This window comes from Eulemur rufifrons, chromosome 17 (genome assembly GCF_041146395.1).
Source record: "Eulemur rufifrons isolate Redbay chromosome 17, OSU_ERuf_1, whole genome shotgun sequence".
Lineage (NCBI taxonomy): Eukaryota > Metazoa > Chordata > Mammalia > Primates > Lemuridae > Eulemur > Eulemur rufifrons.
Window position 1 is genome coordinate 14259151 of NC_090999.1, and position 72089 is coordinate 14331239.

Consider the following 72089-nt stretch of genomic DNA (forward strand, 5'->3'; position numbering starts at 1 on the left):
ACAGGTTGGTGTCCTGTCCAGGCCTGATTCCCACCTTGAGCCCTGAGCTGTCCACCTGCAACCCTGAACTGGAATAAGTGAGAAAGTCATCATCTCACTTGTTTTTGTTAATATGTCTTAAATGTATGTATAGCTCACATTTATTTCAATGTTTAATATTAGAAGTATTTTGGTCTTTATTTAAAATTTTGATGATGACTGTGATCAAAACTGTGTCATAGAAACTTAATTCCAGTTTATATCAATTATCCTATGGTAAAAATGGTTTTGTTACGTCCCATTTCACTTAAAATCATAGTTTCCAAGAACCTATTGATGATATTAAATGAGGAATTACTGTACTTTATAATTTTCTTTCCTATGTTTATTGTATGAATAGACCTCTAGAATGTGAGATACACCAAATGTAGGTAAAGGATCTTGTCTTCACTGCTGTATTCAAATCACCTTAAACAGTGCCTGGTGAATAGTATGCAATCAATAATAATTGTTGCAATTCACAAATGTTTTCTCAAACATCCAAGGAGAATCCTCAGTACTCAGAAAAAGCTGATGCATGTGTAAGAGCATGTGTATGTGTATGACAGTGTGTGTGAGAGAGAGTGTGTCTGCATTTGTGTGTGCACATGTGTTAGGGGGAGTAGATTGGGGGATAGGGAGAGAGATATCAGTAGTGGTGCATTGCACACAGAAGGAGATAGTCCTCACAAAAAATAATTGTATTAAAGTGCAGAGAAGAAGGGAATTGTGGTGAAGTGAAGATTGTAGATTTTAATGTTTTAAGCAATTCATTTCTTCTTGCTATGAGGTAATTATTAGTAGATTGTAGGGGATAAGATAAGATAGATGGAAAGGGAGGCTATAGTAGCAAATGCTTACTAGAGACTATATATTTAGCTACAAATTATGGACATCATTCTGCTAGTCCCCCCTGTGCCCTTTAGAAGGTTATTTGAACAGCAGTTTGATAGAAAGAGGTTCCAATGGTAATCCCTTGACCATCTATTGGCAAACACTGGGATGGCACAGATACAGCCTCAATTGGATATTACTAATGAGGAGGAGAAATTTTGAATTGAAAAAATCCTGCTTAAGAACAACCACAAAAAAAAGAATGTCATTTAAAATTTTCAAAGTAAAATCAGAACTCTGGAAATATTTTCTTAGAGAAATAAGAAGACATTTTTTTGAGAAAAACTTATGACAACCCAATAATAAAACTGGAAAATCAAAGATAAAATTGAAAGGAGAATTCATGACAATCAAATGGAAAGAATAGAAAGCAAAAGGATAAATGTTGCCATATATGTAAGAGACAGAAAATAGAGATCCAATCTTATAAGTAGATACCAGAATGACTGCAATAGAGCTCATCAAAAAATGTAAGTAAAATGTTTCAGCCCTTATTCCAGACTGAAAAATATAACCCAAAATTTGTAAATAACAAATCAAGAAAACCTTAGTGTTTCCTTCTGACATATTATTATTTAGATAGTGCTCCCAGTTACAAGTAACAGAAACTGATGTTAGTAAACAGGAATGTTCTGAGGAAAAGACCAGCATGACCAACGTGAGGAGTCAAGAAGGTAAAGATAATTGTGGAGAATTAATAGAATCTCAGTGGATGGAACATAGATGGTGAGAATAACAGGGATGAACTCAATTGGATGGTGTGGTGTAATGTCTAAGTATTCCCCAATATCCATCATCTGTTTTTCCTGAAGATACAGAGTTTCCCAATTTTTAGCTAGCCTTCCCATTTCCACACTCCATTTCCTTCCTTTTATTTTATTTAGCTATGGATTGGGGACCAAGTTTGGAACAATGGGATGTGACAGGATGTGATAGGCAATTTCCAGATGATTTCCTTCATCACAAAGTTGTCGACCCTAGAATTAATTTCCTTCACTTTTTATAGTCTAGAATGTCTCTCGGAAACTCATTTAAATCCTGCAAATAAAGAAAAATCTCTGAGAAACATTCAGAAAAAATGATGAAAGGGACCAAGTTCCCTAAAAAAGAGACTGAAGCAGAGCCAAGTGAAATATACCCCTTCCTGTCTTATTTGAACCACTGCTTGCTTGTTTACTGATTGCTGTTTGTTTCTTTCTTGTTTGTTTTTTGGACCTATTTAATGCAGCATTATAGCTATAGCATGACTATTGCACATGGTTTTTATAAGCCTTGGGCTAGATTTGGCAAAATTACTAAAGAGATAACCAGAGGAGTAATAATATCAGATTTGCCCTTTAGAAAGGTTTTTCTGGCTGCCTAGTGGGGACCAATTAAATAGGATGACCTTCGAAGAAAGTTGGTTTGCTAATACAGGCAACACAGCTTCAAAACTTATGTAAATAAGCGATGCAGCCATGATTTACATAAGAAAGGAACAGTGAAAGAGGAGCAAGTTTGGCAGGGGAAACATTAAGATTTGGGGTCTGTGAGAAATCTAAGTTATCCAGGAATGCCATGCAAATACAGATGTAGCGTCCATGGTGTCTGTGTTGAACATATGTTAATTATAACTGAAATCTTGGGAGAAAATAGAACCACACAGCACAGTGGTAGCATGAAAAAATGAAAACACAAGATGAACAAATTCAGAAAACAAAATATGTCAATAGCAAACAAATGATTATTGACATGCATATAATAAATCTTATTTTAACAATAATATGGTGTGTTATTTATAGTACTATATGTTAATTATTTTGATAAGGTTTTATTTATATTCTATATTTCTTAAGCCAATTTAGAAATTAATCCAGGCAAAAGCAATTTTTAGACTTTTCTTTAATAAAAAATAATTTTGGGGCCGGGCGCAATGGCTCACGCCTGTAATCCTAGCACTCTGGGAGGCCGAGGTGGGTGGATCGTTTGAGCTCAGGAGTTCGAGACCAGCCTGAGCAAGAGCGAGACCTCGTCTCTACAAAAAAAAAATAGAAAGAAATGATCTGGACAACTAAAAATATATATAGAAAAATTTAGCCAGGCATGGTGATGCACGCCTGTAGTCCCAGCTACTTGGGAGGCTGAGGCAGAAGGATCGCTTGAGCCCAGGAGTTTGAGGTTGCTGTGAGCTAGGCTGAGGCCACGGCATTCTAGTCTGGGCAACAGAGCAAGAACAAGACTCTGTCTCAAAAAAAAATAAATAAATAAAAAATAAAAATAAAATAAAATAATTTTATGATACAAATTTGTTTTTAATTTTTTAGAAAATGTTTGTTTATATTTATCTATTTAAATTTCAACTATCTAGCTATTAATAACAGCAACAACAGTAACAACAATAATATGTTTTTCAAAAAACAAGGATGACTAGCTAAAGGAACAAAAATATTATTGACTTCATCATGCTGACATATTAATCTTAGTATGATTTTATTATTCGAGAACTTGTGGTTCACATATAAGAAAGCAATTCCTCTCGTCTTAAATTCCACGAAAAAAATAACAAATTAAATTTTGTTTTGATGTTCATAAATTTAATTAGTTTTCCTAGAAAATGCTAAGAATATTACATTAGGTTTTAATCTTGGTATTGTACATTCTATGAGTTTTGACAAATATGTAATTACATGCATCTACCATTATATTATCATACAGAGTAGTTTCACTGTATACAAATCCCCTGTGCTCTACCAGTTCATTCCCCTCAGCCCCTTAATCAGGGCAATTACTGATCATTTTACTGTCTCCATAGTTGTACCTTTTTCAGAACGTCCTATAGTTGGAATTACACAGTATGTAGCTTTTTTAGATTGGCTTCTATAACTTAGTAGTATGCATTTAAGTTTCCTCCCTGCCTTTTTATAGCTCAATAACTCATTTTCTAGAAGTACCAGAAGTTACATTTTAAGAAACATTATATATATATTACCATTAATATTTCCTCCAAATTTAAATTGTGTCTGGCATATGTATGTAATATTATTTACTTGAAATTGTGGACAAAAGTTAAAATTCTCATACAAGCTTGCAAAAACACATTTTGCTTTGTCTCATTTTGATTCTATAATGAAGAAAATAGGCCAGGATGAGAGACATTTTTATGATATATTTTATGATTCCATTTAACTAGAATACGAAAGCTTCATAAAACTATGATCAATCTTCCCAAAGTTAGTTTAATTCCATGTATCTACCTCACTTTATTTCTAAATAAGCATAAAAACCATATATCAATATTTTAACATTTAAAATATTTATAAATATTGAAGTACTGCTTTATTTTTTACATTATTCTTAGTTTAAATTAGAAATAAAATATTGGAAAGTTTTTACAAATATAGTTGGACTATAATAAAACAGTTATATATATTTTAAATATGATTTATTCTAAGAGTTTAAACTAGAACTTTAAATGATACAAATTGGCAATTAGGTGTGATTTTTTTTCTTTTATAAGAAATACCACTATTAAATGCAATGTGAAATGATCCACATTAAGTAATCTAATGGCATCAATATACCACTGTTGATTTTTATTTTATTAAGGAAGCTAGAAAAATAATGAATTAATGAAAGTCATAAGGTACTATTGACTTAATAATATGATTATTTTACATTATGATCCAAATTCTATCATTTTAAAGGTCATCTTCTTATTAAAAGTCTGTGTACTTGAGAGAAAAATATTTTAACTAGTATATTAAGTCTAATTTGAAGAGAAAATAATAAAACTATGATTGTAGCTACTTCTATTTTATTTGCGGGAATCATATCTATACATATATATGAGACACACAGAAAGAAAGACAGAAAGACAGAGAAATAGAATACTTAAAAAAAGTCATCATTTTTTGTTAAGATGATAATGTTCTATTTGCACATGTACAGAAATAAATCCATATATTAAAATTTACTAGAAACTAGTATTGTCTCCATTTTCTAGAAGATGGAGTTAATACCCCAATGTCAAAAGAAAATTTTGTTGAGATAATTTTAAAAATATTAACCTGTTTTATTCTTTGTTCATTTAATATGTTAAATGTTAAGGAATGAGAGGTGTATTGTTATTTCCCATCTCAAAATTACAGCCAAAATTTTGAATTCTGAGACATGTACCATTGCCAAGAGCAGGGTTGGAATAAAAATGAAGAGTTACTTATGTTTTAGTAACATCTTGAAGAAGAGTCACTTTTGAGTGATTTGAAGTCCAATCAAGGGGAAAATGCTCAAGGGTTTGGAGGAGGTGGAGCGGTACAATATAAGAGAGGAACACTGAAGTTGAAGTAAATTAAAGATAGGAGGGGTTTTATGGAAAGAAAACAGTAGGAGATTACAGCTCATTTTGAGAGTTTGAGGATAGTGACATTAGCAAGATGTGGATTAAGAGGTCCCAGCCATAGTCCTACCACAGAAATATAAATGTAATAATTATTCCCAGACTATAATGGCTTCATGAGAATTTTAGAACCCAAGAGACTGGTTACACACCCTGATCCAGAACAAAAAGTAAGAAAGCCACATAGAAAGAGTAAAAACAAAATTTTACTTTGTCCACATCAGCCCTCCCCTAAACCAGCAAAGTGCACTCTTGTGAAGAATATCTTCAACCTGCAACTCTTCCAGTGGAGGAAGGAAAGACAGATGTGTACCTTCTCCTTCCCCAGTTATTTGGGGACATTTTCTTAGAGGATCATTTCTTGCCTCATGTAGAATACTGGGGGAACTGTCATGTCTAGACCATTCGGGGACAGCTAGGAACAAAGAAAAGGGGCGAGAGTTAGCAGCAGTCAATAGATACAGATTTTGACAGTAATCCTAGGCCTCACCAGTGACCTTGCCCAGCCACAGTTCCCACCAGTGACCTTGCTTGACTGTTGTCCCAACAGCCATCCCTCTCCTACACAGAGCCAAGTCAGATAACCCCACCAGACCACAAATCTCTTCCAATCATAACCTTAGCCAGAGGCTCCACTCATCACAGAATACCAGCATTAGGCATTATTTGACTAAGGACCCTACAGATCCCAGCATCAGGTCTCTACCATCCATGGACATTGCCAGCTGGCCCACTTAGAGTTCCAGGCTATGCTGACTGATGAAAGTCTTTCCCTACTGGAACCAGCCTGCAAAGACTGAAAGAGGTGATCACTTTCTCAAATGTGCAGACACATATGCAAGAATACAAGGAACACAATGTCCAGAAAATATGACACCACCAAAAATAGTAATAAGGTCCAATAGCAACCTTAAAAAAAATGGATGTCTACAAACTGCCTGACACAGAATTCAAAATAATCATCTTAAAGTTGTTCAGTGAACTACAAGAAAATATGGATAGGCAACTAACAAAAATCAGGGAAACAATACATGAACAAAATTAGAATTTCAACAAATAAATTAAAACTATATAAAATTAGAGCTTAAGAATACAATGAACTGAAAAACACAATAGAAGTTTCAAGAACAGAATTGATTAAGCACAAAAAAAGAAATAGTGAACCTGAAGACAGGTCATTTGAAATTATCTAGTCAGAGGAACAAAAAGAAAAGAACAAAAAATGTGAAGACTTATGAGGCACCATCAAGTGAAACAATATATATTTGATGGAATTTTCAGAAAGAGAGAAGAGTAAGAAAAGGGGAGAAAGCTTATCTAAACTGTGGTTGAAAACTTTCCAAATCTGTGAAGTAAAATAGACCTCAGATTTGAAAAGCACAAAGGTTAGGTTGTACCTGATCAGGTTTATACAAAGACACATCATAATGAAATTTTTAAAAGTCAAAGACAAAGAGAGAATTTTGAAAGCAGCAAGAGAACATTGACTCATCACCCTTAAGGGAATCTCCATGAATCCATCAGTGAATTTCTTAGCAGAAACCTTGCAGTCCAGGAGAGAGTGGGATAATGTACTCAAATATTTTTCTTTTAAATATCTTCCCCCTAAGAATAATATACCTAGCAAAACTCCTTTAATAATGAAGGGGAGATACACCCTTTCCAGAGAAACAAAAACTGAGGTAGTTTGTCACCAATAGACCTACCCCACAAGAAGTGCTAAAGGGAGTGCTCAAGTTGAAATGAATAAACACTAAACACCAATATGCAAGCATGTGAAAGCACAAAATGCACTGGTAAAATAATTATACAGACAAACATAGGTTTATATAATATTGCAATTGTGACTTTTAACCCTGGTATAAAATTTAAAAGACTAAAGTATTTCAAATAACCATAATAACAAAAATTAGCAAATAGATCACAGTATAAAAAAAAAGTAAACTCCAACATCAATAACATGAAGAGTGGCAAGGAAGATAGTAAAAATATAGAGCTTTCATGTGCAATTGAAGTTAAGTTGTTATCTGCTTAGAATAGGTTGTTATACCTAAAGGACATTGAATGAAAATTTCATGGTAACCACAAATAAAAAATATATAGTAGATACACAAAAGATAAAAATAAAAAAGTGGTTGATTGCCCTGATGGGCTGCACTATTTGCCATGGCCAAGGAAAAAATACATAGGATTGAGGGAGCGGAACCACTCACCTTCCAACATATCATTCATTTATCAATAAGGAAATCTAAGTAATCAGCATAATGGAATGAAAAATATAGTTCTCCTCCCAGAATTTTCTTGTGCCATTCAAGAAAAAGAAATTAACTTCTAAATGTGATCAGATAGAATCCTACAATTCTAGATTGGAAGACTAACCAAATATATTTAAATTAGAAAATTAAATAGCTATTTTAACATACAAGTAAATGCATAAATAGAAACCTTTATTTGCACTCATTTCAAGAGTGACCTTATTCCTTATAACTTACAAATGGAATATTTTTAAAGGGTACTAGAAATAATATTCTGAAAGGATCATAAAAGTGTTTGTATTATTTGATCCCAACATACCTCGAGGCATAAATGTTAATAAAAATGAACAGAAAATTTTTAACTTATGGTTTATAATAAATATTTAAAGAAAGTTTTGACACTGAAACGTATGTTTTCTATTGTGGAAGATTTGGTATTTGCAGTTACTAACAAAAAACACCAGGATTCATAGTATTCCAGGGCCATTCATGGGGAGTGGCAGATGTGTACACATAGAGTCAATTTTAATTAGAGTTTAGATGTCTATGGTTTTTTACTGATTCCTGCCACTTTATAGTTTTCAGTTTACAGGGTTGCAAAGAAGTAAACACACAAAAATTGTTCGAAGTCTGATTTAGAACATATTATGTTGCATGATAATATTTGCAACTTCCTTTCTGGGAAAATTATGCATTCCTGATGAAATGCTTAGGCAACTTCATCATAAATCTAATGTAATGAACAACACCACTTCTGGAGAAATAGTGATCCACAAACTCAAGTAATGTCAGCCACACATCTTATTATCTTATTCAAACACTTTTTCCTCTTGTTTCTAATCTAATGGTTGTTATCTAAAGTTCTTATCTTATATGCCTTCTTATGAAGAAAGTATTTTGTAACTGGCCACTAGAGTTCTCTTTTTGGCAACATGTTTGCAATAAAACTTTGACATTGTTTATAATCACTCAAAAGGTTTCTTTTTGTTTTGTTTTATTTGAAGCAAGAACAATATTCACTAAAGCTCCAAGAAACTGTGACTAGAACTGGAACATAATGCAAACAGGAAAGGAATATTTGGAAACTTAGGTTGAAATAATTACATTTTCCACTGAGATGATTATATTACATTAAATGAATTCTGTAGTCAGTTTGGCAACTTCCAAAACACATTTTAAGAGGATTTTATAAAGTAATACAACTCATAAAAAAAAAAATGAGACTATGTAGAACTACTTTGGGCAATGTGGTACCATCTTTGGTCTGATATTGTAGTTTTATTGTTTTTTAAAATATTATCAGTGTTTATGTATCAGTTTTCTTGTGAATATACTTTTAAAAATCCTAATTACATAGCTTGTCCCCGTAATAGAGACCTCAAATTCTTCAATATTTAATATCTATAATAAGTAGGGGAAAAATCCATTCTCAGCAGAGGTTATGCATCACAAATTGTTATCATACTGGTAGGCCATAAAGGTGGGCCTTTAGAGCTTGTTGTTCTCAGAGAAATGACACGACTATGTTTTTCTTGATCTTTTAGATGTAAGTCCTGCAGTTGCTTATTGTGTCAAAGATAGTATTTTTCCTAAATAACGTGGTTTTGAATAGCTAATAACATTAATTTAAAAAAGTAAAAAAAAAAAACTCTCAAATTCATAACATGATGCCTTCATAACTAATGCATCAGATATTTTAACTTATGAAAATATTTTGGTAGCTGTATTTTTCCAAAGTCTTTTACTAAGTTCTCCAATAATTTAATTTTCTTCTTCTTCATAACTTAAAACAACTCAACTGTATATAAACACTTTAGCTGGGAGATGACTAAAGACAAAAGCTATACATGTCCCACATTTACTTGAGTGAAAGTAAATGCAGTTGACATTTTTAAACTGACTAAACATTTTCTCCTACATTAAGCTCTTTGCTATTCAAAGACAAATAGTTTTTGTTATTCTGAATTTCTTTATGTAACCATATTTTGTTCATAGGATGAAATAGCTTTTGTTTTTTTCTTGTAGGGTGAGAATAATCAGAAATTTGCATAGTGCAGTTTGGATCTTCCTTTTCCTCTAAGAGGTGTGGTGCATATTCTCTACTGAGAATGGATTAGAAGAAAATCTTCAGCATATGTTTTTCCAGATTGTTTTAATTTTTGTTTGGTTTTCTTGTTATTTATTTTTTTTTAAATCAGGCTTTTCTTTTTTCAAGGGAATTGATGTTCAGCAGGCATTCATTATAATGAAGGCCCCCAAATGAGAAAGGTCTGCTTGAATCTCGTAAGTACTTAGCCAAACTTATCTTTTGTTGTTATTGCTGTTTTATATGAGAGCAAGGAATTGTTAGAAAGATCATTTCTATTTCTACAGTTTTTATTTTAACTGAAATATTGGTAAAAGGAGTTGAGAGAAGAATTTGCCCCTTTTGTATACAAATAAAACAAAGAATTGTGCTATATATAAACCTGTGGGAAGTAGAAAAATTGCACAGTATAAATTACATAATTTTTGACTTTTAATTTCCTTTAGATTCAATGTTGAACTTTAAGAGAACTCAAGGAAAAAACAGAATTAGATTTGTACATAAAATAACCATCACTTTGTATAGAAAACCATTTATGTGACACAATTTTATTTCTAAAATCGATGTGTATATGTACCATTAAATGTTCTTAAATATGAAAATGAATTAATTTTTTTAAAGTATGAATGGGAAATTACTTTCTTTGGGATTTAATAATAACATACCAAATAGATAAAAAGTACAATTTTTTGTGGAATTTTCTATAAGACTGAATGTTTTGTGTGCTTTAAAAAGTTTATTATTGAAAAAAAGTTAAAGATCTTTTCATAGCGTTCATAGAAATTGCTTTATAAAAGTATGGCCATAAGGAGATATAAATATCGTAAAGAAAGTGAGGCAAATAGTGCATTTTATAAATAGAACCAACAGTATCATGCATTTATGGGATACTGCAAATCATCTGAAGTTCAGCTCTCAGAGACAATAATCGTTTCAATTTTTCAACTCTGTATTATACAGTAAAGTAGTTTTGTTGTATTTTTAAAATATGCGCCCAATTGTGCACTTGTCAGCTTCTTTCAATATTTTCAAGGACAGAGTTGGTCTTTCCACCTACAGAAGAAATTTATGGACAAAAAATATTTTTATGGATGTGATATAAAAGTCATAAAATTTCAATGATTAACATTATTTTGGCTTATTATTTTCTAGATTTACTATTTGTTAAAATAATAATGAGTCTCAGAGTAAAATTTTCCTTAATTATTAACATTCTGTAGTTTGCAATCTACACAACTCTATTGAAATATATACTCATTCTTTTGTGACATTACAATTATAAATAGTCATGTATCACTACTATTAAATAATAATTACTGGGATTACAAAATTCAGACCAACCTTTGGATGACCAAAAGCTTAAGCCAAATAGATTGGAAGTGGGCATCTAAAGTCCTTTGATGTATAATGGTACCATGCAGTGACAGAATATCTAGGTTTGTTATGGATGCTGAAGGAGAGAACTGGTATTCTTAGCATTAGTGGTGGAAAAAAACTAAGTCATTAAGCCTCAAATTTGGAGTCTATATTGAGAACTTTATTAAAAATATATATAAAAAATAGCTGTTTGCATATCTTCTTTTGAAAAGTGTTCATATCCTTTGTCCACTTTTAATGGGGTTATTTGTTGAGTTATTTGAGATACTTGTAGATTCTGGGTATTATTCCTTTGTTGGATGCATAGTTTGCAAATATTTTCTCTCATGGTTGTTCATTTACTCCATTGATTATTTCCCTTGCTGTGAAGAAGGTTTTTAATTTAATAAAGTCTTATTTTTCCATTTTATTTCTTGTAGTGTTTGCTTTTGAAGTTTTAGTCATAAATTCTTTGTGTGTGCAAACATCTAGAAGAATTTTTTCTAGGTTTTATTCTAGGATTTTTGTAGTTTCACATCTTACATTTGTATTTAATCTGTCTTCAGTTATTTTTTGCATATAGTAAGAGAGAGGGATCTAGTTTCATTCCTCTGCATATGGCAATCCAATTTTTCCGGCACTACTTATTGAATAGGCTGTCCTTTCTCCAGTGTATATTTTTGTCATCTGTGTTGAAGATCAGTAGGTTGTAAGTATGTGGTTTTGTTTCTGGGTCCTCTGTTCTGTTCCATTGATCTATATGGCCATATATACAGCAGTACCATGCTGTTTTGGTAACTATAGCTTTGTAGTATAATTTGAAGTCAGATAATGTGATGTTTCCAGCTTTGTTCTTTTGCTTAGGATTACTTTGGCTATTTTGGCACCTTTTTCGTTTTGTGTGAATTTTAAGATTGTTCTTTTTTTTTTTTTTTTTTTTTTTTGAGGCAAAAATCTCACTCTGTCATCCTGGGTAGAGTGCAGTGGAGTCACTGTAGCTCACTGCAACCTCAAACTCCTGGACTGAAGCAATCCTCTTGCCTCAGACCCCCAAGTAGCTAGGACTAAAAGCTAATTTTTCTATTTTTAGTAGAGATGGGGTTTTGCTCTTGCTCAGGCTAGTCTCTAGCTCCTGAGCTCAAGCAGTCCTCCTACCTTGACCTACCAGAATGCTAGGATTACAGGTGTAAGCCACCATGCCCGGCCCCTGCTATAGACTTTTAAAATCCATAACTATGGGAGCATCCCTCTATGCTCACAAGCGCCCGGACTAATACAGGGAGCAGCCTAGAGTTTTCACAGAGGCATTGCTCAAACTTGTGTGAAGTCCCACAGGCTTTGTGCCCTCAGCACCTACAGCTAAGTGCCAATTAGAAAGATCAGCATCCAGAGGTCTCCATCCTACCCTGGGGCTGCTGCCATCCAGCTGCTGCCACCAGAGGGCCAGGGAGGGAACAGGGAGGCTGAGCTAACAAGTTTAGAAAACCCACAATCAAATGAAGAATCGATAAACTTTCTGATAAAAAAAAAAAAAAAAATAGGCCACATCATCTGCTCCTGAGACAAGAACCTCCTCTGTGTACACACAAATTAGATTTCTAAGCCCCCAGTGTTAAGGATCAGAGGGTAGTAAACAGAAAGTTTGCCATGTTAAGTGCTACCTGTTATACAACAAATATTAATATATGGTCTTCCACCACATAATCCCCCTATGCAAATGCTTTTCCTTTGAAAATAACATAAGAGCTGCTGTACTTCAGGTTTTCTGAGGAGCTGGACACTGGGTAGATAATATTGCATGTGGCTTTTTGGAAAGATGAGGTAATATTAGGTAGAGGGAAAAGTTAATCTTCAAAGAAGTTGTCACAGAGAACTCAATCCTACAGAGAATTCCAAAGCCCAAATCACCTCTTGGAGATGGTCCATATCATGGTAAGAGGACCATGGCTTTATAGTCCAACCTAGACCAGCCATTGGACATTGGCTGCCTCTCAGGGAAGGAGCATGCTTTTGAGTCTTCACGCTTCCCTCAGCTAAAGCTGTTCCTGGGAAGGGACATTGCAACTGAGCTGTGAGCAGGCAACACTTCCAGCAGCTGGGGCAATGGACTCAGTTCTGAAGGGAGGGATCTTGGTGGTGCACTGCAGCTGACCCTACTTGTGCTTTTGATAAGGCAGTAGTAGGTATTCCTAGAATAACTTTTTCTCTGTCAGGGTACATTGGTAATTTTCATTAGACATTGGATTGTGGACAAAGATTAGAATTTGCTATTACAATTAGACTTCTTGACGTGAGCTTTTTGAACTAGATAGTAATACAGACAGAAAATAGTAGCAGGAAGCCTATCATCCGCTATTATTTTTGTCTGAATAAGATGTTGTCACTTATGTAGCATTTCAAGTATGTATGAAAGTGTGGCATTACTCTCAGCAGGAGGTAAGTTAAGCACCTTAGAGTGTGTGCTATGCTGAGACTATTGCCAGAACACTGATCTTCTGAGCACAGCTGGTAGAACTCTACTTAAACGTTGTATATGTCCTCTATTTTGAAAGCACCAGTGGCATAAATCCTGCCATATACCTTAATTTGCCTCATTTTTAATGCTACCATCAATAATTACATATGTATTAATAAGTGCAGACCTCATTATATTAGGAAATATACCTGGCAGAACATATGGGGTTTCAATTTATTAAAAATCACTCAAACATTTGCAGTTATAATATGAAATTATTTTTATTTGTTAAGGGATTTCATTGTTTACATAAAATCAATTCCCCTGCTCTCATACTTAATTAGTAGTTGCAGCTTTTTCTTCATGTATTTTCCAATTGAAATTAAAACTATTCATCTTTCTGGTTATCTATTAATGTGTACAAAATAGCCCCAAAACTTAGTTACTTAAAATTACAACTATTTTTTAATATCATACAGTTCTGTAGAATAGTGGCTGTGATAGTTAATTTTATGTATCAACTTGACTGGGCCAAAGCATGCTCAGATATTTGGTTAACATTATTTCTGGGTATGTCTTTGAGGATATTTCTGGATAAAATTAGAATTTGCACTATAGACTAAGTGAAGCGCATTGCCTCCCCCAGTAAGATTGGATCTCATCCAATCCATGGATGGGCTGAATATAATAAAAGAATTGATAAGAAAGAATTATTTCTCTCTATCTGAATGTATTCAAGGTAGGACATCAGTTTTCTTCTGCTTCCCAACTTGGACTAAGACTGGAATTTACACCATTGGCTCTCCTGGTTCTCAGGCATTCGGACTCAGACTGAAACTATTCCACAGGCTCTTCTAGGATAATTGTGTCAACTAACTTCTTATAGCAAATTTGTGTGTGTGTGTGTATGTGTGTGCACGCATATATATTTGTCCTGTTTCTCTGGAGAAATCAGATTAATAAAGTGATTTAGCACAAAAAATCAGATTATCAAATCATACTTATAATTCTAGGTATTAATTTAACTTGAGATCATTGCCTTTATTAATAATTCAGGCAAAGAAGAACCTCAGAACAGAGACAACTCTGGGACATCAAGAACTGTTTTCCGGGTCTATTATTCCCCCTGTTGGACATGTGCTCTTTTGCTAGAATATTAGATTTGGTTTCCAACTGTGCCATTGTTGGTGATTACCAGCAGAAGGAGCAGTTCAGTAATGAACCATCTCCAATTCATGCCCAGCAGGGTTATTTGTCTTATTTGACACTCCCTAGGGATCTGTGCCTCATAAATCCAAAGGTGTTGAAGTTATCTACTATAAATAACCTTTAATCTGGATTATCCATCGAAGGTGCTCTCTATGTAGCATCTCTTCCTCTTAGCAAATACTTTCATTTCAACTTTTGAGTTGTCTTCCCAGTATGGGGAGAGAATAGATTGCATACTGACTGCTTTATATATTTCCTCTTGATTCAGGGGATGCTAGGCCTAGAATGGGCATCACATCACTTCTGTTATATCCTATTGGTCAGAACAGTCACTGTCAGCCAAGATTCAAGGCAAGGAAAAATTGACCATGCAACTGAATGATAGAAATATCAATGAGTGACTTTTTGAACTTACCACATTTATAATTAAAATGGGATGAAATATTTGAATAGCATCTTATGAATGACTCTTCCTATACTAAACCCTGCTAAGTCTTTTCTTTACGTGCTAATGTTAGATTAACTTTAGATGTCACATCTCATACAGCAAAATCTTTACAAGTACCCATTATGAGTATTATAACTGCTAGATTCATGTCCAGGGAAGGCAAACAATTATTTGTAATGTATTCTTTCATACTCATGCATTTATTAAAACAGTATTTCATGACCACCTGCTTTGTAACAGGAATTGTGCTGGGCAGTGAAAATATATTCTAAAATGAACAAGGCTTTGTTTTTGCTGTCTAGTAGCCTGTAATAGGAAAAGTATAAAGTAAATAGGCATTTGCAATACTCTGTGATAGGTATCGTAATAGGGAGAAGCATAGGATTGTAAGTGTACATGAGTGATATCTAACCTAGCTTGCTTTGGAAAAGGATTTTCAATGGAGATTGACCCAATTAAGTTTTCTAATTGAAAAGGACGAGGGGGACTAGAATATAAGTGCAGGAAACAGTATACACTTGATTCAGTATTGATTGAATAAGGCAAGAATGGAGTGGGACCCAGTTGAACACAGATATCTGCCTGAGATTGGAGAGATTAATGATGACAAACCATGAAGGCATAATTTGTAGCTGTGTTAAAAGAGTTGACATATCTCTGAGTCAACAAGGATTCATAGAAGAAGATAGAATCATAGAAGTGGCTTTATCAAAGCTATGATGTGCAAATATCCCTTGAGCTTCAGCTTGGAGAATGGACAGATTAGAAACATGAATTGAGGTAAAAATGAGAGAGAGAGAGAGAGAGAGAGAGAGAGACAGAAAGAGAGAGAAAGAGAAAGAGAGAGGTTTAGGAGACAGTTTCTTGTAATTCTGATGAGAAACAATGATTATAGAAGTTAAGTAGATGTTTATTTCAGAGATAGAGACTTGAACATATCAAAGAGATATTAAGAAGATAGATGTGACAAGTTTGGAGTCTTTCATTATAGATTCGGTGTAATGATGATGAAAAAAAATATTTCTGGGTTTTTGGCTGGGATTCTAGGTTGTTTTTGTGATGGTTCATTCTTTCGGATATTTTAGGCTGAATGTTTCATGATATTAAATTTGTAATTATCAGCTTTGAGGTATTGGTATAATATCTAGTAAGAAATTGTATAAATATTGAGGATAGAAGGAAAGCACTTAGGTTGGAATTCAGAGAAACTATCAGCAAAGAGATGAATGAAGAGTAGGTGAGAATGCATACAATGTGAAGTCAGAAAAGGAGGAAGAAGATATGCTGAGGTCCTAAAGACCCTGATAGTTTGGGAACAGGCTGTGTCTAAGAAGAGCAGTAGAAGAATGTTGAGGATGAAACCCAGAAGTATAAAGCATCATGGAAATCCAGAAAGAAAACATTTTTATTTGAATTGGGAGATACTTAGCATATTTAAATATTGATAGATTAGTAAGAGCAATAAAAAGGAAATTTTATATTTGAATGGATTTTTACTGAATGTCACACCCTTGGATAGCAGAATAAATATCTGCTATTGAATAAAACATTTCTACAAATGGGAGAGATAACTATTATGTTAATATCGATTTTGGAAAAATACCATATGCATCATTAAAACTTTTCTTAAAAGCTCACTTACTGGGATATCGCATATACAGCTTAAGAATGTAATATGGAGCGTGAACAGGAAGGAAGAATCCTTTCTCTAGTGACTTAAAAAGGCAATTTCAGATTCTAAATAATTTGGACAAAAGACATATTCATGCATACTCACACACAAACCTATACTTTTCCTCTGTTCTTGTATTTACATCATTGCAATCTAACTATAAATGTGTTTGGGATAATTACCTTTGTTGAATAAAGAAGAGATTATGAATATATTAGATTAGCATATTTATTTCTAGCTCCTTATTTAAATTAGCTACAACATAGAGGTAAAATAATCTAACCATTTTCCTATTGCTGAGAATATCCCAATTTTATTACTATAAATAAAACTGAATTCTTATATATACATATATATATTTGCATATATGTGCGGTTATCTGTAGAATAAATTTTTGATTATAGTTTTGCTTAGTCAAATAGTATGTAGGAAAATGATGTACGAATTAATTCCAATAGTATATCCAGATATATATATAATCCATCAAAAATAATGTGTATTCTTTAAAAATGAGAACTCATTGATTATATATCTCTTGTCACAAGAATGGAATGATAAGGAAAAAACTAGCTATGTATACTTTAGATTTGAAAGAGAGAGAGAGAGAGAGAGAGAGACAGATTGATCTACTGTCTTGAATTTTACCTGGTTTAAGTCAAGTTTACAGGAACTTGACTAATCTGTGATGGCACAAATAATCAAAAATTAGTAAACAACAGCACAGACACAAAAAGACAATAAATTTTGGAGCTAATTGTTCTTATATAAAGCTGTGAAATAAAACAGAACTCAATTTAGGACATTAAGTAGGGGGCTTCGCCCAGGATAGAAGCATACTTTGCACTGCAATTTTGAAAAAAAATTATTTTCTACTCACCTCACAGCTGAAAATTGAGTTGAAAATTAGGTGAATTTCAAGTGAAATCAGGTGAAGTCATTCCATATTCATGACTCAATGTCTCCCAGATAGAAATAGGATTATTTAAATTAGGATTTTGAAGAGTGTAATGGAGAACTATATTAATGATTTGTGAAAAGTGATCCAACAGTCTAAAAATGACAGAAGTAAATAAGGTCTAGTCAAAATTTGGCTCTTATATGGATATTTTTATAGGGAATTATATTGACTTAAATTGTAACCTGTGCTTAAAGAAAAGATTCATCCAGAAATGTAAGAAAAAAAGTTAATTAAGTCATGCCAGCCAATTTATTTTAATTGCATTCATCTATTCCAATTTATAAATAAAGGCTTCTAAAATGCTTTTTTCATTTTAAATTGAAAGCACTGGGCATGCAGTCTTAAAAGGCACCTACTTCGCATTATTAACAGCTCAGTGGTTTTATTTTTTTTCCTATTTTAATCCTATGTACATAAAGCATGAGATATTATATCTGAAAAAAATCATAGGAATGCATTTATTGAGAGCTAATTTTTACATATATACATGCATGCATCCTCAAAGGAAATTTGTTTATATGTATATAATGAACTGAAGGTCAATTACATAAGTCCCAATATTTATTGAATCACCATTTTTCTTACAATAGAAAACGACAAGATTTAACTCTTTTATTCCTGCTATGTTAAAGTAATTCTTCTCAAGTGACCACATTTTATATCCTCATGAAAATTTTAGTGCTATTAAAAAAAAAACTGGGCCCAATGGTTCAGGCAAAATTTTATGTATTTACATATATTTTCTTTAAAGTTTTTATGATATCATTATTGAGAATTTGGAAAATAAAAATTAAGAAAAATAAAACAAATGCTATTAATATTTATATTATGCAGCACTTTATAATACCATCAGTTTGATGCTGTCCTTATCAGTCACTATTTCAGAAAGTGTATGTGAATGGGTACATGTAATTATTAAATGAAATTTCAGTCATTTTGAGAAATAACTTATATGCAGTTATATTATAACTTTGTATTATAGTCATTATATTTTTGTCTACCTTCAAATGTTGACTGAAAACATGCTTTTAATGGTTGCATAATATTCCTGTGTATATAGAGGTCATAGAATATAGTATGATTAGATTTTAAATAAATTATCTATATATCATAGAAACAAGATAGCATAGTTTTTGAAAAATCATATCTCTGCCATTTAATGGTTGTTTGGTTTTGGATACTTTGTTTTATCTTCCTATAAATAATTATATTACCCATTGATAATCATCTCTCTTTCTATATTGCTAGAAAACTGTGTGAACCCTTAAAGATGGAGACTACATCTACATGTTTGTTTCCTAATCCACAGCACAGGGTTCAGCACAATGGTCACATGGCTGTCATTCATCCAATGACTTTTGCATGAACTAATTGAAAATCTGTAACTCAATCAGTGATTAGGATAAGATTCTCACCACGTGCACCACTGATGCTACCTATAGTGTAGTCCGATACGGTCATGCCTGAAGCTCTGACTTGAGTGAGGCAAAGGCAATATAGGTAACCCAAACATTTGTACTCCCATAATATGCTGAAATAAAAAAAAATTACATATTTGGAACAAAATATTGGGACCAAAAATTGTTGAATTTTCTATGGTGATATCAAGATTTTACAGAAATGGTAGGATGTAGGCCATTCTCAGGCATATCCATGAATTTTTTGTCTGATATAAAAGATTATCTTGTGGCTCTTGCACAATACTTTGTAAGTCGCATTAATTTTTATTTTAATCATAAAATCAATTTATTAGTAAATCCAGTAATCACTGTAGAGAGTGTGATAGAATATCATATCAAAAAACTAACTACTCAAATAACTACCTAGTCCTTTTGCTTTGCCACGTTGTCTAATCTTTCAACCATTATGAGTCTTTTTTCATCCATAAAAACCTGATAATAATATGTACCTATCCTAATTTACAGTGATTTTATTGGAATCATATGAGAAGATATTAATGAGTATAGTTGTAAACTGTAATTTACTATATAAATATGTTATGATTTTTTTTATTGAAGGAGGTACTTACCATCATCAATATAATAAAAAAATGAGGAACAATTGACTACTGTTGTGGTGCTGTATCTCTGAGGGATCTTACTAAATACTATGTTATTCAGACACTACAAAGTGCAGATTAAAGAATAACAGCTAAGTTGCTGAAGTTTTGCCGAGTTTACTCAAGAGATATAGCAATGACCAAAAACCAACAAAAGAGAAACACTGATTAGGGCAGACAATGAAGATCTCCACTTTGTGTTGCTTGAGTGGTTGTTCAAAGATATAGTGAACATATGCCACATAGTAAGTAGACAGTTTGTCATAAAATGAGCTCTATTATACTACAGGTTAAACTTTGAAAATGAGTGTGAATATTCAGTAGGCTGGATACAGAAATTTAAGAAGAATCATAGCATATAGAAACAAATTTTATGATGAAAAACTGATCATGAAGCAGCTGAACATTACATTGAAAATTTATCATTAAAATATCTTATGAAAATCTCAGTCCTGAAAATATAAAATTTATAGCATGCTAATAAAACCACTGTGGGTTAAGCTGTATCATTAAAAAAAAAATAGCAAATAACAGAATACCTGAAACTGGGCAATTTATAAAGAACAGAGATTTAGTTCTCACAATTCTGGAGGCTGGAAATTACTGGCAAATTTGGTGTCTGGTGAGGGCCCAGTCTCAAGGTTTCAAGATGGCCATAAACACTGCATCCTCTAGGGGAAAAGAACACTGTACCTCCTTTGGTAGAAGAGTGAAAGAGCAAAGAGAGTGAGCATGAGGGGGCCAATTCATCCTTTTATAAAAGAACAAATCCTGCCTAATCACCTCCAAATCTCTCCTTTTAATACTATTACAATGACAAATTTCAACGTGATTTTTTGTGGAGACAAACATTCAAACCATAGCATATAGTAACTGCTGAGAAAAGATCACCAAATATTTAAGGATGCTAAAGACACTATAATTGCTCTTGGTATCCAAATGCTGCAGATATATTAAATAAAACGTTGTAGTTCATGTTCAGGAAAAGCCAACATTTAAGGTATTTGAAGGCATATGCAATTGATATAATCACGTGAAAGCACGGGCAAAATGTTTGCTGACCACTTTAATAATCACTTTGCATCAGTAGTGCAAACTATTTGTATTTAAAATGGATGAGAATAAAAGTGTAAAATGTTATTGTTCCAGGAAAACTGCCCCACATCCTATATAGCACCTTCTGATTTTGTGAAGTGAAATCTTTTCAGCTTTCATTTCCACTCAATGTAAATCCATAATACAACATTGGAACCAAGGACATTGACGTTCCATGTATAAACAGCACATATAATCACTTTGATTGATTGATTGATTGATTGCTTTTCTGTGTGCTTACTCTAGTTAGTTTACAGTGTCCTTGCTACCGTTACCAGATTTCTCAGACTGAAGATTTCAGAAAAGGTGCTAGGAGTGTCATTTACCCAGTTACTAATGAGCACAGTATGGTAAAGCCACCATTAGCAAATGCTTGGTACAGACTTTAACACTCAGTGATGTTTGAAAATGAATTTTCAAATGAAGACTTTAAAAGATTTTGTATCGCTAATGAGAAAAACATTTTAGACTTTGCTACATATGTCAACATTAATCGGGTGAAAGCGTAAAATAGATTAGACGACTCTGGCATCTAAGAAATGGTGCACTGTAACTATGAGGCACTTCCCGTCCATTTCTTGAGGGAAAGTGAAATTGCTAAAATGGAGCTAAACATAGAAATGTGTGAGGATAGCAGTGTTGATGAGCATGATATTGTGAACTTTTAAAAAGTAAATATCTTTTGGCATGATAAAAATATGTGCTCATGCAATTTTTGGTCTTCAGGCTGCTTAGACAGATACTTGTTAATGAGGCAGATGACACGGAAAGAGGTCCTTACAAAAACTCCCCTGTTCTGCCTCAGTAATTAAAGACCTTGCTTCTCTCCCATCCTTAGATGTCCAAATCTAACATGCTCGTGATAGTGATGATGAAGGCAATAGAGATTTACCACTTTCTCAAATACCCTGAAACAGCCAGAAGTTCTTAACATTTACTGCATATGTACAAGAATTTGGCCTGGTAGAGGATTTATTAAAAACTGCTCTTTGAAGTAACAGACAATACTAATGATGATCTATAATTATCCCACATTTTAGAAATAAATTTAGTACTCTACAAATAAAAGTTAAATGAACTTTAATCATATTAATATTCTTTTTGAAATCACATTAATGTGTTTATAAATATTAATGTGTCTGATTCTGAATGATGCTTCAGAATTCATGTGAGCTTTCTGCAATACATGAAATATGAACTGTATTAGATTTTTGAATGAAAAGTATGAATTCTGAAATACATCTTATCCTGAATATTTTGGATAAAGGGTGGTGGACCAGAATTACGTAACTAGCCAATTTACACAAAGTGAATATTTGTCCAATAATTATTTTCTATAGACATTTTACATAAAAATATATATTGCATATGATAACAAAAAGCTATTGTCCTGAATTTTATTGATAATTGGCAGTACAAAAATAAAATATTTGCCAAAATATTGTTATGATTCAATTTTGATTTACTATTTATTTTTTCATAAATGATTATTTTCTTTCCCAAGGTGTTTCTAAACTTAAACCTCTTTTTGGGCCAGCAGATTATGAATGATAAATTCCTAGATATTCTGAATAGTAGTATTTTAGTAGTTATATGAGTATTGTATTTATTTCTTCATATTTTAAATATATTCATTCTATTATTTACAGATGTGTATTAAGGTCATGTGAGAAGAATATAGATGTACATATAGACTTTAATCACAGTATGGCATCCATGTATTCAAATGCTATAAAATCATATAAGAACATATTACATATATGTAATATATCATGAAAACATTATAAGAATATGTTATTAATTTTTCTTCACCCCTTAGCAATACCTATTTAATAGATAATCTATACAGTGAAAGTCTAGATTGTACATATTTTTCAAAATATCTCACTTTGGTAGCATTATCAGAAGTACATTCAAATTTCATTCCTGTGAAAGTTTTATGTTTAATGATTTTAAATGACTACTCACAAGAAAATAAAATTATTAAGTGTGTTTTTATATATAAATATACTTCTTATGTTTAATACTAAGACTTCAAGAGATTTAATGAATCATTTTACATTAACCAGAAGTTCTTTATTCTTGCTTAAGAGTTCTGTTGCTGTGCAGAAAGTGATTTTTCCCTTGTAGAATTGAAAATATTATCATTATAGAGATTTGTAATTTACCATTTTAAATTTATCTTTATCAAATATCAGTTTATGTCATTCCTATTATTTGTGTAGCCCATGTTATAAGAGGGCTGATAATTTCTTAAATTCTCTAGAATTCATTCTAAGTTCTTGTTCTCAAGGATCTTAGACCAATAGGAAAATACAGAGAAAATTGAGTATAAGACATTAAAGATAGCATCAACAAAAGTCTCAGGTAATATTTTGGGGAAAAAAAAAGACTATAATGAACTTAAGATCTGCATAAAGAGGAAAAAGGGGGAAGCAGATGGAAATACCTTTCCTCAGTGTACACACCAATTTTAGAGCTTCTCTTTCATACACAAGAGAACCTAAGATTCTGCACACCACAATGCCACAACATTAAGGTTCCAGGAACCTCATGGAAGAGAGAGTAGACATTATATATTTCAGTGAATGCATTTCAAAAGGGTATTTGAAAGGAAAAGAGAAAAATTACATTTGAAAAAAGATTTTAAAATTTATTGAAAGAAGTGAAATCATGCTATTGGATCAGAAGAATAAAATAAGTGTGAGAGCTAAGATTTGTAATGGGGTCAAAAGAGTAAAAATTAAACTAACTCTTATGAGTTCCTCATCAGTATAATGTTATGGCAATTTATAAAAGCCATACCCAAAATTTATTTTATTGTGAGATCAAATTAATAAAATATTTTTATTATTTACTTTTAGGTTGTGATTTTTGCCATTCTTGTACCTAAACAGGTATGAGACTGAATCATAGGTCACCTCTAGAAATTCAGAAATTTTTAATATATATGTATATTTAATATACATATGTGTGTAAATGTATATATAATATACATATATGTATATATGTATACTTTATATGTGTATATGTGTATAATATACATATGTGTATATATGTATACATGTATATAATGTATGTATACATAAATTTATATATGATGAAATCATTTTAATTGCATAATTATACTTAATTCAAACGTATATGCCAATTAATATATTGTGTATGTTATTTATTGATATATGAATTATATATAAAATACTCCAGCGAATATAACTCTATTTAGTTATTTATATTACCCTAAAATGTTATGTTATTGATAATCCATTAGTACACTGAAATACAACTAACCAAGTTTTTTATAGCTTGTATATTAAGATGATTATGTGAATGAAATCTGGTTTGATTAGTCAGTATTTTCATAGTATCAGTTGCTAAATATTGTGTGTGTATCTGACAGCTTAAAAGAAATTATCTACCTAAAGGATGATACCCAAATATTTGTGACCATATACAAATGTAGACACACAACCTATTTTAATTATTTTCTTTCCCCAAACTCTTTCACCAAAAAAAGTTCAGAGATGTTTCAAGTTCAAGTAGTCATCTATCTTTTATTAAAAATAGTAGTATGTTGAACATTCACTATTTATATTAATTAAAATTAAAATTTGAAGTTTCAGCTTTTCAAAATAGAAAGAAACATCCTTTTAAAATCTCTTGGTTTTCACATTTAAAAGAATTTAAATCTATAAAAATATCATGTCATTTTTCATTCAAATATTTTCACTGAGTGTACACATACTGAAACAAAGTATTTGATAAAATATTTATTTCAATAATCATTCATAGCTCAGCAAATTATTATCATTTGATGCTTGTACACCACGGATATGTAATAAGTATTTTAAGGGATTCAAGAAAGTTGTCATCATATGATTGGAATTACTGATTTCATACCTTGCTTTAGTATGTATTCTCACTCAAATTAGGACAACTCTAGAGAAAATCCAAAGAATGTATGCATTTGTGAATCAGTTTTGCAGATCCTTATAGAACTTGATGTTTTATTAAGCTGGAAGACAATGAAATTTTACATGTCCTTGTATCAGAAATAGCAGTATTTTTTTAATAAAGATTTTGATTGTTCACCCCCAGAAAGCAAAAGAAGATAGCCAATTTTGTCTGTCACCAACAATTCTAGTAATATAATTCCAAATATAGTGTCTGTGACACACTCATGCAGTATTGATTAGTCTATGTAATATCATTCTGAAATGGAGTTAATGTAATGATCTAACAGAAAGGTTCGTATCTTAATGGAACAACCAGAGATACTAAAGAAATAGAAGCATACGATTTGAAAGCATTAAATACTTTAATGAGCATAGTTTGAGTCATTTATATCTACATTTTTATAGTTGAAGTACTAAACCTCTCTGCAATTATATTATAACTTATCGTTTCATATATAAGACATTGCAGAGATTTTACTTAAGGAACATTAAACATTTTTGTTTCACTGGACAGTTTTATTTGTTTTACCTATGCCTTCAATTTGAGATTGGAATAAAATAACGTGTTTGCATATGCTGTATCTCATGCAGCAAGACCTCACAGAAGTCTCATAATATTTCTAGAGCAAGAAAAAGTACATTGATAATGTACTTTTGGAAAATATGTACAGTGTTTATGGCAATAGATTGGATTTTAGATTTTTAAATAACCACAAGGTTATTGTTAGAATAATTATTATGGAAGCAATCGTGTTATCATAAAAAGAAATTAAATCTTTAAATAATAAACAAATAACCAAAGTGTGTGTATATATATGTAAATTAGTTATAATGTCCTATGCCAGAAATAAACATGTATTCCTCCATAAAGTTTCTATATTGATAAAGGTGAAATGGAAAACTCTAAAAAGCTGAAGGGATTTCTGCTTCTGACAGTCTGATTGCCTAGGTAGACTGAAAAGTCTTCATGTTGCAAAACAGGTAAATATTATATATTATATAATATGTATATATTATATAGAGAGAAGTTTGCTTTGAAGGTAGGCAATGACTGGGAAGCACCAAAGGAGCTTCTCATCTGCTGAAAACATTGCATTTCTTGATTTGGATGCTGGACACATGAAATCTGACAAGCAAAAATTGTTAATTGTGTATGGTAAGGCCTGAACAATCCCATGTAAGCTTTGAGTCTAGAACCAGACTCCTCACCTCCACCTCTTGATGCTTCAGGGCCTAGGCGAGAAGCACAGGCTACCCCATCATGGACTCAAACTAGTCAGACATTAAGAAGCTGTGACAACAACTGGTTAATCTGTCTGAGATAACAGCAGACTAGGGTTATGATCAAAATTATCCCAAGCAGGATGATGAGGACTGTCTGGAAGAGTGAACATAGTCATGAGTCCCAACCTATACCAAGCCAGGAAAAGTTGCTCTGTAGCCCATTAGGATTTATTCTAAAGACCCAGATGGCTTCTGTCTAAGTCTCATAGTGGACTATCCTACTTTGCCAGTTTCATTGATCCAGGTGAAGCATAAATATTTGCCAATCCAACAGAACCCTTCTTGGCTGGTCATCAAGGAGTAGAAGGGTATGCACTACTTTGGCCAAGCTGTTAAGACGATTTGTTGCACCTTTAAATCTGAGGTAGTATCATTAGAAACTACTTAAATGAGTGTCGGAAACAGGTTGCATACTATCTTTTCTAGTTGGATGACCTTGACTGTGGGAGTAACTGGAGTGTATACATGAGCAGAGAGTTAGAGATGCCATTTGGTCGTTCCACACTCAGCAAATCTTACCAGTTTCTGTTCTTTTCCTCCATTCAAGTTCAGATTTTTTCTTGTCACTTGAGCTATTGAGGCTTTCAGGATATCTAATTGTGGTATATGCATCTTCTAAAACACATTAGACCCACATGGATTTTTGCTTCTTACTTAAAAACCTGGTTTTGCCAAGATAATAGCTTAGTGTGCACTATCTGCAGAACAACCCTGATGTCTGAGAGCAAGTTATTTCCCAAATTTAACTATTGGACTGGGCCTTGCTATTTCAGCCACATTAATTAACCACACTTAGATAGTAATATGTGCCTTCCTAATTTTTCACTATTCTTTGGCTTACTTGTCTCAGAAGAAATACATAAAGTCACCATTATAATTAATCAATTTAAATTTGTCAGTAATTAAATCAAAATATGTTTACAGGATGGTAATTCATTATATTTGAGATTTCAGATACTCTGAATGGGAAGATTGTGGTGTACATCACAATATTAAAGTAAACAAGTGATATTTTTTATTTTCAATGTTAGAACAATATAGAAAGCATTAACAAGTCTATATGAGCATCCTAATCTCTTTAGACTGTGGGACTGAACAGCTTTCATCATGTCTGGCAATGTGGAGGGTAAAATGCATGAATTTATTCTAGTGACAATAATTGTTAGTATCCATGAGCCATTTAGTTTTTTCACAGGCGAGTCAGGACTAAAATAAAGCAATCTGGTGGGACTCAATACCCTTTTGCCTAATATTTATCACTTAAAGCTGAAATTTCTTGTCATTGTGGAATATAGTACTACCTAGTATTTACTATGAAGTAGAGTTTAGGAATTTTAAATATTACCATGCAATAGGACTGATTAAAATTGGGCAAAGTGCATGATTGCCCAAGATCTAACCAAAGGGAATAAAAGGCAAAGCCCTCCACACCTCATATCAAGATCAATTATTCATTTCTGAATAAGTGATGCCACTATAGGGTCTATTTTTCTTTCTCATTTTCCAAATTTTTTTAAATTTTACTATAACCACAGTATCATCCACTGGAGCAACACTTTACCTGCCATGATCTCTATTTGGCCTGCCGATTGATAATCATCTTCTATTCTGTTGCAGGTATTAATGGGTATTGTTCACTGGTTTGAAATAATCACCACCTTCAGGCCACTCCATTTAGACCACAACAAATAGTCCCTAATCTCCTGTTAGGGAACAGGAAAGAAGATCTTGGACTTCAATTCAACTCAATCATTTTTCTTCCCACAGCCATATCAAGCAGAGCACAATTAATATCCTGCTCTGACAGCCTCTCTCCACAATCCCATTAAGCATCATTAGATATAGAGATTATATACAGTACTATATCACAATTTAGATTTCAAATTTCTTTAAATCTGAAATTTGCCTTAATTTTCCTAAAATAATTGTTCTTATTTTTCTTATAAAGTTATCAATGACTTTCATATAGCTCATATTTTTCAATCCTCATGCTGCTTGAGCTCAGTTGACCTCTGATTCCTTTCTTAAAACTCTATTTCCTTGGTTTCTGGAAATATTAGCCTACTTTGCTAATATTTTTATCCTTACATTCTCCACACTTCTCTGGATGGATCTACTGTTTAGATTCTTGTCTTCTACCTTGTTTTTTAAATTTCCAACCTAAATAATCAATAGAGTCAAAATCTAATTTAAAGAAAATTTATTCAAGCACAAAATTTGAGGATAGCTTACCCAGAGATACCAACTTTAAAGGAACGGAGTCAGTGTTCTAAAGTAGGGCAGTTAAGGTTTCATTTATATAGGCAGAGACAGAGGAAGTTTTGGCAGGATTACAACATTTTTCTTACAAGGTTGGCACATAGTTACAGCAATTTGATCAGTTATAAGCAGTGTTTCTGTTTTGGAAGGGTACATTTAACATTTTTACAGAGGGTGTAATAGTCATGGGTTTGCTGTCATCTGTTCTAAGCAAAGCAGTACAACAAACAAAGGGGAAGTTAATCTATAACAAGGGTCGCTAATTAAGAAGGCAAGAGGTTTTTGTCCTTGGCATTGTTTAATTCTCTCTAGTCATTGTACAGAACAAGAGAAATAAGAAAAAAGAGTTAATCTATAATCTGAGAAATGGAAGTTGTAACTATATGTGACTCAGATCACAATCACATCTCTCTCAAGGCTTATAGTGTTCTCAGGTTCCAAAAGCATTTAAATTTTACTTATTTTCATAAAATCCAGAATATTCTTAGCCCTCTAGCCTATTATGTCTTCCTGTCTGTGATATTGTGAAATATATACTTGGTCTTGCTCCTGTTTCCTGACATACAACTCCTGAAATCCTTGGAATCTCTGGAGTGATGAGTATCTTTTATATGCTAATTAATGGCTGGCCACTGGGGGTCTCTATATAACCTCAGCATGGGGGCTCATTCCTAGGGGATATAACCATGTGATTAGAGGTTTGGAACTTTCAGTCCCACTTCCTGGGAGGAGTGAGGGGCTTAAGGTTGAGTGGATCACCAATGGCCAATGATACAATCAATCATGCCTACATCATAAAGCCTCCATGAAAACCCAAAACACCTGGATTGAGACTTTCAGATAGCTAAACACTTGGGGGTTCCTGGAGGGTGATGCAACCCCTGGACTGGGCATGGAAGCTCTGCTCCCCTTCTCTCATATCTCACCTTATGTTTCTCTTCTATTATGCTGTTTATCTGTTTCCCTTGTAATACATGGATAAACATAAGTAAAGTATTTCCCTGAGTTCCGTGAGCCACTCTAGCAAAGAGAAAAGAAAGTGTATGTTCACATAAAAAGTTGTGCAGACATGTTCATAGCAGCATCATTATTGGTAGCTAAAATCTCAGTGGTTGTATGGGGTAGGAATCGGGGAGAGGTCCAATCACAAAGGGATTGGGGAGAATTCCTTGGAGAATCTTTTATGTTCAGTATCTCCATTATGATCATAGCTTCATGACTGTATAATAAATTGTCAAAACTCATAAACCTGAGAACCTTAAAAGGAGATTTCTTGGTATGTAAATTATACCTCAACATAACTGTGAAAACAGAAAAACAAAATGGACTCTGCTCTGTTAAAGACATTTCTCTGACTTTTCAATATCTTATGGATAGACATGGCCTATACTATCTTTCTTGCTTTGGTACTGAATAGATTTGAAATGACTCCTTAAGGGAAAAATCCCATGGTAAACTTTACTTAGATGTCCTATTGTCTGTTCCCAAAACACACTGTACAAAAAATTTCCACACTCATCAAAACTGCCATATGTATGCAGTATTTGTCTTTCCCACTCTGATTAGATGTTAACATTTATTATTCAGAGATGAAGTCTTTTTTGTTCATTAATTTTAAACTGTCAGGCAATGGTCCCCAACCCCCAGGCAGAGGATTGGTACAGTCTACCTTCCCTCTTGCCAAGGGTCCATGGAAAAATTGTCTTCCATGTAACTTAGGAATGTGGGGGAGAGGAACACAGAGCAACACAGCAGGAGGTGAGTGGCTAGATGCTCCCCATTGCTCACATCACTGCCTGATCTCTGCCTCCCCCACCCCCTTGGAAAAATTGTCTTCCATGAAACCAGTCCCCGGTGCCAAAAAGTTTGGGGACTGCTGTGTAGAGAACCCAGTAGAAGGTAAGTTCTCAAGTATGTGTTAAGTAAATTTAGACATTAAAAAAATGAGTTGTAAACTGGTGTATTACTCTGCTAGGGCTATCGGAACAAAATACTGCAGACAGAGAGGCTTAAGGAAGAGAAATTTATTTTCTCAAAATTCTGGAGGCTAGAAGTTCAAAATCTAGGTGTTAATAGGTTTAGTTTCTCCTAAGGCATTCTACTTGGCTCACAAAAGACCACCATCTTGCTGTCTCTTCTCATGGCCTTTCTTCTCTGTGTGCACATCCCTGGCATTTGTTTTGTGTTCAAAATTCCTCTTCTTGTAAGGACAGAAGTCAGATTAAATTAGAGCCCACCCTAACAGCCTTATTTTAACTTAATCACCACTTTGAAAGCCTTATCTCCAAATACAGTCACATTCTGGGATACTGGGTATTAGGGCTTCGGCATATGAATTTGAGGGGGCACAAATTCAGACCATAACATCTGACAAATGGAGTCAAATACAGACAGCAACATAAACATTGGCTGTGTGTGTCCGTGAGTGTGTTCAACAATCCGGACAGAGAGTTCTTAAGGATATGCATAATCCCTTATTTCTTTTTCCATCAATCTGCACCTAGTAGCCTGGCACTAGGTAGAGAATGAAAAAAAATGTTCATTAAATTCAATTGTATTAAACTGTAGTAAATGCAAGGATACAAAATGAGCTAATTTACTATTGAGCAATTTATGTTCATGTACCATACACAAATTCTCAGTGCACTAATTATGTAAAATACCCACAGAACTCAAGAGCAAGTTCCCTGTGATCATCCTTTGAGTCTTTAAAATTTTCCATTCATCTTCTTACACAACTTTATGTGTTAATGAAATCTGTAGCTATTCAAAACTCTCAGGTTTGAGTATTTTTAATGCTGTATTTTTTAATTTTCTCTCTTGGACTCTGCTGTGAAATAATGAGGACAGGTAAAAACCACCAGAATTGCCACAGAGAATTGATCAAATCAGCTTTATTTTTTAAAATTAACTTTTGAAAATTAATCAAGTCTTAGGTAATTCATGATATGTTTGCTCAGCAATTCTAAGGCTGAAACTTTTTAGCATAAATTGCTCATTTTATTATCTCTTCAAAACCATGAATATATATTTATGTCAAAGTATTTCAACTGTATGAGAAATAAAGTGTGTCTTACATGTGTAGGTTTTGCCTATTAGTAGTCTTTACACAACTTCAAAGTGTTTAAGTTTTAGCTACACATACAGGATGGAATTAAATCAGGATTTCTAGAACATTTACATCTCCCAGAAAGTTGTTTGATCATTTTTGGAATATAAAATTATGATGAAAGTTGATGTGATGTGGTTTCAAATAACTATTTACAGCATGAATAAATAAACTGAAAACATTTACTACTACGCGTGAATAAGGCAACAAATGTCTTTCTTAGCAATTGATTTTTTTCATTCAATTAAAAATTTTGCCATATTTTTAAAAACAATTTTAAACATTGAGAAGTATAAAAACTAGATTTATCTCTTTTAAGTATTAGTATATGTGTCTGTCATAACAACTGAGAAACAATGAATATTTGTCTACTTAGGAGAAGACTACAAATTTGGGTTTTGTAGGTTTTTCTTTTTTTTTTTTTTTTGGTCCCAATATTGGTTGAAAAAAATTTCAGTTTTATCCTTCTGTTTAAGCAACTTGAGCCAGAGAGGGTTTACTGATGTTTCTAAATGTAAATGATTAAAACATGATTAATCTATTTTTTTTTCCTCAACAGGAATATTTAGATGACCTAGGCAATATATTGTGTAATGTGGAGGGATTTGGAGCTTAGAACAAGCTAAAGTTTTAGAAAGGGACTATATGATCATTGCTATGTCGTTAAATCATTTGCTGTATGCACATTTCGGTGGTCCTGGTATTTTAAGTGAAGTCCACAGCACATTCACTTCCCTGGTATGGCGATTGCCCTCAAGAAACACATAGACTGGAAGTAAAAAGCAGTCAGGTGTTCACAATTGCAATGAATGTTATGAAGGACAAATAAACAATTCTCCAACATGTAAAAAGATATTAGACACAAAACCGATGATTAGAACAAAAATGGAATAAAAAAATCCTTAGCTCAGTGAGGCTGTTCTGGTATAGTTGAACTCCACGTCCCTGTTCTTTAGTCAAAAAATTGTCACAGAACAAGAGCCATGGCTATTGCAGGGCTCATCTCATTAGTTTTGCTTCTCTCAGGGACTGCGTATACCCTTGTGGTGACATTCTTTTTTACATACCCGATGGCTGAATGGAAACTTTTGCATTAGTGTATTAATAATTTCTACTGTACTTTCTGTGTCCTGGTTAAGGAATATTTTTATGTCAAAGTCAGAAAGATACACTCCTGTTATTCTAATTTAATTGTTTTAGATTTTAAACACAGGCTTATATCTATCTGTAATCCATTTGAGTTCATAATGTGAGATAAGGGTAAAGATTTTTTTTTCTGTATGGACACTCACTAATCCTTCTTAAAAACCAAAGTTTTCCCTCACTGCATTTCTTTGCAAATCTGTCATAAAAGAAACAGTATATGTGAGATTTTTTTTTGCATTCTCTATTCTGTTCCACTAGTTTACTATCATTGCACCAATTTCACATTGTTTTTATTACCATAACTTTATAATAAGGCTTGATATAATAAGGTATAGTAAACCTTCCAACATTTTTATTTCTGAAGATTTTTAAAAAAATTTTGACCATTTTGCATTTCCATATACATTTTAGAATCTGCTTGTCCAAAATAAATATACTGATTGATGGGGCAGAATTGATAGAGTAACTATATAACAGTATTGAGATATTTGATCCATGAACATCTTAAACTTTTCAGTTTCTTTAGGGAGAATCTTTTCTCCCTGAGTGCAAATAGTTGTGTCTTTGACATAATGCAGAATCAATTCATTCTAATACTCCTATGTTTTTGTATTATATTTACATTGTATCAAGGTAGTTTTAGAAATTCAACTTAATTTAATGTAAATCAACATAAAGTCCAGTTATAATTATTCTTATTTGCTTTAGCCAATTTATTAAATCCAAAATTGTTAAGTTTATTAAAATTGATATTGTTGGCCTAATCTAAAATTAGGTGGTGCTTCCTCCTTTGCCTAGGATCTTTACAGTCTGTCCATTCACACTCCCTGGGTTTTAGCTGATGTTCATCAGTCAAAACCTTGCAACAATTTTGGTATCTCAGTTTTATATTATAAAATATGATTTTATATTTCGCTAGTATGGTGTACTGACATACAAGTATGCGTACAGGTCAGGGGACAATGAGAAGTGGCATGACGGAGCATATAGAGAACTGCGAAGCCTCATAAGAATATTGTTTTCTAGATATGCCATTACAGTATTTTCTTTTTTTTTTTTTTTTTTTTTTTTTTTTTTTTTTTTTTTTTTTTTTTGAGACAGAGTCTCACTCTGTTGCCCAAGCTAGAGTGAGTGCCGTGGCGTCAGCCTAGCTCACAGCAACCTCAAACTCCTGAGCTCAAGGGATCCTCCTGTCTCAGCCTCCCGAGTAGCTGGGACTACAGGCATGCGCCACCATGCCCGGCTAATTTTTTCTATATATATTTTTAGCTGTCCATATAATTTCTTTCTATTTTTAGTAGAGGTGGGGTCTCGCTCTTGCTCAGGCTGATCTCGAACTCCTGAGCTCAAACGATCCGCCCACCTCGGCCTCCCAGAGTGCTAGGATTACAGGCGTGAGCCACCGCGCCCGGCCTATTACAGTATTTTCAAGACAACTTAATAAGGTAGCAAAGAAGGGTCTGCCTTTGCTGACAAGGAAAGTTCACTGGTGTTTTGTGGTCCAGGCTACAACAGTACCCCAAATATCTCTGCTCTTCTTTTCAAAGCTCCATTGTTTTCCAGTCAATGACATCAGTTTCACACAGAGAACTTTAAAGCTGTACATTGAATGTCTCTTGAAATTAAGCCATGTCACACTCTACATCTGAAGTTTGGATATGTCAGTAGCTCTATGGCTACAAGAAATAGAAATATTGGAGGATAGTCCTAGAAGGTCTGTGATTCTGTTATCATTCCTTGAACTGAGGATTTAAACCTTGAGATTGTCATTTTTCTATTTTTTAACTTTCTGTACTTAAGACACCACCATTTTCCCCATATAGCTTTTTAATGCCTCACTCAAACTATACTAGTCAAACACACCAGCCATTCACTCTGCCAAAGTCTTATCTCTAGTAGGCACTTCTAGGCTTAATCATAATTTGACTGTTTTGCTATTGCATGTCACATACTATTAACATTTCATTGTCCAAGAGGAACCAAATCATCTTTGCTTTCAAAACTCAACCAGTTTAGGTAAGAAATTTGAGTCCCAATCTTAAGAATCTGTTACCTAATTCTTCTATTAAATATTATGTCAATCGGTATTCAGTCCAAGGAAAATAAAGTCTATATGTACTTTACCAGAAAGGGTAAAGTACAAGAATTTAGGTTGCACATTCTAAGGAATGGCAATGTATTAGTTTGCTACCCTCACCCCCAGACTGGGTGGCTTAAACAACAGACATTTATTTTCTCATAGTTCTGGAGACTGGAAGTCCAAAATCAAAGTTCTGGCAGGGTTGATTTCCTCTGAGTTCTCTTTGTTTGGCTTGCAAAGGGCCACCCTCTTGCTGTCTTTCACATGACCATCCCTCTGTGCATGTGTACCCTGCTATCTCTCTGTACATCCTAATCTCCTTTTTTTATAAAGGCATCAGTCAGATTGAATTAGGCCCACATTCATGACCCAATTTCAACTTAATTAACTCTCTGTATGTCAAAACATATGGCAAAATATAGTCATGTTTTGAGGTACTTGGGGTTAGAATGTCAACATATAAGTTTTGGGAGACGTAATTCAGTCCATAACAGGAAGGATACAGTAATCTATGATATTTCTCTAGAAACGACTTCTACAATACCAGAAAACTCCTTCTCCATGGAGGTTGCTGCCTCTGCCACCATTGGGAGGATTGGGAGTCAGGAAGCCACAAGGGAACCAAGGAATTCAGACACATGCACGTTTAAAACTGGCACCAAGAGGTCAGGAAGATGACAGAGTAATGCACTGCAAGTTTTGTCTATCATCCTTATCAGAACTGGTTAAAATTCTTTAAATCATTATTTCTTTTATCAGAGCTTTTATATTTTTTAGCCTAATTAAAATTCTGATTGCTTCAATTTTCTTGATTTTTGAGTGCAGATAAACAGACATTATAATTTAATTTTGTTTAAATGTCATTAAATGTGAACATAACTATCTCAGTTTATCACCATTTTTCCCATTGACAGTCACGTTTAGACATCAATTATTACATTTACCTTTCAAATGTTCATTTTGCAATTGTATTTAGTAAGTATGTTTAAAATTATGCATTTGTAAAACAAATTTCCCATCTAGAAAGAATGTGGTTTCAGCTCAGAACATTTTCATTTTGTTTGTTATATGTACTCAGGTTTAATTTTAGTTTTATAATACTTCCTCTCAGTTTCATTGTCATTCATTCTGTGAGAGAAATATCTTAGTTGGGATATCTGTGTGAGACATATTCAAGTGGAAGTTTAAAACAAAGGCAGGTTGGAAATGGAAACTATAAATTATATTTCACATTAGATTAAGTATGAGTATGGAGAAACATGAAAATCCAGCAGAATAATTTACATTTTTATGAATGGTTCCTTCAAGTCTTTCTTTTATTGTTTTTTACTGTAAATAGTTATATATATTAATTCCTAAAGTTATGAAAAATAGAGGATTTTTAAAAAAATAGTGTAGGTTTTTCTAAAAGTATTTTTTATGGCACTTCATTGTTTACCTGAGTAGATTCCATATTAATTATATTTTTCATTACTAAGTTGGTATAGACTAAGAAAACAGAGCAGATTAATTTTGGATAAAAAAGCTAAATTGCCTTTACATGTTGATTGTGATGTTGAAAGTATTGATTTGAGAGGTATCTTTATCTCTGTGCCTCTATGTACCCTTTCTGTTGTCATGTTTGATTATGCTTGTAACCCAGAAAATAAGCCATGTTCATCTGCAGAAATAGTTTCCTTTACTTGATTGGATTTTATTTACTAGAATTTGAGTTCTCTGTTTTGAAAGGTCTATGGCTTTATTTTGTCATTCTCTTCTGCTTTATACTTCTCAATCAACTGGATATAAAATTTAAGCCCATATTAGGTCCTTAGGGCAAATTGATATTCTTGATTACTTTACCATTTCCTTATTACACAAAATATTATGTACTTGGATTTTTTTTTTCATTTTATATTTAGTAACCAGCTGAAATTAGAGAGTCTTCTACCTTAGGGAGGATGGCAAGATTTTGTTGAAACTTTTGAAAAGCTTACCACTGAGGCCTACAGAAAGACATGCCTTCCAGATAGCAATTAAATATTTAATGTTCCTTCAAGCATCATATAGAAGGACAGGTGATAGAAGTGCAAAAGACAAATATTAATTTTATCTCTGTGCACCAACAACAGAAATACTACAATGTGCATTTTATACCATTTATAAATAAAATCATATATAAGATACATGGTAATAAATATTAAAATGTACAATATTTTATAAAAAATACTATAAATCCTTATTGAAACACATTACTCAAAATATAAAATGAAGATGTATAGCCTGAAAATACTAAGTCAATATCATAAAGCCCTAAGTTATTTTTATAGACTACATGTAATTTAAAACAAGATCTCAAAATATTTTTTTCCAAAGAACATGATACCTTGAATCTAAACTTTAATAGCAAAGGTACAAGAATGTCTAAGACAGTGCTGAAGAGCAAGGCAGGATGTATTTTTCTAGACATTTTGATTTATTTTTAGGATATTGCATTAAGGCAGTGTGAAACTGGTACAAGAATATATCAGGAGTCCAAAGGAATAGAAGGGAAAGTTCCAAAAAAGATCCAGTTATGAATTCAAGCTTGATAAATAACACTGTTAGTGTGACAAATATAGTAGGAGAGATATACATTGTATTCAATAAATGGTGTTAGATTAATTGATGGTATGGTCTAAATGTGTCCCCCAAAATACATGTATTGAAAACATAATTTTCAATGCAACAGTGTTGGGAGATGTGGCCAAATGGGAGGTGTTTAGCCCTCATGAATGGAATAACACTGCTTTAATTAAGAATTGTTGGAGAGGGTTCACTCTCTTTCACTCATCTGCCATATGAGGACACAGAATCCTTTTCTTGCCATTCTGCCTTTCGCCATGTGAGGACATGGTGAGAAGGCCAATACCAAATGCTGGTGACCTGATTTGAACTTCCAGCCTCCATAACTGTAACAGCATACATTTCTGTTCTTTATAAATGACCCAGTCTCTGGTATTGTATTATATAGCAGCACAAAATAGCCTAAGGTGATCGATTATCATTTTTTTAAAAAAAGCTATATCAAAATTAAATTTAGATCTTGACAGAATAAAAAAAAATTATATGAGCATGTTATAGGTAGACAAAACTAAAAAATACATTACACAGACATACAAAATAATTTTTGTCATTTAATAATATGCAAATTGATTTTCTTACTTACTGAAGCCTTTGGCCTCAGTGTTACAGTATTTTTCTCTACTATAAATTCTCTGTATTTTGGAGTGACTTTATCTTTTGTGTCAACATATTTAGTAATCATTCTCAGTTTTTTTATCTGAATTTCCAAACTCCATTTAACTCTACATTTTTAGTTAATAATGTTGTCATCACCTTACGCCTCTCACCTTCTAAATAATAAATTTTGATTACACTTTATCTAACAAGTGCATCTTTCTTTTCCTTTACACTTAGTGAAGTGCTGTTAATTTGTGTTTTGACTGCATCAAGAAGGACAAGTCTCCCTTTTGTTCATCACCTTCAAAATTTCATTTCAAACCCAATGCTGGTGGCCTGAATCATGTAGGGCAGCAGCACCAGTTCCTCCTATTTTTCTTTCTTTTTCAAAAAAGAAGAGTATTCCAATGCAATTCACTTTTTGCTTCTCTAATTTCGAAGTGCTTCTGGGAAAAAGTCAGCAACTGTGTGAATTTGTTCCTCTAGAATCTAGATACAGATTTACACATCAGCTGTATCTCCTACACGGCTCTCACATTATTTTCCTTCACGTGACTCTTCCTAAAATTGGCTGTTTTCCTTTTAGCAGATGACTGTTTTCTATCTTATGGAGAACATTGAGCCTATCAAGTGTGAATTTAACAAACAAATTCTTTCCCACAGCACATATTTTCCTTCAAAAAATTTAATTTGCTTGGTGACTGCTTAGTATTTGCCACCTCCAACTGGCTGCTGGATAAGTGGCTCAGGCATTATTTGTATTCCAAGTTTTTATGAATATAGCACCAGGTACAAAATGGAAACTTGAAAAAAATTGTTGAAAGTATAAACTTCTCTAAATTTCTGTGTCCTGCATATTACTTCTGTGCAGTCTAACTTGATTACAGAGGAAGATCCATAAAGCCTTTGCATTGGCTAAATTTACATCATGCATATTTTATATCTTTCACCTCTAAATATAAGAATGTGGTCAAGTCTTGCTCACCTTAAAAAAGCAACGACACTAGTATCTATAACTGACACTTATAGACTACTTCACCTAATAATGACAGAATATATATTATTCTCAAGCACACATGGAACATTTACTAAGACTGATCACATTCTGGGCCACAATATACAATTTAAAATATGTGAGCAAATAGAAATCATACAATGTTTGCTTTCATAATACAATAGGATTAAACTAGAAAATCAATCACATAAAGCTAACTGGAAAATCTTCAAATATATAGGGATTAAACAACACTCTTCTCTTCTCTTCTCTTCTCTTCTCCTCTCCTCTCCTCTCCTCTCCTCTCCTCTCCTCTCCTCTCTTCTCTTCTCTTTTCTCTTTTCTTTTCTTTCCTTTCCTTTCCTTTCCTTTCCTTTCTTTTTTTTTGAGACAGTCTCACTTTGTTGCCCAGGCTAGAGTGGCTCAAGGGATCCTCCAGCTTCAACCTCCCTAGTAGCTGGGAGTATAGGCATGAGGCACCATGCCCGGCTAATTTTTTGTTTCTATTTTTAGTTGCTGGGCTAATTTTTCTATTTTTTTTTTTTTTTGGTAGAAACAAGGTCTAACTCTTGCCCAGGCTTGTCTCGAACTCCCAAACTCAAGTGGTCCACCTGTCTCGGCCGCTGTGCCTGGCCCGACACACTTTTCAGTGGCACGTGGCCAAAGACAAATTGTAAGATAAATTAAAATACATATTGAAGAAATGAAAATGAAAACACAGGATATCAGAATTTGTGGGTTGTAGTGAAAACAGTGCCTAAAGGGAAATTAATATTTTTTAACATATATTTTAGAAAACAGGAAATATCTAAAATCAATCATCTAAATTTCCACCTTAGGAAACTGGAAAAGAAAGGACAAATCAAATCCAAAGTAAGCAGAAAAAATAATATAATAAAAATTATAGCAGAAATAAATTTAATTAGAAATAAGAAATCAATTGAAAAATCAATAAAACCATAGCTGTTTCTTTGAAAAGATAAAAGAATATTGAAAAGCCTGTAGCCAGGTTAACTAAGAAAAAGAGATGACACAAATTACTAATATGAGAAATGAAAGAGGGGACATCACTACAGACCCAATGGACGTTAAGTGAATAGTACTATAAATAACTCTATTGCCTACAAATTTGATAACCTAGATGAAATTACCAATTCACTGAAAGACATAATCTGCCAAATGTCACACAAGAAAAAACAGACAATCCGAATAGGCCTGTACCTATTAAAGAAATTGAACCAAAATTTAATAAAGTATCAGAATACAAAAGCATCAGGCTCATATAGGTTCACTGATGAATTTTACCAAATATTTCATAAATAAGTTATAACAATTTTCTACAATCATGTTCAGAAGATAGAAGCTGAGGGGTTGCTTCCAAACTCACCCTATGAGGCCAACATTGACTAAGTGCCAAAAACAGGCAAAGACATTACAAGAAAAGAAAACTACAGACTAATATCTTGCATAAATATAGTTGCAAATGTCCTCAACAAAATATTATCAAGTTGAATATAACAAAGTATAAAATTAATTATATACCATAATCAATGGACTTTTCCTAGGTATGCAAGACTGATTCAACATTCAAAATCCAAATAATACAATCCATAACATCAACAAGCTAAAGAAGACAAATCACTATTAATTAGTTCATAAAACGCAGAAAAAGCATTTGGGAAATTTCAATACTCATGTATGATAAAAACTGTCAGTAAACAAGAAATAGAGGGTTCTTCTCCACCTAATAGAGAATGCCAACAAAAATATCCTAAAGCTAACATTATATCTGATAGTAAGAAACTAGGAGCCATCCCATTGAGATAGGAACAAAGTAATGATGTCCTCTCTTACCACTCCTTTTCAATTGTGTTAGAGGTCCTAGTTAATGCAATAAGAAAAGGAAAGAAAAAGTTGGCATTGGAAATAAAAAGATAAATTGTCTTTGTTCACAGATGACATGATTGTCTACACAGAAAATGTGAAAGAATCTACAAAAAAACTTTAAGAACTATAAGATAGTAAAGCTCAGTTGCAGGATACAAGTATAATATGAATTTTTTCACTTTCCTCTATAGCAGCAATGAGGAGGTAAAATCTGAAATTAAAAACACAATACATTTACATTAGCAACCTGAAAATGGAATACTTTAGTATAAATCTAACAAAATATGTGTAAGTTTTATATGAGGAAAACTACAAAATTCTGATGGAAGAAATCAAAGAAGACCTATACAAATGGAGAAATTTTCCAGTTCATGAATAGGAAGACTCGATATTGAAAAGATGTTAATTCTTCCCAAATTGATCTATAAATTCAATATAATCCAAATCAAAATTCCAGCAAGTTACTTTGTAGATTTTGACAAAATTATTCTAAAATGTATGTAGAAAGGCAAAAGATCCAGAATAGTCAACACAACATTGAAGAACTAGAAAAAGCTGGAGGACTGGTACTACCCAACTTCAAGATTTATAAACATACAGTAATCAAAACAGTGCATATTGGCAAAAGAATAAACAAACAGATCAATGTAACAGAATAGAGAGCCTAGAAATAGAATCACATAAATATAGTTGACTATTCCGTGACAAAAGAGCAAACAATACAATGGAGAAAAAAACGGTTCTTTCAAAAGATGGTGCTGGAACGACTGGATATCTACATGCAAAAAATTAATTTAGACACACACCTTATATACTAGACAAAAATTAACTTAAATTGGATCACAGATTTAAATAAAACTATAAAACTATTAATACTAAAAGATAACATAGGAGAAAATCTACATAACTTTGGGTTTGGTGAATAATTTTTAGATATGACACCAAAGGCATGATCCATGAATGAAAGAATTTATAAGCTGGATTTAATTAAAATTTAAAATTCCTGCATTGTGACAGACACTGACAAGAGAATGAGAAGACAAGCCACAGGCTGATAAAAAATATTTGCAAAAGTGGTGTGGATATATTAATTATCTTGACTGTGGTGAATATTTCACCATATATATAATTTATAATACCACATTATGTATAATATAGACCATATACATATGTAGTATCAAGTTGTATCACTTAAATATGCAAAATTTTTAATTGTCAAAACTGCAGTTATGCTGGGCTCAAAAATGAATGAAAGAATGAATAAAACACATATCTGATAAATGATTTTAATCCAAAATGGATAAAGAACTACTAAAACTCAACAATTCGAAAACAATCAGTAAATCAAATGATTTTGAAAGCAAACACATTTTTTAAAATAAATTTTAATAGGATTAAAAAATAAGCCAAAGACATGGACAAACACCTCACCAAAAAAGATATATAAATGGCAAATAAACATACAAAAAGAAGCTCCACATCACACATTATCAGGTAAATACAAAGTAAAACAGCAAAGAAATACCACTATGCACCTATTATAGTGGTCAAAATCCAGAACACTGACAATGCCAGCTTCTGGTGTGTATGTAGAGCAACAGTTACTCTCATTCTTTGCTGGTAGGAATGCTAAATAATACAGCTACTCTGGAAGACGATTTGGAAGTTTCATACACAACTAAACATTATTTCACTATAAAATTCAACAGTCACTGTCCATAGTATTTACTCAAAAAAGTTGAAACTTGCACTCAGATGTTTACAGCAGCATTCAGATGTTTATGGAACATTCAGATGTTTACGGAAGATGTCCTTCCGTAGGCGAATGGATAAATAAACTGTATAGATGATAGAATATTATCAAAAATAAATGAGCTATCAAGCCATGGAGGAAACTTAAATGCATATACTAAGTGAAAGAAACCTGTCTGAAAGGCTGCATAGTGTATACTTACAACAATGACATTCTGAAAAAGACATAACTGTGGAGATAGCAAAAATATCGGTGGTTTCCAGGGGATAGGGAAAGAGAGGAATGCCTAGGCAGAGTACAGAGTTTTTAGGACAGAGAAACTACTCTGTATGATGCTATAATTGTAGATACATGCCATTTTACATTTGTTCATACTCATAGCATGTACAAAACCAAAAGAAAACCCTGATTGATACTATGGACTTGTGTGATAATGATATATCAATGTCAGTTCATCATTTGTAACCAATGTCTTATTCTGGTGGGGGATGTTGATAATAGAGGGGGCTGTGCATGTGTGGGGCCAGGGTGTGTGTAAGATATCTCTGTATTTTTCTCTCAATTTGGCTGTAAACTTAAAAGTACTCTAAAAAATAAGGTCTTTAAAATATAGAGAAAATAATGAAAGATAAAAAGCTTTCTTAAGCCTTTGCCAATTTACAGCCTCTAATATGTGCATAATTTTCATTGCAAACAACTTACCTATGTAAGTATTCAACATGCAATACAATGCATTCGAATTCCCCTAATTCTACCAAAACTGATTTTACTAAGTCTGCAAAGAACTCTTAACCGAAATATGCAATGATAAACTCTGTGCCCTTTCTCATTGTACCTCTCGATGGCATGTGATACCCTTCTTCAAATTCTCTACTTCCTTGACTTCTGCATTTCCATTGGCTTTTTCTATTTCCTGTCCAAATTATACTATGTCATTTTACTTTGTATAAATTTTGTACTTTCAAAGGCATGTTCTTAACCCCTTCCTCTCATGAAATACATTCTTATATAATCTTATCACTTTTTAAATACTCTAACCTACATTTTTTATTACCTACTAGAATTCTTCTAAATATACCATAGACACTCTTATTTCAACCACGTAAAATTGAATTCATAATCCATCCTTATCTTTATGCACTTAAACCAAAAATCCACTCTTCCATAATTTGTCATTGTAGTAATCACATTTCCATTCACCATGAGCTATTCTTGAGTTTCTCTAATCCCTCTATAACCAATTCCTAGGATAGTCATGTCTTAGCCACTACACTATCTGTACCAATTTTCCCTTGTTCACTCATATGTAATCTCTTTAATCGTGATTCTATTTACTTTCCAATTTATTACTTCTGTGTTTCCAGAAGTTGTTAAAATGCAAATCTTATTTTTTCACTTCTCCCATTAAAGCATGTCAATGGATCTTCATTTCCTTCAACAGAAGTTTAAATTCTTTACTGAGATACTTAAGACCCTCTGCAATATGATCCCTAAATAATTTTGAAGTCAAATGTCCCCCTCATACTCTTAAATGTGATGGCCAGCCACACATATTTTAAATATGTCAATATGCTTACTGGAAGGTCAATATCATTGTGGTTTTACAAATAATTTCCACCAAATCAGAATGTCTCTATCTTTTCGTTAATCAGAAGCTCTCTTGTTTTTCTTTAAATAATTATACTTTGAAACACTTAAACATCACTTCACCTCATAAATAAAAAAAATTTGCAAACTTGTTCTTTTCCAGTTCTTTTTGCTTGTTTTATTTTTTCTTCTTACCCATCACAGAAAAGTATAACCTTCACTGGTTTTCTCTTCTTTAGGCATTAATGCAAAATTATCTAGTTAATCTGCTGGTGTGTTTATCTTTTTAATTTTTAGTCCTCCTTCTATTACATTTTGAATGATACTGGAAAAATAAGAAAGATTTTCTATAATAAATATAATATTCAGTTAATATGTGTATAAAAATAAGACAGAAAATCTTCTATACTAGTGGTAAAATGACATATTTGATCCAGGAGTGTGTGGAAAGAAAAACGAAATGAGTCCCAATTAAACCTAGCACCAGGTTTAGCAGACCTAGTGTTTATTTTTCATTAGAAATTGGAAGAGGACACTTTTGGTAATAGAGTGATTTAAAGGAAGATTCTTGGATTCCTGTTAATTAAAAATCAGAAGTAAACTCAGACTGAGTAAAGAAATAGCAATTGCTTTTTTAACACAGGGAAAGCACCAGAAAGAGCTCTGTGGCATTTAATTGCTATGTATAAACTTGAGTTAATAGTACTTCACTCTAATAATTTATCATTCTAAAAAAAAGCACTATAAAAGCCCCATAGGTATTTATTACCTGTTGGGTTTGTGTATCAAAATATTTTCCCAGGTCACAAATTTTTGTTATTGTTACTATTTTTGATTAATTGTATATAAAATAATAAAACATTTTTTCTAAACATGAAGGTGCAAACATGTAAACAAGTTCATTACAAAATTATAAATAAAATAATTTTGTCTATTTTACATTTTCAATTTTATATTGAAATCTTTATTTTCCCATTGAAATAATAAAAAACACTGCAATATATTTGCAAATAGGAATTAGTAATATCATTGTAATATATACATTTATTTCAGAATATTATGGTGGTACAAACGTTTAGCTTATGTATATTGCCTTTGCACCTCCAGAGTCAAGAGCTACAAGAGAGTGCCCATCCCCCAGACAGTATGCACCACACCCATTAGGTGTGAATATACCCATCCCTTCCCTGCCACCTGCCTGACACCCAGTGAATGCTACTTACATATGTCCACATTAAGTGTTGATCAATTAATGCCAATCTGATGGTGAGTACATGTGGTGCTTGTTTTTCCATTCTTATGATACTTCACTTAGAAGACTGGGCTTCAGCTCCATTCAGGATAATACAAGAGGTGTTAGTTCATCATTGTTTTTTGTGCCCGAGTAGTACTCCATGGTATACATTTTTAATGGGTATGAGGTGGCTACATTGCAAACTTTGAAAAGAAGGAAAAAAAACCTTTGATATAAAAATATTTTGTTATATCATTACAAAAGTAGATAAGAATTATCTAAGTAAACTATATAGAGAGAAAATCAAATAAATTTCTGACTCCAAAACAGATTTTTTACAGAAATTTGATTTAACTCATGCTACTGTAATAAACATTTTAAATTAAGAATAAAATATTTAAAAAAATATTCCACACACAGAGCACTCACACATACATAATTTTCAAAATATAAACATATTTATACTAAAGGAAGAAAGCATTGGTCAAGTGAAACAAAATTGCTTCTAGTTTCTATTTATCTGTTCCGGAAATGAAACAAAACAATTAGAAATTATCAAACTGAAGTAAATGATATAAAATATATTCCAGAAAAGATAACTCATTTTTCAGATAAGAAGTTTAAAAATTAGACATGGTACAGATGTAATCTTTTTTGAAGCATTAATTTAATTTAAAAAATTATATGAAAAACATATGCTAAAAATTGGTTTGCCCTTATCGATTTCATTTAGAACAATTAGTATAAAGTCCTAAATTTAGGGGAAGAATATTAAAGACCAAGATAATAAAATGATGATAAAATGTGACTATTCTTTGAAATGACAAAATTTGCATAAGTTTTTGATGGATCTTCATTGCAACATTGTATAAATAATGAAATTTGGAGTTTCAATCCCAAATGATATGGACATTAAGCTACAAATGCCAAAGTAAAGATTATTTTTATTACAAATATAATATATAATCACTATCAACTTATATGATATAAAAATGTGAAAAAGTAAAAATCATAAAGTCCAGGGTCTATGCAGGAATTTTAGACTGGGGAAGAAGGAACAGTGCATGACTATAGAGAATGAAAGGATTCTATTAATAGTACTCTACAGCATCCATGCCTCTTGAATAAAATGTGCCTGAAAAGTTGAAATTCAATTTTATTAAATGTAGTTTTATCATATACAATGCAGGTCAAGTTTCACCTGTGTGGTACCATTTCATATACATACTGTGATCTACATTTAAAGTTAATAAAAGCCTAACAACACAGAAGAATATTGGCTAAATATATGCACAGTAGCTCACAGACACATATATGCAACTGCTTCTTAAATATATGAAAATGTGTGCAGATTTCTGATAGAACTGTAACTGTAAATCAAAATTACGATGGGATATATATTCACACTTTCCAGATTGGCAAAAATCTATGTCTGAAGCCCTTCTATTATGGTGAGGCTATGAAGAAATAGCCAATTGTTGAAAATACAGAATAGTAAGATTTATATGGAAAAGGAAAAAATTGCAATGTTGTAAAATCACTGACTCAGTCTGGGATTTTTAGAAAATAACCCCTGAAAAAAATTCTTATTTTGTAAGTGCAAATCCAGGACACAGAGAACGAAGACAAAAGGGAAGCATCATAAAGAATGTAGTGGATCAGTGAAATACTGGGATGGCATTTACCTGAAAGGAGTTGGGAGGTGCCATGCACTCTTGTGTTGTTCATTGACATAGGATGTCTTCAAACAATTTTTACTCAGATGCTACACCTGAAATCAACCCACAGGAGGTAGAAAAGAAAGGGAATTTATCAGCTTAGCTCTTTCTTCTCCCCTAATTCCCATGGTCAAGATACACCCTAAGAGTGATAACTTTCCTGCAATTTGAAGTTGTATTCTTTGGCCTCTTGTTCACTAACCAAGAAGTCATTTCTCATGTTCTTTAAAATTCCCTTCAGGCAACAAAGATTCCTGGCATTAGCTGGCCACCTTGGCTACAGCTGCGAAACAGGGTTCAGCACCAGTGGGAGCAACTTGTCAGAACCACATTGTCCAAGCAGAGTCCAACAGCTATGAAAACAGCTGAGGCAGGGCAGACAGCTGAGGACTTAAATGAAGGGACTGTGGGAATCTAAAGAGGCACATAAAAATTGGTGATAATAAATGCTGCTTACACAATGCAAATCATGTTGTCCACATTATAATCAACTTCCAATGTACAATATAAGATCACTATATTTTGTAAGTTTTGTAAGTACAAAATATACTCACTCTTTTTTTAAGAAAACAGATATACATCCATTCAATCATAGAGTTCCTTTCCAGGTATTTTTAAGTCACAATTCACTTCCTGAATTGCTTTTTTTTTTTTTTTTTTAGTTGGTTTTTCATTTTCTCTTGGATTTTGTTGAGCTTCCTTACAATCAATGTTTGTAATTCTTTATCTATCCCTTCAGTATTTTCCTTTTGGTAGTTACCTATTCCTAGAGAGCTAATGTTCCCTTTTGGGAACTTTCCACTCTGACTTTTCATACTTTCAGAGTTTTTTTGTTGATTCCTTTTCATCTGGGGCAGCTATTGCTTCTTATTTTGGATTTTCTTTTGTTTAGATGGGGCTTTTTCCTCCCCTCTCACTCATACGGTTGTGTTTTTAGCATATGTTGGGTAAGAACCTTTGGCTTTCTTATGGTTTTGATGACACAGATATCCTAGAGTAGTGATTTTCTCATTTGCTAGTTGTTTGCAGGCTGTGGCCATGGTGAGTGATGTGATTGGGCAGATTCCCTGTCTCTCTTTCATGAAGGAGGATAGAGGTCTCTTTCCCTAGCCCTGTGGTTTTTTTTTTTTTTTTTTTTTTTTTTTTTTTTTTTTACAGTGTGAATTGTATTGGCATTCTCAGTTTAATCTCTGAGATAGTAGGTGGTGCTTTTTGGTGAGAATTAACCACACCCTATATGATCGAGTCAATAGATGCTATAAAGGGCTGTGTAGATTGACCTCCCTGTCAATAGGTGGTGCTTGCCAGAAGGCACAAGCTGCAGTGTTTTTGGGACCTGTGACTGGCTCTAGTCAATCAAGAGAAGCCCTCGAATGCCCCAGGTTGTGGATGGGACCTTGGAACATCCAGGTGAGTCCTTATCCTCTGTCACAGCAGAGCCAGGTGGGGGAGTGAGGCCAGGTGGGGCTGGGTTGGTTGAGCCAGTAGCAATTTTGGCAGTGGTCAAAGGTCCACTCCCGACTTCTAGATAAAGGGGTAAAGTGGCCCCACCCAACAAGAAAGCCTGCTTGTGGAGAAGGGCGCTGTTCGAGATTCATAATCTGGCTGTCAGGAGCAGGTTTCACTCTTCTCCCTTCTCCTCTGCTCCATGGTCTCCTTCGGAGTCTGCCAGTAGGCAGGAGCTCAAACCAGCTAAACTCCCCCATGATTGGCCTGGGCTGAGAGCGTGGCCTTCCTGTGGGGGGTGGGGTGCTCTATGAGTGTGCCACAACTGGAACCCACACTGCACTCTCCTCTCAGTTCTGTCCATGTGGGCTCTCTTGCCTCCCAAGATTGGTTCACAAATTATCCCCCCCCAAGGATCTGGCCTGTGGGCCTGCTTTTGGGTCCCTGGAGATCAATCCCTGACCATGCCAGGGAGCAGTGTGCTTGTCCTGATTTGCCTATGGGGTGCTCAAGCAGGTTTGATGTCCACTTGGGGGTGTTCTTTGCTCTGATGGAGCTGCCAGGCATGCAGCACCTGGGAGGGCCACTGAGAGGGAGCTCACAGCCTGAGCACCCCTTAGTCCACTGCAGTACTTTAAGAGGAAACAGTTTGAGCCCTACTCTGTAGAAGCCTCAGAGTGGCAGCTCTATTTTCTCTCAGTAGTCCAATTGTCTCTCTTGGTAGCATGGGTAGGGGAAGGGAGTTGGAGGAAAAGAGTCTGGATGGAGGAAAGCTAGCACTCTGGTCATCTCTGTCCCCATCTCCCCAAAGCAGCCTGCCTAGAATGTTCTGGCTCTGCAGTTACTCAGATCCCCTGGGACCCACTGGACCCCTGTAGCTCCTACAGTCTAGGCCAGAGTTGGGAAATGTTTACATGGGAACAAGCAAGCTAAAAACTGTGAGGCTGAAGTCTCCTGGGGAGGATAAAGGCACATGGTGGGTAGAGAAGCAATATTGCACCTGCTATCTCAGTTTGGGTCTGTGGTGATGGGAAGAGCCCGAGGCGGGCTGGGAGCCTGGTGCTTTGTCCACAAGGAGCTTCTAGTTCCCTGGCAATAGCAGCTTTTTGGCTCACAGGGGTAAAAAAGACTCTCCAGCAGCATGGAAGCCTGCTGACTGTCAGAGATGAGAGCGTGGCAGAAACAAACCACTCCCCCTATCCTTTTGCTGGACTGTGAGCCTCTTGAGGGTTGACCTCCACCAATATCTTGCTCTTTCTTGTTCTGATCTGCAACATCTTCCCATGGAGTCCCATGTAGGTTCTGGTACCCTTCTCTCAAAATTACACCCAATCTGTGTTTATCTGTTTTTTTTTTTTTTTCTCTTTCATATAAAATTGTTTCTTCCTACTGAGATGCTCTGGCAGCTGGTGTCTCTGGTCGTCCATCTTCCCACGGAGCGATCACATTTTAATATTTAAAGTACACTCTTAACTAGTTTCTTCATGTCTACAAGACACTAACAAGTAAGATTTTCATAAAGGAATTATTTCTATTTAATTTTGATTATAATAAGTCACCATGTGTAGTAGATTAAATTATTTTGCTGGGTTCCTCAATCCACTGGAGTAATATTATTCATTGATCATGGCCTCATGCTGAGCAGAACTTTCTTCACTGCCCTGGTAACGTATATTGTTCCAAAACACCACTGTCACAGGTATTTTAAAAATGCAATAAATATAACAGAAATGTGAATTCGGTGGTTTCTTAAAAAGCCTACTTTTGCACAAATATGTAATTAACTAAAAACCCATGTGTTTTAATGGGTTCATGGAATGGATCTTAGACCTCAACTCAGCCACAAATAGTACACTAAATCAATAGCATAAACTTGTAATCACCAGAAAACATTGGCAGTTTGTAAGAGTGAGGAATGAAGGACCTATATAAATCCATATACAGGATCAATGAAGATAAAGCCAACTAACTTGTATTCCAGGCCAATATAATGACTGATACTTATAAGATGATTTGAGTCATTAAAAAGTACTGTAGTGTGAGTCACTATATACATCTAATTATAAAAATATTGTCTTTTTAACTTAAACATTGTGAACACAAAAATCAATTACAAAATAATCTTTAGCATATATAGAATTACCTTTAGCTTACCATAGTGTTTATCTAAATGAAATAAAAAGAAATCTGGTGATAGTAGTCAAAGGAAAAATGCTTATATTGCATTCATAATAGATGATGTTAAACAAAAATAATTTATGTTTTACAAATGAGAAGAAATTTAAATTCATCATTGTTAATAATTTTGTAATTCAGAGTTATTGCATAAATACTAAAACTGAAATCCCTAGTCTGTCAAGATTTAAATTCTTTTTGTGATACATGTGTTTTCACGTCAAAATATGTCAAATAGTAAGTGACTTGAATTCAATCAGTAAAGGAATGTGCATAAGTCTTCTAAGGAAATAAATCTGAAATTAATTTATAGCAATTCAAAAGAGAGACTACATGAAATCAAAATGAACCTAGAAACACTGCTGATCCAAAATGATAAATTATAATACATTCAGCTGACACTGCAGAAGTCAAGTCATCAGGAATAAATATATTATAAGGAAAGCCTTGAACAGCTTAATAAAATCCCTAAATCACAACCTCAACTCGATCTACCCTGTCAGCAACAGAGAGATAGACACATTGGTAAATGTGATCAAGCTTAAATTCTAATGGTAAAAAAAAGATTGAAAAAGATTAGAATCCATAATACTTAGATTTCCTTGTGAAAAGTTTTGGAGCCAAAGTTATGTATACAAATAATTATTTCTCTTTGTAATGCAAGAGATGCAATTTTTGACATTAGGATGTTAATTATTTTCAAGACGCTTTCTTCAGAATGTCTAAATGTATGGTGTGCACAATTTGTGAATAACTTTATACCTTTATTTATTCATTCATTCATTTATTGATGATATATTTTGTTATTAGTTTGGTTGCCCTGGGATTGTGAGTCTGAAATAGTTTTGAGCTGAGAAGAGGACTTACAATAACCATGTGCACATCTGGGGACTAAATGCTTGAATTAATAACTTAAAAAAAATAAATATATAAAGTAGAAAATATTTTGCAGAGAATTTTTTAGCTTTAACTTTTTAAAGTACATGTTATTCAGAAACTTCAAAAAACATATGCAATATTCAGTTTCATTTCCGTTTTTCTCTCATTTTAAACTCACCATTTTACACGAGCTTCTCAGGGATCATCCAGAATCAAGGAGGCGCTCAGGTGTCCTCATCCCTGCTATAACCAGAACATCTCTACTTTTATCTAATTTAAAATTAGATTCCCCAAATATCCCATTTTAAAAAAATGTTTTCTCTACTTAAAAAAGAGAGTTTCTATGGAATTTTGAATTTCTTTTCAATTTATATATTATTCATTTTTCAATTTATTGCTTCTCTGTTCTAGATAAAAACTCCCCTTATTGATGATGACATTTAACTTTTGTCATCTTTTCTCTGGGATAATTCATTGGGTCATTTTTAAATGAGTACTTACATGTTGCAAGGTTCTGGCATAACACCTGGTATCGTTTATAATGTTCAGTTTATTCACAGGGTATTTACGTTTATTTTTATTTTTTTAAATCCAAGAATAAGAGTTTAAAGCTTTTTTTTTAACTTCCAGATATACTTCCTGTTCTGACTGGCTTACAGTAAGAAGTGTTCTTCTTACTGAATACTTCAGCCATAATTTATATTATCTCCTTAGCTTTCCTCACTGTATACTGTATGAATTTCATGTTTTAAAAATTCAGATTTAGATATTAAATGAACATGAATGTGCCAACCTCAGGCAATGACTCTATTTTCATCATAAATGCCAGTGCTCTTCAGATCTCAGTCATCAGTCCTGCATCTTTTCAACTTTTATGTCATCCCAGACTGTTCTCATTCACACAATTTTTGTTTTACCACTTCCTGTGGGTTGATAAAATGCATATCTACATTTCAATTCCTTTTAGTTTTTCCTGAGTTCTAGAACTATACCTAATTGCCTAAATACATCTCAGTTTGGATGCTTCATGTACACAATTTCAGCATGTTCAAAAATTTCTCATACAAATATGAACTTCCTTTCACTTTTGATGTCTTGTGTGAACTTAATATTTACTAATATGTTCTTTTGTCATCCTTCCAGATGTGAACTAGCTTAACAGTTATGACTTCTTACATATAGATTTCAATACATGTTAAGTTTTGTAGATATTGTTAGGTAAGGGTTGGACTTTGTTCTTTGAATGTGCATATCCAGGCTTGTGAGTACCACTTGTTGAAGACTGTCCTTTTCCATTGAATGACCTTGATATCTTTGCCAAAACTCAGGATTTACAGGTATTCTCACAGATATTTTTGTGGGAATCTGGTTACTAGAAGTATGGAAGTGATTGTTTCAAACATGAATTACTTAAAAAAAAACTTGGCATTCTCTTAATTCTCAAGGATTGACCTGGGTTGGGTCAATTTCTCCTTTAATATATCTAATACACTAACACATCATTATATTCCTATTTCCCTTAGTTGTCTTTACCATCTCTTCAAGGAGACATTTCTGTTTATTTACTCTTCCCCATGGTAAGAAAGGTGTCCTAGGTGTTTACCTCAAATTTTAACTGAAAGAAATTTTAAAAAGGATCAAATATTAGAATGATTCAAAATTTCAGCTATTAGCAAGGGACTATAAATACAGATACAGATACAGATATAGCATGGATATGTGTATATATATGTCTATACCTACATCCATTTATGTATAATATCCTGGGGAAATTGTCATGATATATTAGTTGATATAAACAATTTACCAGAGATTATATAGAGGCCATTCTGTATGTTTGTATGCATATATATGTGTGTATATATATATATATTTCATAAATAGATAAATAGAAATAGAAATAGAAATCTACATTCAAAATTTTTACACAAATTTAGTAAAATATTAAGATTATTTGTATAATGTCATAATTTTTAAGTTGAAAATAACTTTATGTTATTTTCTTCTTTTCTATCCAAAGATTTATTTAAATATTAAGTGGAACATATAATGTAATTTCCTAAATAGTTATGTCAATACAAATGTTAACTTCCAACTTTTTTGTGTTCATGGAATATAAAATAATATGTATGAAATTTTAAAATTCTAGTAACAGCTTTAGATACAGATAGCCACATACAGGAAAACACATGCTTGACAAGAGAGTGAGGAGTTAAAAAACTGAAGTGATAAAAATTGGAAAATTATCACAATGTGGAAGAGATGTTTAAATTGAATTAAATTAAATTGTACTCACTAAAGTGTCCTATCAGAAATCTTTGTTTGTCCTAATTGGACTGAATTGATCAGAGGCTAGCATTGTTGATAATGATTTTGTAGAAAGACACCTTTAATTATTCTGTAAAGCACTGCCATAAAGTAGGTAAATTCAATCAATTTAACACAATTTGGTTCTTTTGTGAATAACCTTCAAGCCTGAGAGAAAGGAAATTAAAAAAAAATGCTTATAATTGTCTGAATGTCTCTTGTCAAGTTGATAAAGTTAATCTGCACCATTTATTACTATAATAATTCATTTGGTTAGCAAGAATTTTCTTGACCCATTGAAATTCAAAAGCATTACAAAGCTTTGATGCTTTGTAATGTTAAGACATTTAGGAAATGAATTATTTAATAGAAAATCTAGATGAGAATGAGATTGTGTAACAATTGCAAATTGTTATTCTAAAAGCAAGTAAGTAAGACATGTTGGCTATAATTTCTTATATTTGAAATAAAAATTATACATATTTTCTTTCTCATAGTGACATTTAAATACATTATGAAAATTTCTGTCAGTCTGTAACAAAGCTGTTTACCTTAACATTATTTCTTGAACAGAATTTTTGGATGTATGCTCTCCATTAAATACCTGAGTTATTATACCAAATTTCCTTTAATTTTTCAATTTAAAAAATTTTTTAAATTGTGAATGTTTGTATGTGCTAATCATATACTGTGATATGTCCAAGAACAAGGGGAAAATATTAGAAGAATGAAAATAAAACTTAGAGTGGACAGTGATGCCCTGATTAAAAAACAGAGTTAAGTTACCAATTTAGATTGGAAAGCTAGAAAAAAAAAAAAAAACCTTCTAGTGGCATCATTTATATATGATTGCTTATTAGCAATCATATATAAACAGGGGAGAAATAAAAGGACTAAAAGGATTAGGATTACGAGAGATATGAAGGGCAGGAGCCACTGGATTACAGAGGGAAAAGAGAAGTTTCACATGGAGTTGTGAGAAGCTTTAGCAAATTCTTCAGCTTGTTTTTGGAGTCTGGCTGCCCCATCCCTGACCAGGCTGGATTTATTAGTGTAAAAGCAACATTGTTCTTGAAGGAGGGCACAAATGCCTCCCTGTGCTGCTGTCAAGAGGTCGAGGCCTCGATGTTTTTATAAAACAACAGCAGCCAGTGAGTCTACCTGATCTTGGAGATTGACAAGTTGTTTAGAAATGTCTTAGAGACTGGCAGAAATTTTTTGGATAGGTGGCTGAATTCTGTTAGGGAAATCCCTAATCCTGCTGTTCCTGACCCCACCCAGGCAGCAGAGGGTGGCCAAGAGGGGGACAAGTTGTATGGCGCTGCGAGATTTAATCTTGATCCTGGCATGGAGCAGCACTGGGATGGGAGTGTCAAGTGGGGGAAAGTAAATGGAAAGAAATAAGAAAACTAGTATACAGAAGGCTGTCCATTGGTGGGGAGACATAAAAAGGCCAAAGTTATACAGAGCCAGAATATGTCTTCAGTGTAATCAATACAAGGAAAGAGGTCAAAAGTGATTAGCGGACCAAAGGGTCTTCCACTGTTTGGGAGTGATGACCAGAGATGGAGATTGTGTCCTAAAAAGGCTGCCATAAAAGAGGTAAAGGTATCAGTAGGGAGAGGAGGTATTTCAGAGGTGAGGTGTAGCCTGTATGGGTCCAGAAACAGATGGACAGTCTCATTAAAGGTAGAGACCCATGAACACTTGCCTTGATCTGCTAATTGGAAGAAGTCTAACTTGGAAGTTAGGGGCCTAGTGCCTCCCTCCCATACAATAGTGGGAGGAGTGGTCTGAAATGTTTCCAGAATAGGTAGGGAAGTCAGTAAGTCGGACCTGATCGTGTCGGTAATACGTTTTGCTATATGGAGTCTGCCAGTCTCTATGTGACTGGGGTGGGGATATGATGATGGTGCTGTTGCTGCTTCCCTCAGGGAGGGTCCCCACTGGAGTGCATTGCATAAAGGGTTGTCTAAATATACAAAGTGGGAGACTGAAAAGCTATGGTTAGTCCTGTTTGAGTTGGTCCCTGCACTAATCACTGAGGGGGGTTTATGGTATTAAGATCATCTTGAAGTCCAACCTGGTGTTGGAGTGGGTCGCCAAGGGAAAAAGTTCCGGTCCAGAGGGAGGTCTGGACCATGTAGGCCTTGTGGTGGATTTCCCTAAAGTGTATGACCCCTTTCGCCATCACCCATTTATCAAGAGAGGCCTTGATAGATTATAATACATTCAGCTGACATTGCAGAAGTCAAGTCATCAGGAATAAATATATTATAAGGAAAGCCTTGAACAGCTTAATAAAATCCCTAAATCACAACCTCAACTCGATCTACCCTGTCAGCAATAGCAGAGATAGACACATTGGTCTGGGGGCCTCAGATGGTGCACTGGAGCGGGGAGGGAGTCCCTGTTGAGAGCCGTCCATCTTCCAGTGGCCCCATTGTCTGCATAAAGGCCATGGCTTAGAGGGTGGATGAGGATTAGGACAGGGTTTTGCCCAGTGTCCATATGTGCCACATTGAAAGCAAGTGCCTAAGGGTTTTGGGGAGTTTCTTTTGTCTTGAGCAGGGTTTTGGACAGAGGCAAGCATCTGGTATTTTAAGCAAATATACTTTTGGGGCCTGATGTTCCTCCTCCCTATTGTTAAAAACTTTGAAGGCCATTTCAAGGAGTTCTTTCCATGAGGTCTGTGGCCCTTTTTCTAGTTTTTTTTTTTTTTTTTTTTTTTTTAATTTTTTTCGGATGTCAGGGGCAGACTGAGAGATAAAAGGAAGGTGTGACAGAGTCTGCCCTTCCGTGGATTCCAGATTCAAATTGTTATATTTGGTTAGGGCCTCTGTCAGGTGAGATAAAAAGAGGGTAGGGTTTTCCTGTGGCCCTTGTGTGACCTCTGTAATCTTGTTCCAGTTTACAGCCTTATGGACCTTTTTGGCCATGTCTGCTAAAAGGCAGGTCACCATGTGATCTCGTGATCGGAGGCCGGGGTTACCTTGCTGATAGGTCCAGTTAGGTTCTGGAGACGGAACAGCCTCTTCTGCGACCAGGTTACAGTGGGACTGAGTGTGTAGGCCATCGTTGTGAGCCTCGGCTGAACACCGGATGAGTTCGTTTTCCTCCGGTGTTAGAGTGGAAGTTACGATGATATAAGTCATGTGAAGTTTAAGTTGAAGGTTTGTATAAGATATAAGAACTCCTGCCTATACTGTGTGGTTTTCTGAGAAGGAACCCAGTTGCTTTTTGATTTGATAAAGGTCAGCCATGGTAAAAGGGACATGGACCCAATGCAAATGCCTTCTATGTCCGCTACTTCCCGAAGCGGAAAAAGATGCGATGGCCCGGGACCGGGCAAGTCCTATCTTTAGATCGGGTTATGGGGAGAGACAGTCAGGAAGGGAGTGGGGGTGTCGGGGTGTCAGGAGATGGTGGTGTGGGAGGGCAATGGGGAGCTGACATGGAAGAAGAAGTAGAGCGTCCTGGTGCTTAAGGAGGGGCTTCATCGGCAGGATCAAAGGACGGACTAGAAGGAGGGTTTTCTCTTAATAAAAGAGCTTGGTGAGGGGAACAATCCTAGCACAAGGACAGGCACGAGCAGAGATAGGAAAAAGCCTGTGCATAGGGGACTTCTGACCATTTGCCATTTCTGCTTAGGAAACTGTACAGATTGTGAAGGATCTGATGATCAAATGTGCCATTTCCAGCCATCGATTGTGGTTATCTAATTTATCTTGGGGCCACGCCGTATTACAAAAGAAAATGAGACATTTCTTTTTAAGGTCGCCCTGTAGGCACAGTTTTGAAAGGTTAAGAAGACGACACCCCAAAGGGGAAGATGGCGGAATGGCAGAGGCACCCGAACCCGTGGCGAAGGTAGCCGAAGGTCTCTCGCTGATCCGAAAGGCGTTCTCCTCCGAGGAGCGAGCGCCGGAAATGAACATCCCGAAAACAGCTGAGAGGAGGCGGCTGAGAATCAGGCCTCCCCAAGTTCTTAAGCCGCGACCAAGGATCCCAACAATCCCCCCGGGAATAGAGGGACACCTGAATCCCGCCCCCAAAGTACTGTGGAGGACGAGGTAGAAAGCCACTTCTTGCCCGTGCCCAGGCGAATTGTTCGTGTTTTGGATGTTTGAGAAGGAATCTGCAAATGGCCTCTCGCTGCTGAAGTCAGGAGAGCGAAAGAGAAAGGGCGGAGAGACGAGAAGAATCCAGAAACCTCGTGGCAGCTGGCAGGTCAGTATAAACCCCAGACTTGGACCTGACCCTGAAGGAACTCGTCTGAGAGCTGGGGCGGACCGCCTTATCCCGTAGGGGCTGGGGACCCGGATGTGGAGAAGGCAAGGGTCGGAGGGGCCTGGGTAGCCGGACACTCTAGGATCCAGGAGTAAGCCCCGGGGGAGCCGCCTCAGCCCACTGCTTCCTGGGTTGCAAAGAGCTCCACTCCGGAGACCCGCCCGGGTTTTGGCACCAAAATGTCAGGTAAAGGGAGAAAAGAATAGAGGCAAGAGATGGGTTTGGTGGGCAAAGACAGGTCTTAAAAACCTGAGAAGGGCCTCCGACAGGGCAGAAGCACAGGCTCGTACAGGCTGGGGGGAGGGGGGCGGTTTAAGGGCTTTCAGAGAGGCCTTACCGGACTTGAGGGGGTGGAGACCTTTTTGGCGGTTTTTCTTAGTTTTCCGCGGGAAATAAATGCTTGTCTTCTCAGAGGGAATGTTGAAAATGGTGGCGGTCAGAAAGAAGCAAGATGGAGGTTGCCCTTTTGTGTCCAGGTCCCTCAATCTGTATAATAGCTTTTATCTACCATCAGTTTCCTATTTATTTCCTTCCCACAATTTGCGGCCACTAGAGATCCAAGGTTCTTTTTCTTTGTCTTGTTGTTTCTGTAACATTATGTTGCTTTTTGTTGAAAATGCCCTATAAACCAGTGTTCTGAACTTCCTCTTCAAGATTTGCTCATTTTTTTTTTGGGTGTCTTCCATATATACATGAGGTATAACATATTAATAAACTTCCATTGGTTTTTCTCTTGTTAATTTGTCTTTTGTTGCAGAGGTCCCAACTGAGAATTCATAAGGTTGAAGGGAAAATTGTTTTTTCCTCCCCTACACAGCCTATTTGACAAATGAAAGTTTCAAATTAAGGGAAAAAGCAGTATGGACTTATGCAGCCATTCTCCCTGTGGATGATAAAGCACCAATTGAAGAAGTCATGGGTGAGTAAACACAATGGGCAGAATTAAGGGCAATTCGTAATGGCGTAATAATTGAGTAATATTTGGATACATAAGGACTCTTGGGCCATAATCAGTAGCTTTGCTCTGTGCTCAGGTATATAGGCAGATGTCGCTTTCATCTCCTTTACAAGGTCAGTAGATCATCCACAGTAGGTGGGGCTAAAAATGGCTCAGATCTTCACTGTACTGTAGAGGAAGGCTGTTGCTGGATAGAATCATCAAAAGTATTCTGATGCTCTTAAATTTTAGTGTGTCAAAACATTCTTACAAAATAAATTAATTATGATAGATGTTTGTCAATCCTGCATTAGATGATTAGATTTTAAGAATACAATTGGATTTTGTTAATACAATTGTAAAATTCCATGTGGAATTTTCAAGGAAGAGTTAAAGTGGGTCTGTAGACAATAGTTACTGACTTGGAAAGTGGCTGGAATGTAAAGACTGATGCCCTTGTTTAGCCGCTGGAGGTAGCTACTTGAAATGAGCATGTGCGGATATGTTTAAGTTCTGCAACATCACATAGGAAAGGCTATTTACCTCTGTCGCACTCTAAAGCTGCTGATGGGATGAAAGACTGTATAGAATGTCAACTGGAAAGATGGGTTTGGGTAAGATTCCCTGAGAAGTTCCTACAGTGAGCTGGGAGTTGTACAATACAGGACTCTTATGAGGAAATCCAGGAACCTTCAAATGGATCCTGATGATAACAGAAATGCAATCCATTCTGGGCTCTGCTTACTGCTTACCTGAATCAACAGCATAACATGCTATTAAGAGGTAGAATAAAATATTTTATGTCGATTTGTTCTCCTCAGCCATATATTATCAGAACAAAGAATACATTTCCCTCTTGCCAATAATCCAAAATGTTGTAAAAAGCATGACATCTTACAGATGACTTAGGGGTGGGGAACCAGCGGCCTAGGGGCCACATGTGACCTTCTGGATCCTTGAGTGTGGCCTTTTCACTGAATCCAAATTTTACAAAACAAATCCTTTTAATAAACCTGGTTGGCTTAATTGGGTAAATTTGTTCTTCCTCTAAACATGAGGATGGAAAAGAGGATATCTTGCAAAGGTTTGGGGGATGTAGTATTTGGACTGAGTAGTGAAGGATGATGTGTTCTCCCAATGCCATATTTTTCCTAATTTGCTCATTATTACAGTGTCTCGAAATGAAATGGGTCCAGCACTGCTCTTTCTGTGACCTGGCAAAGTAAGCATTAGTGTTCAGAGTACTTTTTCACTTTTTCTAAAGTAAAAAGAGCTGGAGGGTAATACCATCTTATTGGCTAAATTATAGTAAGTAGTGACCATTAGTCACAGAAACAGCCCCATCATCCTTTTTTCTTATTATTATTGAGAATAGACAATATACGAAGATGTAGCAATTCCAGTCTTGCTGCCTGGACTGTGGATGGGCAGCATGACTGAAATAGAGTTGCTGATTCTGGGTTAAGATAGGTAATACATGGAAAGAAGAAACGGGGGAAATTGCAGCAGTTGATAATGAAGCACATAAATGAGAAATTTTGCTGGAAAAAATTCCTTCACTTTTTTCCTCATGTTACCATCTCAGAGAAGGGGAAGGATACACTTCACTGCTACTCTCAGATGTAATACAAGACATAGGTGCTGCTGGGAAAGCTCACAGGTTTCTATTGCTATAAGAAGAATAATTTTATGTAAGCCAAATTACAAGACATTTTCAAGGCCCCTATATGTGTGGTTTGGAGAAAAGATAGAAACCAATATCATTTAATCACCAGTATCAATAATAGCTTTTTTATATTGATTGGGGTATGTTTTGGTACTGCTTATTGTATTTGTTATTTCAGATACTTGAAATTACCACCCTGAACCACACTGGAAAGTTTGTTACTGTCGGTGGTTGGCTGATACACTCAGTTGGTGTGAACTAGGATGACAGATTGTTAAGATGACTATCTGGGTATGAAGAGATACAAATCACTGCTGCTCTCTTGGTGTAGCTACATCTCTATAGCTTCTTTGATTACTCCAGATGAGAAATGGCTGCATGCTCATTTAAGAACTCTGTGCGCATGATAAGGCTTGTACAGCAGAGAGCTTTATCATGTGATTTGATTAAGTTTATCACTGGGGTACTGCGAATTCTCAAGTTTTCTTTTTTTCTTTTTCTTTCATCCTTTATTCTCTTTCTTTCCTTCCTCCCACGGTTTAGGCTTCTTACAGAAGAGTTCTTTAAATCTTCTGACTTCATGGACTGTATAATTCTTGATTATTTTTTTCAAAGCTTAGTGAGGAAATTGAATGGAGGTTGGGGTGTTTTTCACCATTCATTTGATAGAGTTCTCTGATTCTGCCTATTTGTGTATGGGACCCTACCCACATCTGTATGAAGTTTTCCCATTTTCATATTTTTTATGCTTTACTCATTGTAAAGAATAGGCTCTGTGATTCTCCCTTCCTTTGGAGGGATAATTATCTTTCTGTTCATGTTGATAAAAATTTTTGTCTGCCTGTTCAAGAAGACTACTAAATAATACTTCTAATATTTGTTTCAATTTCATCTCAACTCTCCTCCCAATTCATGAGTCTTTCTGGAGTTCATTTATACGAGTCAGAATTCCTCCAGGATTATTCCAGGAAGGTTTAACTTTCATGAATTTTATAAATCAATTATCTTTTGCTCATTCTCTTTCCAGACTTAACTCTTACTGTTGGTGTTATCTTATTTGTTTTTCTTTTTGTTGGGTTACGCTTTTTTATTTTATAACTTTATTGTTATTTTAGTGAGTCTTAGTGGGGGGAGGAGGTAAACACATATATTCAATGCAACTTTTTTTTTCAGATGTCATTACTGGTTTTATTATATTCAGCTTCACATTACTCTGTGCATTTCTACAAAATTAATGTTCCATTGCTTTATTCATGTCTTGCTTAATAAAGTTTAAAGCATCACTAGTCTCTATAGAACAAGATTCAAATATCTTTCTTCTGGAACCAGTTTCTGCCACAGTGTTGGATTCATGTTTTCCCAAATATGACATTGAGTATCCGCTCCATATATTGGCTAATGCCATGCTCCCATCCAGGCCACCCTTGCCCTTTCTCTGCCATTGTTTGAATAAATATGCTGCCCCAATTTAAAACTGTGGGTCTCTGGAGGGATTAATTTATTTGTTCAATGTCAAATAACTAGTTTTAGGGCTAGTTTTAACAAATTTTAGAGCTAAAATTTGTGCCTATAACCAGTAATTTTAAAATACTGGTTCTTTGCAGTTTGCCTAGATGCTCTGTAACTGAATGTTCAAGTCTGAAACCCTCTGGATTGCACATTTACTACATAAATACAGTGTGTAAATAACAAGCCATAAGCAAGAGTTTTGCACAAATTAAAAACTCTGTGCAGTTCCCCTTTGCCAGTAGAAATTAATGTATGGGGGAATTGACATGACAGAGAATTCTTTGGTACAGAAAAACTAAACTGCTTATTCTTGCCATGGGTGTTCATGTTCCTCTTTGTTACAGATATTTCATTCTTGGCAAAACTCAATAATTGGATTTGTTATATAACTACCTATTAATTTGTACATGAAATACTTATGTTAATTAAAAATAATAACATTAGTTTTATCTAACTTTTTATGATGTGAGAATATCTCTAAAATTTATCTATTTGATTCTAAGGAAAAATATTGTAAGTAGTAATAGTCTAAATTTTCTATGATTTGGGTATTTTTGTATTTTTTTTAAATTGTGTTTGTTAAAATTAAGTTTAGCCCCTGTAAATACTTCATTTTTATGTGATTTAGAGATTCTACTTAAGCAAAATGTGTCTCTAGCAACCAAAAAATAATGTGAATATTTTTATTTTTCTGTCTTCAAACTGGAATTCAGATATCACTGTATTTTTCTTAGTAAATTCTGTAGAAAATATTGAAACAAACAAACTGAGCGACTCAGGGTCAGTATGGTACATATTACACAGGAAATTTCTGAAAATGTTGGCTTCTAGCAAAAATAAAAATATAGTTACATACATTATTAAGTTAGAAACACCAAAGCACAAGTGTCAAATGGGAGATAAATACAATCTGAAAGGCTAAGTATTCTTCTTAGTAAATTCTGTAGAAAATATTGAAACAAACAAGCTGAGCGATTCAGGGTCAGTATGGTACATATTACACAGGAAATTTCTGAAAATGTTGGGCTCTAACAAAAATAAAAATACAGTTACATACATTATTAAGTTAGAAACACCAAAGCACAAGTGTCAAATGGGAGATAAATACAATCTGAAAGGCAATAAGTACTTACTTCAAAAGTCATGCTTCTATTAAATATATGTATACACCAATGATTATTATGTCATTTTACAGGTTATGTCATCAAAATGATATTTCTATAAATTCTCAAATATTTAATAGTGATTAACTCATTCATTATTTATTATGTACCAGAAAGTTAAAATATTTCAGCATTTTTCTAACAAAACAATACCTGAAGGTATATATTTTTTTTCCTCATTTTATTTTAAAGAAAATAATATCTAGAATATTTAAGTAAATTTAAACCACATGTCCATTTTCACTGTATTCCATAACAATTAAGTGATAGAGTCAAGATTTTCTCTCTCATAATCTGAAATTAAAGGCAGCACTCTTTATTTTTTTTTTATTTCAGAATATTATGGGGGTACAAATGCTTAGGTTATATATATCGCCTTTGCCCTGCCCCAGGCGGAGCTATTCTTTAATTTCAGATTGTCAGAGATTGGTTGAAGGGTATAAAATTTTATTCAGTTAGGAAAAATATGTACTGAAGATTTATTGTGAAGCACGGTAACTAAATTAAAAATAATGTGGTATATATTTAAAATTGCTAAGAATAGATTTTTAATATTCTTATCACAAAAATAATAAGTGAGGTAATAGATACATTAATTAGCTTGATTTAGTCATCCAACTATATACACATATATCAAAACATCATATTATACACCATAGACATACATAGTATCATTCATCAATTTAAAAATAAATACATATTTTTAAAAGCATTGTTCCTATTACCCTATATTCTTGAACATAGAAATAAGAAAATAGTGGCCCATTTACTGCTCTAGAATTATCTTACTCAGTTAAGAACAATGTCCAGGTTTCAGTTTCCTTTTAGAGAAAATTAGGAGATTTATTTGGTGAATTATTCACTCCTCCCTCAAAAACACCCTTTAAAAAGTTTTTTTTTTTTTTTGTCCTAATATTACTTGTAGAAATTGGGAACCTCATAGACCAGAAGAAAAAATTAGTAAGTCCATTTATGGGAAATTAAACTAGAGAAAAGTTGTTTATGTGTCTTATAAGAAAGACATAATGAAACAGATAATATATCTGTACATAATCCTTATATCTAGGTGTTCATTTCCAATCAGTTTTACATTAGATTTCATGGCTATCTTTGATTTTAAAAGGTGAAAGATTTACATGATCTAAATAGAAACCGGAGTATATCTTTGATTTTATATATCACTTAGCTAATTAATGTAAAGATTACATAAACCGTATGCTCAATTAGCCAATTGTGGTGTGTAGATACAAATCATTCACAAAAGAAAAATTAATAGTTGGATATTATGATTATGATTCTACTGAGCAACAAATTAAACATAATGAAATCTGCAATTAATTTATTTCTATAATTAACAGAACAGAATATCAGTATATTCTAAATAAGATATTTATCCAATAATTTGTTTAAATGTATGAAGAAAAAGTTCAAATCACCTATATATCTTGCCTGCTATTCAGAAAATATCTTGGGTTTATAGCTACATACGAATTGAGTAATTTAGAGAAGTATTAAAATTATGGTGCACTATATATTAGTTCTTAAAATTCCTATTTGATACCATCTATCAAACTAGTGTTTTTGCAGTTTAATTTCTTTCTTCATCTAGTTAAAAAAAAGCAAGCATCAGTGTTGTCAAGTATTATGTCATATTAATCTCAAGATGGTTGCAAATAATTTTAGATACGTAAATGAGACATATCAGGGCAACTAAAAGTTTAATGTAACTCAATGAAGTATAATAATAATATAATTAGAAATTGAGGAAACAAACACAGGAGAGACTGCATGAAGGACACTTACCTCAGATAATCTTTACAGAAGTAGAAAAGATATTTTGTTACAAAACTTGAGACACAATCCAAAATGGTAATATTCCATTTTTAAATGACTGTGTACTCTTGTAAGTGTTATTTAAATAATTTATAGATAATGGTTCAGGAAACATCTAAATACCGTTGCCTCTGCTTTTTGAAAATTTGATGTGTTTTCTTTAAGATTGATTGATGTAGCAGTGTTACCAAGATTTTTTTAATACAATATGCTGAAAGTTATAGCCTTTAAGATACAATTTGTGAAATTATAAAATTTTCAGTAAAATTAAAATAAAAACATTTAAGAATAATGAATAATTTAATTGAAAGTTATTCTTTAAAAAGCAGAAACATCAATGAAATTTTGAAATAGAAAATGGAATGAGACAGCAAAATGAATTGAGAGATTTAAAGAACATCTCTCAAGTATGATTAACTGTCTCTTGGAAGAAATCAGTTTGCAATTGTAGTATTACAGATCTGTATAGTTCAACATACCTACTTTGAAGAAAAGAATATTCCAACATTTTCAGAAAGAAATAATCCATTATGTTATAATGAGACTTCAGATAATATTTCAGAAGAGCCCCAAATAATACATATCAATTTGTAACATTCCAGGCCAGGCATGGTGGCTCACGCCTGTAATCCTAGCACTCTGGGAGGTCGAGGCAGGAGGATCGCTTGAGGTCAGGAGTTCAAGACCAGCTTGAGCAAGAGGGAGACCCCATCTCTACTAAAAATAAAAAGAAATTAGCCAGACAACTAAAAATAGAAAAAATTAGTCAGGCCTGGTGGCGTACGCCTGTAGTCCCAGCTACTCGGGAGGCTGAGGCAGGAAGATCACTGGGGTTTGAGGTTGCTATGAGCTCGGCTATTGCCACAGCACTCTAGCGTGGGCGACAGAGCAAAACTCTGTCTCAAAAAAAAAAAAAAAAAAAAAATTGTAACATATTGTAAGATTCGTTCAATTAAGAAAATATTTTGCACAGAAAAATTTCTGTAATGTAATAACTGTTAAATATTATTACAATCCTCAGCAGAAAGTATATTAGGACACAATTCTCAGTATAGTGTTCATTAATACTTGTGGTCTTTCATTATTTAATAATTATATATCATAAAATTGGCCGGGCGTGGTGGCTCACGCCTGTAATCCTAGCACTCTGGGAGGCCGAGGTGGGCGGATCGTTTGAGCTCAGGAGTTCGAGACCAGCCTGAGCAAGAGCGAGACCCCACCTCTACTAAAAATAGAAAGAAATTATATGGACAGCTAAAAATATATATAGAAAAAATTAGCCGGGCATGGTGGCGCATGCCTGTAGTCCCAGCTACTTGGGAGGCTGAGACAGAAGGATCGCTTGAGCTCAGGAGTTTGAGGTTGCTGTGAGCTAGGCTGATGCCACGGCACTCACTCTAGCCTGGGCAACAGAGTGAGACTCTGTCTCAAAAAAAAAAAAAAAAAAAAAAAATAAAGCTAGTATTTGGTTTTTTTTTTTTATTCTTATTTCAGCATTTTGTGGGGGTACAAAAGTTTGGGTTATGTATATTGCCCTTGCCCCCCATCCCCCCGAGTCAGAGCTTCAAATGTGTCCATCCCCTAGACAGTGTGCATCGCACTCATTATGTATGTATACACCCATCCCCTCCCCCACCCACATCTGCCCAACACCCGATCATTACTGTTACTGATAATTGCAATAAAAATTTAGTTAGTGATATTTTGCACAGCATTCTACATGTTCTCCTTGTTTTCCTTCATTACCTTTTGTTTCACTTTGCTGTTCAATTTACTTAATAGCCAGCATATTTTGTTTGATAATTAACATTTTATTCTTTTGAGAAAAATGAATAAAAACAAATCATGTAAATCCACTCTCAAGACCCAGCTGCATCCTCTACTATGTGGTTTGTTGGCGTGACTCACGTTTTGGTATATTTCTCTTTCATTCTGAAAAATCACATATTAATAATGAGTAGGGCAAAGTCACACCATCCCCCTCAATTGAGAAATCTGATGTATTAGGGGACATGCAGATAAAGGTCAAAGTGGACACCTTAAAATTACCTCTTTTCAGAATTAGTTATGTATTTATTTTGAACCAAGAAAACATCTCAATACCACTACATGTCAAAATTATTGAAAGAACAACTTTTTATAGAAAATAATATGCTTTATGTGAAATCATAGTTTCTATTCCAAACTGTTCCACTAACAACTGGAGATATATGAAATATTCACTTGTCTACTCAAATGATACCTATTTCTTTGCAAGGGAATATCTGCCAAAATTTGATTCCTTATTATATCATGCCACAGTTATGACTTATCTCTTTAGGGTAGCATAATTGTCCTGTGAGCTGTGCTGTTTCTAATTTGCTCTTGGTTTAAACAGGAATTGAAAGAGTATCCAGTGGAGAGGTTGTCAAGGGTACTGAAATGAGCCATGTGCCATTAGAGGGCATTATTTACTTATAAATCCCATATTTGTTGGGAGCATTTTGCAATTCTAGAATATAATCCTAAAGTTATCTTAGCTATGTGTTGGATCAGTAGCAAATAGGAATTGCTATCATGAAATCATTATGTCTGATGGCCTGAAATAGATCCTCATGTTGAAAAGAACATCAAGGAGTATGGCACTCACCAAGCCACTTTATACAAATATGAAAAATGGCCAAATACTTTGTCAAAAATTTACATTAATTTTACAGGTACATCATGCAAGAATACTCAGATTGTTTTAGTTGCTTAGAATGGCTTGGGATAATTCTAAATCTATTTCATGTTGTCAGGGTGGCACACTGTGTTATTCCAGAGACATTTGGTAAGAACAGAAGCATGTCTTCTAGAGCCATCTGCTATTGATTTTGAAGCTAAGCCTCTCAAAATCTCACTCATCAAGAGCTTAGAGGAAAACACACACACACACAAACACACACCCCTCTAAACTAAACTAAATATTGGACTGTTACAGTGTTCATCTAGAATCACCTTTAAAATGAAGCATTCCCTACTCAGCAAGTGGAGGAATAATATGTTTTATATTTACATATATATATTATATTTTGAAAACCATTTGGAAGCATATGTGTTGACTGGTTTGTCAAGGGTCTTAAAAATAAACATCCTTAGTCTAATCATTCCTCTTCAGGAAATCTCTTTGAATCAGACATTATTAAAAATGTTTGGTATAAGAACATTTATTGCAGTGCTTTCAATAGCAAACATAAATTAGAAGTATTATATAGTAATGATAATAGTAATAGCACATTATTAATATTTACTGAGCTCTTTCTATGTAATTGACCCATGCCTATGACTTGCCCTATATTATTAATCTTGTCAACAACTTAATAAGTTATGTTCAACTATTAAATGCATTTTGAAACAAAATAACAACCTCAGAAAGTTTAGGTAAGCTATGCAAATGTACCACATGATACATGTAACACATGAATGCAAATCAGTCTGACATTTTAATATTCTTGAATTAGAGAATGTTAATGTCATTTAGACTTTATTGCAAAAGTCTTTACTCATGATGTGTATTGTAAAACAATTGACTGTGTCTGCATGCATGCATATTTTACATAAATATCACTTTGAAATGGACAAGAAATAATCACCATGTTCTTAAAATCAGCTGATTCTCTGTCCTCAGCTTCATCAAGCAACATGTGTGATGAATATATTCTCAGTTATTTTTGAGATTTCCCAACATCTCCAGGCAGGGATGGATCTTTGGATGAGCAACTATTAAAGTTTCACAGGGCCTAGCCTTCAGAAAGGCTTGCAATGATCTACTCGCAATCCTTAAATTCTTAACACTATTATCTTTGAATTTGTATTTTGTAAGTGAATTTTGATGGGATAATGGAGCCTGTGTCCAGTACTTGAAGCTGTGACTCCCTCGTGATCCTTCCATTTAGAGTTTGGTAACCCACAGGACCCCAACCTCACTGCCCTGCCCAGTGACTTCTGTCTTCCTCCATGCCTGGTGTGTGTCAGCATTTCGGGTGGGCTGTGGCTGCGGCAGTCTTTGCTCCATGCTGGCAATGCCAAGACAAGTTTGGTGGGTGACTCAGCTGAGTTGAGCCTCTTACCAACTCCTAATATAGGTACAGAGTGCAACTGGGCATAGAGGTACTTGACTATTACGACATTAGAAGGTGCAAGGTGGTCATAAAATTGTGAATGGTGTGACTACTCCAAGGACTCCAACAGACACAGGCAAGGACCTATTTCTCTAATAAAGCTACACATCTATGAATGAAAAACTTCATGGAGGAAAGACCACATGCAAAGAAAGGGTTCCAGCTGCCAATGACACTGTCAAAGTGGAAGGAGGGTGACATCAGGTCCCACAGCAAGCTTCCCTAGCCATTTTCATGAAGTTAGTTCCCCATGATCATTTCATCATCCAAAAAGTGAGGTGGAGGATTTTCTCTTTAATATGTCATGTTCCTTCCAGCTTTATCACTCAATGATTGTATGTCCTTTTTTAAGGCATAATATTGTAATATAATATTAATAATATAAGGAAAGAATAAGGTTAATTTGAGTTTGCCTTTTCTAAAAGTTTATTCTAGACACAATGACTGAATTTAGACAGTAAAACGCAGGTGTGTGTGTGTGTGTGTGTGTGTGTGTAATCTCCTTTAACAAAAGTGTTTCACTTCTTAAACTCTTTTATTTGCTTTCAGAATTCCATGTACTTTGTAGGAGTTAGCATGGAAAAATTAATTTGTGCAGCACTTACCATAAAGTTATGCTCTGTGGTCAATGAATTCTGGTTAACTTATAACATTCAAAATAGCCTTAGATATGCACCTCTGCATTTGTTCAGAGTTAAATTGTCATTATTCATTTGCTTCTTTCTCTAGGTTAAGATTTTCTTTAATTCAACACAATAAATGCCATATATGTCAAGCCTGTTTTCCACAATGGGAAAATGACAGACTCTTCAGTAAAGGGTGTTGGGAAAACTGTATATCCACATGCAGAGTAATAAAATTAGACTCTCATCTTACAACACATACAAAACCAACTCAAAATGAATTAGAAACTTAAATGTGAGACCCGAAACTGTAAGACTACTAAAAGAAAACCTAGGAAAAAAGCTCTATGACATTGGCCTGGGCAATAATTTTTTTGATTTTATTCTAAAAGCACATTCAACCAAAGCAAATACAGACAAATGGGATTACATAAAACTAGAAAACTTCAGTGCAGCAGAGGAAACAGTCAACAGAATGAAGGGACACCCTACGAAATGGGAGAAAATATTTGCAAACCATCTATTTGATAAAGAGTTAATATCCAAAATATTTAAGGAATTCAAACAACTCAGTGGCAAGACACATCAAACAACCTGATTAGCAAATGGTCAAAGGACATCAATAGACATTTCTTAAGAGATACATACAAATGGCCAACAGGTATATGAAAACATGCTCAACATCACTAATCATCAAGGAAATGCAAATTAAAACCACAATGAGATAATACCTCTCACCTGTTATAGTGGTATTTTGTGTGTATCAAACACACAAAAAATAACAAGTAGAAGATGCGGAGAAAATAAAACCCTTGCACAATATTGGTTAGAATGTAAATTAGTAGAGACATAGGAGACAACAGCATGGAAGTTCTTCAAGAAACTAAAAGTAGAATTAATATATGATCCAGCAGTCCCATTGCTGGATAAATATCCAGAGGATTTGACGTCAGTTTGTTGAAAAGATATCTGTACTCCCATGTTCATTGCAGCATTATTCACATAGCCAATAGAGGAAATCAACCCAGAAATCCATCAACAGATGAATGGATAAGGAAGATGTAGCATATACATGATAGAGTACTATTCAACCTTAAAGAAGAAAAAAGAAATCACCAAGCAGACTGATATGTACCTGTAGTTTCAGCTACTTGGGAGATTGAGGCAAGAGGATCACTTGAGCCCAGGAGTTCAAGACCAGCGTGGACAATATACCAAGACCTAATCTAAAAAAAAAAAAAAAGGAAAGAAGTGCTGTCATTAGCAATGACATAGATCAACCTGAAGGACATTATGTTATATGAAATAAGCCAGGAACAGAAAGACAAATAACATATGATCTCACTCATATGTAGAATCTAAAATAGTTAAACTCATGGAAGTAGAGAGTAGAATGATGGTTATCAGGGGCTCTGGAGTGAGGAACAGTTTGGGGAGATGTTGTTCAAAGAATACACATTTTCATTTAGACAGAAAAAGTTCAAGAGATCTCTATGATATGGTGACTGTAGTTAATACAATGTGTTTTATACTTGAAAATTTCTAAGAGAGTATATTGTAAAGGCTATCAACACAAATACATTAAATACGTGAGGTAATGCATATGTTAATAGCCTTATTTAATAATTCTATAATGTATACATATTTTAAACATGTGCATGGTAAATATATGCAATGTTTTCAATAAAAAGGTATAATTTAAAAAACTTTCTATTATTTATTTTTCTTTGTACATACATTCACAATCCTCATACCTTATTATTTGAATATATTTTGTTTACACACACACACACACACAGTCACCCACCCACACAGAATCTTTAATTGAAATGGAGAAGCCTCTGGTAGGAGAGAAGACTGGCAGAGGCCAGTTTAAGTTTGATATGTTGTTGCATATTCAAGCTATTTTATATGTCTAGAATTTAGGAGAGATGAAGTTGAAGATAGAAATGGAAGTCATCAGAAAATATTTGATGAGACCCTGGGGACTGAATTATTTTTTGTGATGAGATGGTATAAATGGAGAAGTGGAAA